We start from the raw sequence: 51,753 nt of genomic DNA on the forward strand, positions 1-51,753 counted from the left end.
ATAGCAATTTATTATAACGTAATAGTTTCTATTGTGGGTTTATAAATGAATCCAATTTAAATAACTGTCCTGAAATTGTGTGTACATTTTATTTATTTAGAGTCTGAGAAATGTGGTACAAAACCGCTAAAATGTACGTATTTTTTAGGAGTCTGTTCTCCCAGCGTTTGAGGCTATATCCCAAGTGTCTGAGATGGAGGAGATGTTTTATGAAGAACTGAAGGTTTGTAGCTTTCTGCCTTTCCTGTTTTGTATAAACACACCTGCTCTGAGTGGGTGGCTTTGTTTAAACCTCACTATCACTCAAAAAGTTACAAAACTCCCTGTAGCAATCAAGTTACAAAACGCCTTTTGCTGTTTGTTTACCCCTGAATGCATTTCTTCAGACAAGCATTTTTTTTTAAACGGCTCAGAGACCTTGGTTGAGTCATAGGATAAGTGGGCTTTGTGTTCATCTCTGTTTCTCATTCCTTTTCCAGGGGTGCAGTGAGGTTGCAAGATCTATGGAATATCCCTCGTTTGATATCGTAGCAAATTTACCAGAGATTGACACATTCATGAGGAAACTGCAAGGTATTTCATTGTAATCCAAATAGACGCATACGTTACCATTCAAAAGTTTGGGGTCAGTAAGGTTTTTTTTTTACGTGGTTTTTCAAAGATGTTTCTCATGCTCATACAGTAATATTGTGTAACATTATTACAATTCAAAATGGCTGTTTTCTATTTTAATACATTTTAGAATGTAATTTATTCCTGTGATGGTATAGCTGAACGTTTAGCAGCCATTACTCCAGTCTGCAGTGTTACATGAACCTTCAGAAATCATTCTAATATGCTCATTTTAGTGTTCAAGAACTATTTCTTATCAATGTTGAAAACAGTTAAGCTGCTTAATATTTTGTGTAAACCGTGATCATTTTTGTTTTCAAAAGAGCAGCCTTTATATGAAATAGAAGTCTTTTGTAACATTAGAAATGTCTTTACTGTTGCTTATGATCAATTTAATGAATCCTTGCTGACTGGTATTCATTTCTTTAATAATAATAATAATAAAAAAAGATGTCTAGACTTTTGAAAGGAAATGTACATTTTATTTAGGGAAAATTAATTTCCTCTGAAGGTACCCAGAGCATCTTGCACTTGCTCACAGAATATGTAACACACATATTTACCTCAATATTACTACTCCCTCTCCTCATACACATCTCCGTTTATGTCATAACTTGGTTGAGTTTCAATACATGTTGAAGTGACACAAATTGTGTGGTTTGAGAGGGTGTTGAGAAAAAGCCTGCCATTTCCTGCTGAGCATTGAAATTGTTTTTCTTCTTCTTGTTGCAGAGTCTTACCAGGCTTTGAGATCAGCTATTGAAGTAGAACAGAGGGTCAGGATGTCACCAAACTAATCTAAGATGAGATTCAGCTGCGAACATCTGCAAAGAAACCTCTTACAAAAGCTAATGCAACTTCAGTTTGTTCTTTTAGTAATCTTATCTGCTATCTGGCTAGAGATATATCAAGTGTTCGTTTTGTGTATGTTTTCATTGTTTTTGTGTACTGAATAAAGGTTCCCTCATCTTGAATCTTTTGTAAATCACGTTTGGGGTCAGTAAGGTTTTTTTTTTACGTGGTTTTTCAAAGATGTTTCTCATGCTCATACAGTAATATTGTGTAACATTATTACAATTCAAAATAGCTGTTTTCTATTTTAATACATTTTAGAATGTAATTTATTCCTGTGATGGTATAGCTGAACGTTTAGCAGCCATTACTCCAGTCTGCAGTGTTACATGAACCTTCAGAAATCATTCTAATATGCTCATTTTAGTGTTCAAGAACTATTTCTTATCAATGTTGAAAACAGTTAAGCTGCTTAATATTTTGTGTAAACCGTGATCATTTTTGTTTTCAAAAGAGCAGCCTTTATATGAAATAGAAGTCTTTTGTAACATTAGAAATGTCTTTACTGTTGCTTATGATCAATTTAATGAATCCTTGCTGACTGGTATTCATTTCTTTAATAATAATAATAATAAAAAAAGATGTCTAGACTTTTGAAAGGAAATGTACATTTTATTTAGGGAAAATTAATTTCCTCTGAAGGTACCCAGAGCATCTTGCACTTGCTCACAGAATATGTAACACACATATTTACCTCAATATTACTACTCCCTCTCCTCATACACATCTCCGTTTATGTCATAACTTGGTTGAGTTTCAATACATGTTGAAGTGACACAAATTGTGTGGTTTGAGAGGGTGTTGAGAAAAAGCCTGCCATTTCCTGCTGAGCATTGAAATTGTTTTTCTTCTTCTTGTTGCAGAGTCTTACCAGGCTTTGAGATCAGCTATTGAAGTAGAACAGAGGGTCAGGATGTCACCAAACTAATCTAAGATGAGATTCAGCTGCGAACATCTGCAAAGAAACCTCTTACAAAAGCTAATGCAACTTCAGTTTGTTCTTTTAGTAATCTTATCTGCTATCTGGCTAGAGATATATCAAGTGTTCGTTTTGTGTATGTTTTCATTGTTTTTGTGTACTGAATAAAGGTTCCCTCATCTTGAATCTTTTGTAAATCACATTTTGAATGCTGTGTCCTGGTTATTCAAGGCCGTCTTCATGAATCATCAGCTGTTTGTGCTTCATTTACATGCATTTGGATTCTTACTCCTTTCACGTCTCCGCCTTGGAACTGCGTTTTTTTTATTTTTTTTTTATCCTGATGACGCCAAAATGAGAGGCGGTTTGAGCACCGCTTCATACCACCCACCCTTCCCATCACCCCCCAGCCTTGACCTCCAAACCACCACTATATAGAAGCCACAACCAGTGTATACACTTGCCCTGCAAGCACAAGCTGACACATGACAAATCAAAGGCCCAATAAACAGCTCACACTGAACAGTTTACCTCAAAGGATGAAAATAAACAAAATCGGCCTGTGAGTGGGTGGCCCCACATCTCCGTGTGAGGCCTAAAAGCTCAACTGCTTCCTCTGAGCTCTTTGGGTGGCATTTCCCACCCCCACTCTGTAAATGCATATAGCTGTGCTACATATATTGCACTAAAATGGGGAATATGTATCTTGCTCTAGCACTACATGTGATGTACACATACTGCTGTATTCGTTTTACAAAACTTTGTTTAATCTGTAATAAATTGTCATTTGTGCAGTCTAATTTTCAGTGTATAGTTGCTGTTTTGGTTATGTGTTCATGTGTCGTTAAATATGTTTCAACGTAAAATAATTGTTCAGAATGTATATTTTAACATGTCAGTCATGTTGTGGTGAACTGATTAACATTTTCTGTTAAATAAACGTTTTGTTCAATCCTTTTTAGTCTGATTTAAAATTATCCTCACTCGCACGTTTAGGGACTTGGAGGTTCACCTCAGACAAACCTTAATTAACTTCCTGAGACCTTGAGTGTTGATTCTGATTCAATCCTTCAGTGGTTTTAAGAGTCTGAAATCATTTTAATTCAGTGTTGCGTTGTGGTTTCGTTATCCTCTTGGGATGCAACTACCTAGCTTTGCTTCTGAAACCACACTCTTAGAATAGCTAAAAAGGACTGCTGGCTTGTTACAGACATGGTTTCTTCAGTTCGGTTATCCACCATGCATTTTAAAGAAGAGAGAGCTGAAGGAGTTTTTGCTGGGTTTTTCGATTTGGAAATGTGTTTCATGCGAAATGGGTCTTGTATCTGTTGGCCCCGAGTCTGTTTGACTCTGCTCTCTGTCCACATGAATATTTTCTCAGTGTGGAGAAAATTGGCAGTGGCCAATGCTCAGTTCCCATCACCTCCACAGACTAAATAAACAGACAAACCACCCAGCGAGCCCATCGGAGGAGCATGCAGAACAACCTCTGTTTTTCTTTTCCTTCTGACCCCTTTCTTTCTTCTCTGTCATTCTGTGGCTCTGGATTGTCTGTGAATGGATCTGGAAGGGGAAAGTGTCCGTCAGTGCCAGACCTGTGGCAGGCCTGCCTAAATGGTGTTTGGAGAAGAGCCTTTCTATAAACACATGCCTTACATTACTCCAATTATTTTTTCTTCGCATACACAGTCTATTATGTGATTTACTATATTTTACAACATATATACAGTCTCTAAATATGAAAAAGCTTTCTGTGTAAGAACGATAGATTACAGGATTAAGTTTTTAACTTTCCTTCCAGTCAGTTCTCAACTTTTTCATTATTATGCTTTAAACAACAAAACATTACAACCATATACATATTAATGCCATGGGAGCAAGGGGAAGACAAAAACAAACAAACAGAAAATACATAAATTTAAGAAAAAAGTCAGTCACACATTTGGAGACATAACCTTAGAACTATTCAAAGACTTTAAATACATGCCGTACCCAGCGTTCAACGTTGAGATATGGTTGAAATCAGGTCAGTTCTTGTTTCAACGTTGAAGGCTGGTTGTAAGTGAACAGTTTCAAAGCTTTTCTGTTAGCACTAGTTTGAATAGCATAACGTTAAATACAATTTTCAATTTCTTTTAAGGCTACTGATAAATTGGTCATTTCTAGATAGCCATTTATTCGAAAACTTTTGCAACCTGAACCTTGCGTCAGTTGAGTGCTGATTCGTGAGTCGTTCAGGCCAATTTAAAAGCAAAACAATCGGTTCATTACAAAGAACCGGTTCTAAAGTGATTCATTCACGAATCCGGTTCTCGATATCAGTTCACTCGATGATCCGATAGTAGTTGTTCTTCAGATACCAACTACTTAAAATAATCAGTGAATAATGACTTAATTTGTAATGGGTTCATCACACAAAACTATAATTTAGAATATTGCGCACGAGTATACAATTTTGTTTGGCAGCTTATGCCACGTGGCCACCATAAAAGACCTGCATGATGATTCAGAAATATTTCTTGAACAGCAAAATTAAGAGCATGCTATGGGCTTGTCACGACACGAGGGTGAGTCATTTCATCTAAACATTTGTTGAAATAAAAATCGTTGCCGCTGACGCACGTTTTTAACTAGTCTTTATCTTCTTGAACATCCCCACATGCAATTAAAGTGATTGGAAAACTTGTGGTTAAAAACGTTATTTTTAATCAGCTTCAAAAGTTGATCAATTACAATAACAGATGTTGCCATTCTTATGGTTATTAACTTGAACTGTTCTGGATTTAGTCACAAGGGTGCAGTGTTTCAATGCTAAATTTGTTGTCATGCACATAACATGTAGTTACCAATAGAGGGCAGTCAAACTATGCACACAGAACTCACCCATGAATGTTGCATTAAAAATCACATTTTCTGCTGTTGTAATAATGTTGTGGCGTTCATTTGCATTTTTATTTATTTGTTTTAGCATGTTTACTCATTTAAAAATCAGTGCAGCACACTAGGAAATTCCCAGTGTCTTATTTGGCCCTGAAGCATCAGAATACTTTCAGAGTCAGCCACATTGGAGCTTGCTTATATTTCATGCAGTTTGGCATCGTCTGGCACGCTCATTGGCACCAGCACTGGGCATCAGAATTTAATATATTCACAGAGATGTTTTAATATTTGATTTTGTTCATGAATGCTTCACTGTTTTCTAGGAATTGTTGAATATTCCTAATGCTAATTTAGAATGTTTCCTATGTCTTTTGAGATCCTTTTGCTATTCTTTTCCAGATGGAATGATCAAATGCGCGTGTCTGTGTGAAAAGATACAGGCGCTGGCGGCAGGCCTGTCTGCGGGGCTGTGGTGAGTCTGGGTTTCCCCAGCTGGATATGCTTGTTTATGCTTCCATTTAAAGGCGGCTAGAGGACAGCGTGCCCGTCAACACAGGTGTGCAAACCACAGAGTCTAACAAAGAGGGTGTATTATTAAAACTCATGCAGACCTTCATTTTTTTTAACTTTTATATAAATACACTCTACAAGGAATAGAAATTGTAACATGTTATTCGATTTTGCTTGTGAAACATAAAAACAAACATCACACACTATAATCTGAATGCGACATATGCTTTAGTCTTCCTGCTTTACAGTTCAGTTTTGTAGTTCTGTGGTCAATTTGTATTATTACACAGCTTTCTGGAATACTTAAGTCTAATTAATAGTGTTAAAGACTTAAAGAAAAACTAACTGGTTCTCTGTGGATCATCCCAGAGGCCAGAAAACCCACTCAGGACCAGTCAACACATACATGCTTACACTCTCTCATTTAAACATCCAGAGAAAGAGGGACTCGCCTGTCTCCGCTGCAGTGATGGATTTAGGCGATGAGAGGCATTTTGTTTGGAATATTGGGCCTCCTTGTGCCTTGGCCCCGTCCCTTTGGGCCGAACATGCCAGACTGAATACATAGCTCTGAATGAGGGCGAGAACTCCCTTGTAGCCTATGAGAACACCATTTAAAGTGTCTTTCTATGTTAGTTTACAAGTGTCCACGTTTACAAGTACTTTTTAGAGTGTTTACCCAATTTAATATGTCTATAATTAAAGTTTAAAACACACAGTTCACTTTGTTAAAATTGTATGAAAGCTGAATTTGACTGTAGTGGGTTGCTGTTTTTCATATTTCAGCCTTTATTATAGTCTGAACAGCACCTCCTAGTGATTAAACACCTTCATAACTCGAGATTCAAAACTTCTACTTCCAAGTTAATGCATGTGCTTGTAAATTCTTGCATTTTTTTGCACTAAAACTTGAACTATTTTAAACGCTCATAAACATTACACTTCAAATCTTGCTGCAAAACTACACTGCGATTACAGAAAGTGGTTTAATACTAACACTAATTCTGTTTACCGGTAAAAATCTGTTTTTGAATAAAGCTTTTTGTTTTTTTAAATCACACAAGTTTGCTTGACCTTGAGTCAAGCTGTAAGCAGCTACAAAGAATGTCATTTACCAGAACCATCTGTTTTGCTTTCAAAGTTTTTAAAAGTCCAAACCTGTCATTTACAGTTAATGTTTTATATATAAATCTTGGTAATAAGTAAATTCGTTTTTTTCTCCCTCAGTGTTGCAAACATGACACATAACCCTAATATTTAATAATAAAAAAAAGAAAGAAATTTGAACAGCAATGTAACTTGCCCTGCAAAAAAAGCTTGAGCACACATCTTTGGATTGTCTTCATTACCCACAAGGCCACTTCCATGTCAGTACTGTGAATGTGTTTCAAAAAAGTGCTACAGCTACCATATATGGACAGACGTTTAAACCCAGAGCACCCGAGGACACATATGGCGTGGCTTTCAGCACTACACAACATGTTGTGCTGGCCACATAAAATGGCTCTGCCAGTCTCCTTACTACGTTCATTACGTTTTATTGCCTCTCAAATGTGTTTAATTATAATCTGATGGTCTTTTACCCAGAGTGCCATACCGCTCACAACCGCTTTATGATTATTCCCTCTTCTATTTCGAACGTAGACAGCTCTGCCCTGTGTATTGCAGTACAATTTGTAGAGAGCAGTCTAGAAAGATTTACATCCCCAAATAAAGCCCTTGAAGCACACAATGCAACTCTAACATGGCTGGCATTCAAACTGCTATTGTATTAACCAAACAAACCGCTTCTAAACGCTGGATTTGCATTACAAGTTCATATTTAGGCCCTTCTGTAAACATTGCTGGGCAGAATGAATCAATTAAAAGAGCATTACGTTAGTTCCTGTTTATTTAAAACATGTTTACACTGCAGGGGCCGCCTTGAAAATTCATATTGTTCCTGCGTTGGAACAGGACCTAGAAATTGCAAACACATTTGTTAGTTTGAAGCAATTTCTGTAAATATTGATCTGTGCTCTGTATAATGAGGTCAGTGAACTAAAGATGATAGTTAGCAACTATCAAGACCTATAAACAAGACCTATAGATGGACACAGGCTGAGAAACTTCAGAGCACTTCCTGTGGTATCATTATATGAAGGGCTTTGGTTTAGGTTCTTTAATACCCAGAAATTCTGCAATGGTTTTAATACTGGACTTGTTTAGACATCATAATACTGCATTGATTCTTACCAGGACAAAACAACTGGCAATGTTATTTTACTTTCTTTCATTATATATATGTTTTAAATGCAGGAGCCATATTGGTTTTCTGGTGTTACTAGCTACAAAAGGAGCTATTTTAAGAGTGAAATTAAAGAGAGAAATTAAGAGCAGAAAAAAAAACAAAAGATAAAACTCACCACTGCCAGTGATACCTAACTGAAGCAGGTAAAATAAGAAACGAGGACCTTTGGCTGTCTGGGATATTGCCCGATTTTAAATGTTTTCATAAATGTGATGAAAATATCTTAAAATAATGATTAGGATGATCATAATGGACGTGTGATTATGAATGCGAAAAATATTTAATAAAAAAAAATAATAATACTGTGTTTTATGTACATTACTGATGTACGGTTTGGGGTCATAAGATCTCTTATGCTCAACAAGGCTGCATTTATTTGATCAAAAATACAGTAAAAATAGTAATATTGTGAAATATTATTCAAATTTAATGTGACTGTTTTCTATTTTAATATCTTTTAAAATGTAATTTATTCATGTGATTATTCAGTCATTAATAATATGCTCATTTGGTGCTCAAGAAACATTGTTATTATTATCAGTGTTGAAAAGTGTGCGGCTTAATTTTTTAGGGAAAACTGTGATTTTCTTCAGGATTCCTGAGTGAATAAAAAGTTCAAAAGACCAGCATTTATTTACATTTTCATTTAGTCATTTAGCAGACGCTTTTATCCAACTGAGGACAATAGAAGCAATCCAAACCAAAGAGCAATAATAAGCAAGTGCTATGACAAGTCTCGGTTAGCCAATTTGAAATAGAAATGTTTTGGAACAATGAAGTATTGCTCCAAACTTTTAAACAGTATTTTGATCATCTCTAATTTCAATGTGCCGGTAAAATTGTAGGACTTGTTTTTGTCCCATATCTAAAGAAACCGGCAAGCCTTTTTATAAAATTTTCATCACCAACACCCCATTCCAGCCACATCAACCATCCAATCCAATACACATCAACCATAATACTGGTTAAAACAGATAAACAGTGAGTATAAATGTAATCTTTTTACCCATTTACAGTCATGCTGAGAGAGCGAGAGAGAGAGAGAGAGAGAGACCCGTGCCAGTCACCATAAATGTAAAACACACACAGACTTCTAACTAATCAGCCCTATTGAATTTCAACCAACAATGGGTGCTCATCCTCTGGCCACCCAAGCAGCACAGCAGATCATATGTTCCTTCTTTTGTTCTCACCCAATTTTTTTCCTCCCCTTTTTGCCTGCCCCATATAGACACTGCTTTGCTCTGATTGTTACCATCCAGACGCAGCTATCTGTTGTTAAAGGTGTCAGCTGTTATCTCACCCGTACATTACAGACTATTTAAAAGATTCTTTCAGTTTGTGCCAGCTGCTGCCCTCCATTTCTGCGGCACGGCTCTCTCTAAACTGCTCTAACAGTTGTGTTCTCTCACACACACACACACATACACACACAGCTCTGTCTTTAAATCTCAGTCTCAATCTGCTCTGATAAAGTTTATAGAATGGAATGGGAGGGAGAGAGTCAGACCCCCCATTTTGAATCACACAGTGCCAGTGCCGTTTGGTTCCCGCAGCTCACGATACGCTGCCAAAGCCAGACATGAATGAGAGACAGCCCTACCGCTCCTGCGATCAGCTCTCTCTCTCTCTAGTTTCCTCACTCGGAACATGTTCAGTACGTCACAGAGCTCCTCAGGAAGATGTAGTTAAACTACATCAGCTGTCTTAATCTCAGTGCTTCCCAACGGAACCTGTTGAAAGCTCCGGACCCCCAGGGAAGATATTTAGCGTATTTTCAGGAGTTTATCTAAATACTGCTCTTTTTTAATATATATTGCATTCTTTATGGTCACAAGATTCTCTGCATCTTGGCACGTACATCAAGAATTTTCCTACCTTGCTTTGGTGTTTATAACCTGTTAAATGCCAGAGGATACAGTTTAAAGTCACATTAAAATGGTCCACCAAATCCTGTTATATACATTAATGCAGAGGCCACCTAAACCTAACATTTGAATGATAACTGATAGTGTCTTTAAACTTTGATTTGCTTGTTGGCCCACAAACCTCTATTGTAAAAGCATTTTTCAATAGGTATACTTACATGCACTAATTTTCGTCAAGCTAAATGAATCCAGAAATGCTTCAAAAATATGTCAGAAGAGTTTTCATGTGTTGAAAATAAACATAGGAATGTTAGAAATAAGTAAAATGCATGTGAACATCAGAGATTGTATTATAAACGAACTGCAATGCACATGATGCATCTGATTGAGAAGATGGTTGGATTCAAGCATTTGCATAGTTTTTTTTTCCTGTTGCCTGAACTATTTCATGTCTACACTCCCTTTTTCAATCCAGTTGAAATTTAATTCAGATCAAGCTCAGTCAGATCCATTAAGATGCTTACATGAAGGCTTTTTAATGTGATTGAGCCATCAATCCCATTACTATAGGTTATTTGGGTGCATGTAAACATAGATATTGTAAATGCTTTGCAAGGTATTGTAGTTTCACATCAGTAGTTTTGACAAGGCAGCAGCTTTCAGCACGTTCCTTTTGAGAAACCGAAACTCTAACATGTAGAACGTGATCGTGCCCCACGGCCTCAATCGCTGCTCTCTGACTCCACGAGGCAAAACCCTTGACCCGCTCTCTGTCTTTCCTGATACTAAGGGGCCTCGACAGTAACTTCAAAAGCTAGAGGTGTATCAGATTCAGACAGGCCCGAGGTAGCTGACAGATGAACCCGTGTTGTGGGAAGCCGAGGAATTTACAGCACACGCCTTTCATCTCCACTGGTGGGCTTATTGTACTGAGGACACTAGCCTGGGGAGTCACAACAATAAAACAGGAAGTGTGGAGCTGATACATCTAAACTGCCTTCCCTCCCCTCACCTTGTCACCTCTCACATCTTTTTAGTATTTAGTCACCCAAAATAGTGTGGCTTTTTGTTTCGAGTGACAAAATTTGTTTGGTATAATGTATACAAACAACATCAAAATATGATAATGTTTCAAACAAAAAGCAGCCATCAAAGAAAAACGATAAGAGCTGATAAGATTTTTTTATTTTTTTTTATTTTGTTAGTTGAATTCCTATAAAGGGTGAAGGAAATGATGGTCACAAATTGTTTTTCTTTTCTTTTTTCCTCAAAGTTTTCTGAAGTCACAGTGTTTTAGACAACAACAAAAACAGAAACTCTTCAAATCTTTACATGAAGAAGGAAAGGCAAAGAGCCTACACAAGGTGGACAATCGTAGCCACCCCTTTGCTTCATTATTTCCAACAGCAATATGAAGATTTCAAAGCCTGCTCCACCCAAACTCCCCCCACCCCCAAAATAAAACAAAACAAAATCTCTGAAACAAATAGATATAATATTATATTTATATTTATAATATATTTACTCTTTAAAAATATAACTGCAGTCTAGTGACTAACATCTGTACAAACTACAAAAATAAAAATATAATATAAATAATTTATATGGCATGACATACATTTGAAACAAAACCCCTATGCAGGACCCCCATCCCCTACCCTTGTCTCCTATTTGCCCAAGCCACTTCTGTCCTCAAGCTGTACATGTGCTTTATTTTACTTATTTTGTGTTGCTTTGTTTTCCAGATACAGTAGCTACCTGTTTTTTTTTTCAGTTAAAAAAACATTTTGTTAAATAAAGAGAGAGAAAGAAAAGGAGAGTGAGAGAAGCTGCCACTTACATTAACACCTTTTCCCTGCATTTAATCTGGCAGTGACATGACCAATACTGAATGAGTGAGCTTTTATCAGAAATTGGACCTAAGAAAGATAACTGAATTGCAGACAGAATACTAGGAAGACTAGCACCAGAGCTGTTTATCTGTCCCTACACTGGCCTTGTGGGAGAAGCCCAGTAGGCAACTACCAGGTAAACAATTGCGCAGGGCTTTTGCTATTTACAAAGCAGCCAACAAGATGACAAAAAAAAGGAAACAAACAAGCAAACAAAATCTCCTTTTGCACTCATGCAAAATTCCCTTTCTGACTGATATTTGGGTAAACAACATGTTTACCTGATGTCTCCCAAACTTTAGCTGGGGCATATATAGTGACAAACTGAAGCTTACTCATGTATGGCTAAAATAACCATAAAAGAAAATAAAAAAGTGTCATTTAACCACCCCTTCAAGTATATAAATGTAGACTGCAAATGAGTATATAATGTAACAGGAAACACTAGACCCATATTCCTGCTGTTCATTGCAAACTGTACTAGACATAGACCATTTCACAATTAAAAGGATACGTAAAACTATGAGAAGTCATAAAACAGATGATAACATTACACTGATAGTCCATGTCAGTGACAATGTTGACCCTTAACAGTATAGTGATGTATTACTGAACAGTTTGACAAATTAATTTTGTAAGAAAATAAAAGTTAAGAAGGCACAATGGTTGATGTCAGTAAAAAGAAAAATAAATAAGCTAAAGGAAAAAAAATTTTAACTGAGAAAAACTGTTATGTATACAGGTCTTGATTTTGTACAGTGCAATCAAAGATAAGTCTACATCTTTGAACAATACAGATAAGCTTCCTATTGGCTGCAGTTTAAGAACTTCTTCATATTAAGTTAAATCTTGGCTTATGTTGGGGAAAGGGGTACTGCATATTTTCAAGACACATCATCTTAAATTTGAAGTGTAGCAGCAAAAAAAAGAAAAAGAAAAGAACACTGACCTTGCATTTCAATAACCTAATATCATTTCACTTATTTTACATATAGCACATTTTATAATCTATACAATGGAGGGAACAAGGCCTCCATATCCTCTTATACATCTTACTTTTACACAAGAGAATACACAAGTTATACAGCACATTTTAAAATAAGTTTCCCTCTTTTTAGTATTAAAATATATATATATATATATATATATAAATGTCTAAGAAGACCTTTTTAATAATTTTAAAATAAATCCTCTTGTCTGTGTGAGGTCTATGTACAGTTCAAAGAGATAAAAGGCTGGGGTTGGGAACTTCCCAAAACAGCCAGAGATTCCAGACAAAGGGATGTGGGGGCTGGTAGCAGTCTAGCAATCTTTGGCTGCTTGGATCCATGCACCACCTGTAACACATGCAAAAGATAGAACATCGTTATGATACAGACAGCTGTCTGCATTTTAATAACAATCTAAACTACGTAATTCTCTAGTATTGGGATTTGAAATTTGAAAGCTATGAGAACATCAGTCTTTACCTAGTGCCTGGTTAGCTTGATGCTGGTTTTTCTCTTGATTCCAGATCTTGAAGTTCCAAAGAGTCCCTCTTATAATGTGTAGCCTTCCCATACGTTTGAGAAGTCCTCTTAGAGTCGTCAAAAGAGTCTGACTCGTTATCCTCAAACCCCTTGTGCACGTAACCCTGGTACGACCCCGGCAAACTGGGGTGCACTGCCACTGTCACAGAGGCTGTTGCTGTAACCATGGTGATTGCATTGTTCGGGCGCTGCAATGCCCCAGGGCTGTGGGCTGGGGCTGTAGTCCTGTTTTGCTGCTGCCCTCTCCCTGGTTGTGGCCCTGGGCCACACTGAGTAGTCCTGCGAGGACAGTGGGTCCTGTCGCTAGGTAAATGTTGTCGCCTCTGTCCTTGGTACTCGTGCTTGTTGTCCCACCGTGTGATCTGCGAACTGACTGAGTTGACTGCATTCTGCTTGGACTCACTGTTCTGTCCTTTAGAGCCGTTTTCGTTAAAAGGTTTCACCACCTTGGAAGCAAGAACAAGCACAAACACATTACAAAAGTGCTCAAGCGCTACATCGCAAACATTTTGATTCAGAATTTTTTCTGTCAGGTCGACTCACTGTGAGCTTTGGGAAGCTGGGGTTCTTGCTGGCTTCAAGCAGGATATGAGAGGTTGGTGGTTGAGCTGGAGACGTGATGTATGCGCTCCTGTCACAGTACTTGTACTCCTCCTCACCGATGCCAGAGGTGGTTGTGGTTTCAGAATAGTATTCGGAATCAGAGGTCTCGGAGAACGCCTGACGTGGTCCCTTGGGGATGTACCCATCGTAATACCCGTGGGTGTTCATAGGAGGAGGCATGGGCTCAGGAAAGGGACTTTGCAAATGATTGCCATTGTTAGCGGGTACGACCTCAGCTGGGGGGCCCATGAGGGAAAGCAGTACCGGAAGAAGCACCAAACCATTAAGGATCCCCAACAATGTCAGTATGGCCAAAACTGCAAAGAAGTATCTGCAGGCAAGAAAACAAATGAAGAGAATGTTAAAGTTAAAGCAGCCACCAAACATCCACAGCATGTTCAAACAAGATATGAGACAATAGGGTCATCATCTGACAGGAAGGTGATATCCAAGAGTTCCTGTAGGATGTTGCATCCCCTCTTATCCATCATTTCTTTTCCTACATTTCCTCTCTCCTGGTGACCTAACAAAGCTGGAGAAAAATTCCTGGGTTCCATCTTCGTAGCGAGTACTAGCTCTCTCTCCCTCTGGGAGCCCTCATCTATCACCACTGCCACTTCCTGAGGAGATGTGTTTACATTAGTGAACAGATTCTACGCGTCAGAAACACTCACCCCTCTCCATTGCTTTTCTCCCTCTGCTTTCTTCCCTCCCTCTGTCCTAAAAGCTGCCACTGCTGTTAATGTAATTTTCTCCTCAGAAACTTAATACCCCCTCTTATTGAGATCCTATTTCACCCTGGCCAGGGCACACCACCTTTATGTTTACGCTGAGCAGGCCAGGCCAGACCTTTGCTTTGTACCTTTTTCTTCCTCCTACTCTCTCCCTCCTCCTGGCCCTCAACAGCCATACTGGCTCAAGAGCTAATCACGAAACACTAGTTTGGAGAGATCTGCTGAAAGGTATTTCTTTCATATGCAATAAACTCTTATTTGCAAAACTGTAAAACTGACCCTAGAATCCATCAACACTTTCTAAGGTCAACAAGTATTCCGTGTGCAAAAGAGATTTGTTCTGACAAAAATCTCTCTCTGAATCCAGTCTGATTAAGACTAATACTAAGACCAGCTATTTTCTCAGTGGAGGTGACTAAAGCAGGAACCTCAATACAGTGCTGAAGACTAGCAGGAAAAACACCGCCCTCCACCTCCAGAGCCAAGAACATGGAGGTCTGGTTGGCACAGGCACTAGCGGGTCTGGTGGAACAGTGTGAAGTGGTGCAGAGTTGCTTAAGGCTGGAAGCAGTGCCGAAAATGTATGTTTGAATGAAGGGGCCAAGGGAGAGGGTGGTGAATGAGGTTTCCCAGGCTTTAGCTCATGGGTGAGAGCTAGCAGTAAAGGCTAGAGATATAAGGCTTAGAAGAGCTGTAGCAGTTTTGCCCTGTATACTGGCTTGCGTGTTAACATGCAGTGCTCACTAATAGGCTGCAGGGCTGTGAGGGTGTCTGTGCCTCTGTGCTTCAGCTCAGAGCATTGAGGGAGGGCTCTGATTCACCACAAGAAAGACAGTGCATGAGAAAATTAGAGAGCACTCCAGTTTAATGGTTAAACTCACTAAAAAGAGACAATTCAGCTGTGGTTCAGACTTCTGGAGGTAAGAAAAAAAGGAACAGAATCTGGAAAAAAAAGTCTGTAATGTTCTTTTAACCTCCCACCCTCTGACCATTTTTGCTTCTGTCACATCTACAAGAACCTTAGGTTTAAGAAAGAAAAAAAGAGGGGAAAAAGTTCATCTTTGTCATATCTGCTTGGAGCATTCCAGACGTACAGTGGAAACTGCTGTCCATTGACCCGTCTCCTCCAATGAGGCCATGTGTTTACTTTGGCTCTCTGAGAACCGTCAAACAAATGAATAAAAAAACCCTGTTAAAAAGATTACAGGTCTGATGGTCATCGCACCACTGAACCTCCATTTTGGATCTATTTTGGTTTTGTCTCTATCGCAGCTCCCTGAGGAACCAAGACCTATACTGTATCATAGAACCTCTGGTTTTAAAAGACTATAATTATCTATTTTCAGTCATTATGCACAGTCAGGGAGAGGTAATATTAAATTGACCTCTAAAACCCAAATTTCCAAGGTGGCCCGTCGGGGTCTGTGTGTAAAATGCAGCACTACCGGAGACTCTGGTCAGAATTATATGCTACATTTAGACCAGAGCCTGAGCTATGTTATGGGTTTCTCAGACGGAGACAAGCAAGCCTGCTTTCATTCCCTCCACTCCCACTTCTCTCATGTCTGTTTCATTAACATAGATGAATCAGACAGCTTAAGTGTGAACTGTTTTCTTTTTCAGTCATCTCTCTCTACGGCAATGGTTAGAAACATTTAGAAGAATCACATAATTTGAGTGATTCTTTGATAGGAGTTCAAGAAAGGCACAATCATCCTTTTTAGCACAGTTTGTAATGTTCAGTGAAAACATGAAGGTTGTTTAAGAATGCGAACCCCCCCCCCAAAAAGACAAAGCAGCCAACCATCTCTGGCTGCACTTACGTCCACCTTTTGTTAGTTAAAAGCACTCATTCTGTCTGACGGTCCTGTATACATGAAAAGATTGGAAAAAGGGCACATGTTTATTTTACTAAGTCAACATTCCGAAAGTGGAGCGTGATTTATTTAAGGAGTAAAAAAAAAAAAGAAAAAGAAAAAGAAAAAAAGGGGGGGAAAAAGACTAAACCATCCATGGGCCCCGCCTGGGTTAGACCTCCAGAGTAGACCTAGTGTTAGGAATTCTGTTGTTTATATAAACTGTAATCTTTTCCATTCCAAGTCAGGGGTTGGAAAGGGTGGCTCGTTCTAAGAGGGGCCGCTGAGCTTGTTCTCCTGTTTATTCAGTGTCCCACAGCTAGGAGATGTTTACAGCAATGTATTTATGCTACTCCCCAGCTAGAGGGCCAGACCTCTCTCTCTTTTTCTCTACTTCTAAACAGGACCTCCCACCGTGAATGCCCCAGTGCTGGCACACCGCTTGCACCAAATGGTTTGCTCCAATCCCCAACCCCCAATCTTTCCTCCGGGCTTTACCACTGTCCTAAGGCAATCTGCTATAACAACCCCCTGCAGTTTCCTGGAGATCCAAACCACACTGCTCTTCTTCATTTCCAAATTATTCTTTGGTGCAAAAAGTGGGTGCTTGAAAAATTATCAAGAGGCATATTTTTAATTTTCAACATGCAGCTATGTTGTACTGGAACCTCTAACTAAGCCATTTTTTTATGTCATGGGTCTGAGGCGTATCTCAAGGTTGTGGTTTGCTTTCAGCAGAGCCTAGATCCAGTTGAAAAAAAAATGCTTTTTGACATTTTTTCTTTCTGTGAAGCAGGCATTAAACCAGGCAGAAAAGCTGCCCAAATGCAGTGGCTAGAGGAAGTTCACAACCAAATGATTGGACAGTTGACATCCTCCCCGCAATCAGGGTGGGAAAAACTATGAGCAAGTGTGTACATGTTGAGTCACCTCGCAGTGGGTTGTATATTTACATGTTTACAAGCAGCTGCTGCACTCCCTTGATGTTTCCTCCATTTGTTGTGCATTCAAGCGGCTCAAGGATGTTTGTAAGACTGCTGTGGTGGTCTAAGGGGAGTTGACTGACAACACCAGGTGATGGGGAGGCAAACATTACCACCTGTACCCTACAGCCACATGTACAACTGTCTCCCTGCCTAAGGCCCACCACCATTTTGAAAGTCAGCATATGGGCTGACTTCAGAGACCTGCCTGGAGAAGTGTCAATCACTCACCTCATGATGAAGTCAAACTCCGAGCCGGCAAGCATGAGCACTCCCAGCAGAGTAGAGATGGCGCCGTCAATCACAGGAGCGAACATATGCTCCATAGCCATGGCTGAACGAGTGTTCCTGTCCCCAATGGCAGTCAGGAAACCCTACAATGTAGAAAATAAGAGAGAATGAAACTGGTCTATTTGATTTTATCGGCAGAAATACAAATACTGATGAATTACTGTGCAAGATGTTCTTACCAGTGCAATGTGCACGGTAAACTCCACCCCAATACCAACGGAGGCTATAAGGATGACGACAGGAATGGCGCTCAGTTTGATACCAATTAGGCCCATGATGCCAAAAAGTTCCACTGTCATCATGGCCAAAATAAAAACCTGTCGAGTAGAAGACAAAAATTTGCATGTTAGCAGTTACATCACAATGAACTATGTATATGAAAATAGCACTACATGAATCACAATGCAAAAATGGGCCTCACTGGACCAATATCCTCTACATTTCACTGTCATCTGCCCGAGTATAATATTACATAATGACAATATCCTGACCCCTCCCCATGTTTTGTCAATTTCAGGGCTAGGGAAATGAGTGACAATATGATAAAAGAGCATAAGGACCATTCTGCTCTCACTTTCGTGGTGCAGTGTAGTCCCTCAGAGCTTTCCTACTCAGGAGAAACAGTTTTTCTATAAATTAAATAGGGCTCTTGGTTAAGTCTTTGCCCTGAAAACCTTTGATGTTGGCAGGGGTTCCAATTTGGTCATGCTTAAATTGGAGCTGGTAAAACCCATTTTACTGCGGCCACATATAGGCTGTGAAACTGAAGAGGACAGAGCTCTAATTCTAAGCAAGTGCAGTAAACTTTACTTTATCATTTAAATAAATGCCATAGGCTTTTACACACAAATTAGTCTGACATATTACTAAACCAGAAATACATGTCAACTAAGGCCAATGGCCACTTCTAGTTCCTTGCTTCTTCATGTTGAGCTGCGGACCCCACCAGCCTGTGTGAAACACCTCCTAGCCCATGAACTAACTCACCCACCCACTACACCCACTACACCCAGTCCCTGATGGATGGGTTTAGCAGGCCAAGGTCGTGACTGGGCAGATCTGTCCTGTCCCCAAATTTCTGGACAAAGGCAGTTGGAGGTAAAAGCCTTCAGGAGAGCTTTGCATTTCTTCTTTAGAAAGTCTTGCTGCACCCATTTGAATGACAAAAGAGATGAGGGGGTATGTGTGTGACTGTGTGTATATATGTGTGTATGCAAGCAGCACCCTCTAGACAACCCGCCAAGGCCCTCCCCAGAAAACTGCCCTGGTGGCAAAGTTATTGAGCTGTGTTGAGGGGATCAGGGGGAGCAAGAGAAATAAGAGAATAGGGGAAGGGGCTAGAAAAAATGGGAGTTAGAAATGGATTAGGGTGAGAGGAAGGCAGACTTACAATGACGCCTGCAGTCCAGGGGTTGAGCAGGAGGATGGCGCACACCAGGAAGGTGCAGGCAAGGACTACGCTGATGGACAGCAAGAACCAGTGGCGCAGGCCAATGTACTGTTCCCAGAACAGAAAGGGGTAGCCGTTGGGATAGTTCTGGATTCCCTGACGCATAAATTCTTCGCAAACTGTGCGCACACTCTCAATGGCTTCAATGAAGTCTGAGGCTTGTCTGAGGCCATTTAGGTAGAAAGGAAACTGAGCGAACTCTAGAGGCTCTGCCGCAGGGACTGAAAGAGAGAAGAGGTAATGCTTTTGAAACATGCATCCATAAATATGACTTTGACCACCTTTCTAATATCATTGTCTTTGGTTTACTTACTGCGAAGGTTCTCCCCGGTGGTGTCGTACTTATCATGGATCCACTCCCGAGGATGTGGGTAAAAGTTGGCTTGGGAGGCAGCGTAGCCTAATGGATCATTACTGACCCATACTGTCAGGTAGATGTAAAAAACCTCTGGTGGAATGAGACCATCCTCGTCCACCAGGCGACGGGAAGTGAGCTTTACAAGAAACAAAATGTGTAAACGTAAGTTTTGGGATAGATGCAAAGTTTTGGATGGGTATTTAAACTGAATGCTCCAATAGTTGACCACATACCTGGCTGTAGTTAAAAGGTTCTTTTTTAGAGCCAGTTTGTATGAGGAGCTTGTAGGCCAGCGCTCCATCCTCTGTGCCATTGCGATAGCTGTCATAGGTGATTCTGCCAGCTTCCCAATCAGCATCAAATGTAGCCTGCAGACCTACATGGAGCATGGATGGGTACAATTAGACCTACTGTGAGAAAGCTGTTCAAACCTTCCTACTTTTCTTTTCACAATTCAGTAAGCTATGACAGAGGATTGTTAAAATCGCTCCTCCCTTAGAGAGGGGGTAAAAACTTGGGTCAGATTTAATGCCAATCCACACACACAAACAGGCGTATAAACCAAAAGTCCCCCTCCCCTTGCTGGGTTCTCCATCTTTCTGCCTGGTGCTGAATAAATGTGTGTGGGCTGAATAAACTAACCAGAGAAAGCCTTTCGTGCTCTCCAAATTACCAAGTCTGGCAACAGCTGAAAAACAGTTTCCACAACCATTCTGTAATTACAGAGATCTCCTCACAAGAAAAGGAAATAGCATAGGGGAGAAAGAGAGAGTCTTTCAACTACCTCCAGTTTCCACAGCCTTTCATAGTAAATAGCTTCTTTTCAGTTCGCTGGGTTTTAGTTATTGTGGATTCACCGCACAGTTAAGCTCTCAATACAAACTAATGTGAGCAGAGAGGTCACAAACAGTCTGAGATAACCCCTGACCCTCCTGTAATCTTCTCTATGCCCAGGTGGGTGAAACACAAAAGCAGATGACAGAAGTGAACTTTCACTGAACTCCTTTGTTTTACCTTGAGAGATAAGAGCATTTCCCACACAATGAATGAGCGCAAGTAAAAATGATAGTTTGTGGCATTTTTCACCATTGTTATGTTTCATATTTACTGATATTTTGTAGATACTTAGATATCCTTATCTATAAACAACACAATGGTGCAAGACAAGGTATAGGCTGATTTTTCAGACATAGTGTTAGGCATTGTGAAAATAGTCGTAGTAGTAAAAGCCGTAGCCTTAGCAAGCACTGCTAAAAAAATAACATACCTTTGAGCCAGTCCTGGAAGTAGTGCAGCCACATTCTGGGAAGTTTGTGATTGCTATCCTTTACTACATATTTTACAGAGTTGAAGGCATTGTGAAGTTGAAGAAGCTGTCTCTGAGATCGTGCATAGTCAAAGCCATCCATGGTAACCAGGTACATGTTATAGAAGGAGAAGTATTTAAACTGGGCAGTGATAAAGTCATACTCCTTTGTGTCTCTGGGGACAATATCAGTCAAGTAGAGTCCATCATGAACCATTGTGGTACCATAGAGGCTGAGGCTCAGAAGAGCCACAAAAACGACGACCACCACAGTCTTAGTTTCAGGCTTTAACAACAGAGGGGCATACTTTTCCCGTGCAAAGTTTGACAGATTCCAGCGAAAGAAGGGCAAAGGCACACACTCGCGGCCCTCTTTGGGCTCCTCCACCTGGGCTAGAAGGTCTCGGGTGGAGCTGGAGGTGGTGAACAGCTGGGAGCCATAAGGGTCAGCGGTCGGAGTGGGTGTGGATAGGACCATGGATGGAGGACTGGTGGAGATCTGGGAAGTGGGTGGCAGAATGGTGACAATATGCTGACCAGCTGCATCACACTGGGTGAATGCCTGCACAGTGGTGGTGATGTGGGTGCTGGTGGTTATAGTGGAGCCAGTGTAGGTGGGGGTGGCCGGAGCGTGCTGGTTGTTGTCGTTAGAGTCTGAGAACTCCTGAGGCTGGATCTGGATCACCCGAGATGAACAGGGGCTGGAAGAAAAGAAATATATAAATCCACATTTTGAGAACCAAAGGCTTTGGCATAATAAATGGGCTGATATTAAGTAAGGGCAGCGCATCTTAGTTACCTGTAGAAACAGCACAGGATGTCCAGTCTTTTGTCCTCCCGCCTGTGCAGGTCCAAGCTCAGAATGGCAGGGAAGATCAGCAGAACCATGGCAAAGTTAAAGACAACCACAATAGCCGCCTGAAATAAAGAGTAAGAGAGAAAGTGAGACTTCAGGATAAAGGCCAAGTCTTTTCGTTCATGAGTTCTACGCTGCCACCCGACTCCACAGCTGCTGTCTGAACTTGAGAAAAAACACTCTGCATTCAGGATTCCTCGCTGTTTTAGTGCCTCGGATTGAATCCCAGAAAGTAAAATATGCACCCTAAATCAACCAGCAACCCCTCCCCCATCACTCCACATTTAGTCAACAATCCAAGGAAAGGGGACTCCCAAGGTCACAGCGAGTCTGAGCAGAACGCCCACCCCCCACCAACTCCACCAGCCTCAGACAGACATTATATTCTGTATCATTACAGTGCAGACCACCCAGGGTTAGCCTGGGGAGATCAGAGAAGCACAATCTGATGGCTGGGTGATATACTGATATATTCACTCATCTCATTTCTGTCTCTCTCGGTATCCACTCCCCACCTGAAAACCAGGCTGTGACTTTAGTTGGATGAGGGGGTTTGACCATAAAATAAAGAGAATGCAAGAAAGAGCAACAACAAAGGCCATCCTCACTTTGAATTAACTTTGACTGCTCGTTTTTTAAAGCCAACTTTCACTGCCCTTTTCAGATAGTCAACGCCCCTGCCAGTCTTTCTCAGTGGGCATCACAGGGTGCAGTGGTTGATGACATGTACTCACACAAAATACAAACTCCTACCTGAAGTGAGAAGGCCCGGAGAGCAGGAATAGGCACTAGGGCAGCCATGAAAAAAGCAATCATGTTATTGATGGAGGTGAGAGCCACACTGGTACCAGTTCTTCTTAGGCAGTCGCCTGTCCTCTCCTATGGAGAGATACGGCAAATAATGAGCTGTGATCTTCAAAAACAACGACAGAAAGCCTAAGCAACATTTTCATCCCCTAAAAGTCACGATCCAAAGCATATTTATGAGATACATGCCTTGAACGGGATGTTGGATCTGGTCTCAGTGAAGGAATGAGCCAGCAAAAACATGTCATCAACTCCAATGCCTAGGGCCAGGAATGGCAGCACCTGTGGAGGAACGCACAGCTCTGAGTTACAGCCAAGCCCTGAGGCTGAGTGTGAATTTAAGACGTTTAGGTGTGTATTTACCTGTGTGGTGGCGGCATTGAAGGACAGCCCCAGCAGCGAGCACAGACCAAGTCCTGCAGCCACAGACAGAGCAACTAGAAGCACTCCGGCCAGCCCTACAGCACCCTGAGACTTAGCACAGTCCCAGCGCAGCATGGTCACGCATGCATATGCCAGCTGTGCATAGAGAGAGACACATGTAAGGGAATAGCTCCACACATATGGAGACACGCTCATCATATTTCCATTAGCCTTAACTAGAGTTGGCACAGTAATGGATGTCTTACCATGAGCAGATAACCACCTGCCACCCTGATTACGCTGACGTCAGAGAAGGACTTCATGATGTCATTAAGAGTAGTGGTAGAGAAGGCATAAACGTTGGAGGAAGAGTTCTGAGGAATGCTCCCATGGACAATCTAGACATAAAAATCAGTTTTAAACATCAATCCAGAGAATGCAACTACAAGATTTTCAGTATTTGGATTGGAAAGAGCATATATCCATGGGTCAAATCAAAGAGGCTTGTGACTAGCTGCAATTTAATAAATTTCAGCATGAGCAAAGTTGCTTTACCTAACATTGTGTGTTTTGAATGAACTTGTGCACTCATTGCGGAGCAGAACAAATCTTGAATTACTTTTTCTGACAAGCCACAAAACATTCATTCTTCTGTGGGCCGTACCCTCATCCACCTCGTATTTTACCCTAATAACACACAAACAAGATAGCACGAGACCCTATGAAGCTTGACAAGCAAGAAATAATGAGCACAGATGCCAGAGGGCAGAGGTCAGATGGATCAGATGAGATCACATGGTCTCTCAGGCTACTCCATCAGCACTATGAATGGCCAACAACCTTAAGGGGAAAGGAATACCTCTGCACTTTGTTTTTACAGTGCCCTATCCCCCCAACCTCCCCTGACTCCACTTCCCTCGCTCTTGCTCTCTTTTTGAGGCAGCAGACATTACTGGAGGCTCTTCTCACTCTGTAGTTCCCTCTCTCTCTCTCTTTCAGTGAGCATGCTGGGTGTCAGTTATCACAAAAACAGCTTGTTCCTATAACTGGGAGTCTGTCAGAGGCCTCCTAGGAGGACTCCGTTTACTAGGCAGCTGAGGATTGATGGAATTCAGGCAGACGTTGCCATCCTCTGGTCTAAGGAAAACAACCCTCTTGCACCACTTGTGACCTTCTGTGCTCTTTTTACCTTTCCACCCCAGCTGGGCACCCTCCGCAGTCACTGAAACCATTCAGACCTCACAAAGTGATGTGTGGGTGTGTTATGAAACAGCAAATTACCTCAACGAATTTCCTCTGCCAGGACTCCAAGATGGCAGTGGCCTTGTCCTCGTTCCAGTTGATGTCATGGATCTCATAGTCGTCTTTAAAGTGCTCATAGAGCTGTTTGGGACTCATGAGGAGGAACATGGTCTGAAGAGCCTCCGCACTATACAGGAAAATACAGAGGGCTGAGTGAGATCTGAACGTACAAGCATGCGTGTGCAGATACCATTGTGTTGCAAAGTGATAATAAGGAGACATTAATAGGGAGACACCTTATAATAAAGACTGGAATGATGCGCGTGGTCCCTCTCGGGCTTCTATAAATCACTCTTAACACTTCCACTGAGATTAGAACAATGCACAAATACTGGGCAAAAGGCCAATATACCGCTCTCTGCAGAAACTTTTATTTATTGCAGATTAAACTCTGCATTGAAAATACACAAATACTTGTGCTCTTGCTTTTAGTTTACCTACAGTTTGTTTACTTTGTATGATATGTTCTTTTTTTCTGTTCAGTGTGTTTTCATTTTCCTCCACTCTGCATTTCAGATCTGCCCATAGGTTATGTGGCTGTCCATCATGTTTAATTGGTCTTTCCTATACTGGGGTCAGAGGTGGAAACTGATCCCTCTTCATGTAAAGAATTCCTTGGATGTGTGAGGTTATTAGGAGTCAGAAAGATTCCTCCCTCTCTCCATCTCTGTCTCTTTTGGGTTTTCTCTCTTACTTTCTCTCTTGTCAGGGCCTCCTAAGAGAGGCCCACCCACATACCCCCTCCTCTTGTCTCTCCTTCTTTCTTCCCCCCTCTTTCTCACCTCTGCAAGGCATTCTGGGAGTCCTTTACTCTTTCACCCAGGATCAACTCCTCCTGCCAGTGCATGAACTTCTTGGAGAAACCATGGCAACCGCCCTGAAGTTCAGCAGCAATGTCGGGGACCTAAGTAAAACACAGACCACACAATTAATACAAACGTATAAATTCTACAGACTCATATTAATAAGACATTGACATTTGCATTACAAAACTACTCACCTGCCATGGGTCCTTATTAGGGGCACTGTGAGGGCAATCTGTGTCATTGGGATCCAAGCATGGGCGGTTCATATAGGCGTGGCCCACCTGAGCCTTATCTAGCATATCTCTGAAACCCTCTAGAGATGTAAACTGGCTCAACTCCTCCATTAGCTTGAGGGGGTCCAGATTCATCCACTGAATGTCAGGCATGCCCCTACGACAAGAGACACAATAAACAAAATTGAGACATTTCAGTTAAGTTAGCATACTAAATGTGTCAATTGTATGACTTTTTTTCAAACGATAGCACACTTTTTCCAAACAAACCCGTTTCCCCTTCCCTGCTGCTGCTTCTCCGAGCCTGCCGGCACCAGTCCCTCCCTGGTGGTGGCGGACTACAGATGCCGCATAAAGTAGCGTTTATTATCCTGTTACACGGAGGGGCATAATGTGCCGGCGGTCTACAGGCTGCTCTCTTAACTTTGTGCATCGAGTCATAACGATTACCTCTGCCTCTAAAACATCTTGATAAGGATGAAAGCGGGCAGTGGGAATGCTCAGAAGGGCTGTGCCGACTGTCTTGAATGCTGCTTTGAGCCCAGTGTTCTCAACCCCTTAGCCTGCAGGTTTTAATCTATCTTCTCTCACTCAGTGGGCATTGAGAAAGTGGACTGTTGTTTATTGATGTGCCAAACACTAATTCTCTCGGTGTAGTGGAGTTACAGTTGGATTCTTTTTAACGTTCTGATTTACAAGGGAAGGGTGATTCTGGGAACACTGACAACCTCTAACTTGTAACATTATTTCATTATTATGGCATTGAAAATTATTATATATCACAAGGAAAAAACATTCCAAATCAACACCTATGTAGCTAAAAAAATCCCAAGTAAAAATGCCATAGAACCCAGAGTGATACTCCCTGACTGAAAGAGGGGCCTTTCACCGTGATGAGTATTTGTGGGTAAAGAAGAATAAAAGTGATTAGTGTCCTAACTCCAGGCCCAATCTTACTCTAATAACTCATGAAGAGTAGCTTCAAATAAAGCTGGTCCTCTCCCATTCCCACATACCAAGCGCCTTTGCTCCTGCTTGCAAAGAGAGTCTCCTTTATCTCCTATTTTTTGCTTGAGTGAACCGGCCTGGGCCCTTTTGTTTTTCCATAGATTGCTGCTCTTTGTTCCCTCAAGTTTTTTCTCCCTCACTCACTCTCTCCCTCCCTTTCTCTCGCTCGCTTTTTTCCCTTTAGATGAAAAAAAAAACAGCTGAACTGAAGCGGAAGCCTGAGAGGACATTAGCCTCAGTGGCTAACGCAGGCCCTCTTCATACATGTCCAAATAGAGAAAACAGGGCAATTAGTAACAAAATTTTTAAAGGCCACTCATGCTTCACAGAAAACCTGGGTATTAGTCAACCTAGGCTGAAGAAAGAGAAAAAAGTCTATGAGAATTGATAGAATCAGTCTCAGCCAATTGAAACCAATTTTTGTCCTGCATGGCATAGAATACAATATGGCTTTCGATAAAGAGATGTTTTGGGTGGAAGTGTAAACTACAATGTCCAACATCCACAGTTAATTTTTCCTACTTTTTCCTCCCTCTTTCTCTCTCTGGGCCCACAACTTGAATAATGCCCATTTTATTTGTTGGACAACTTACAGCTCCAAGCCTGGGCGATTACCATGAGAATGCACAGTGTTACCCAGTGCTGACAAAGCCGGGCCCCCTCCAGGGCCCCCTCACTGATGGATACTCACTCGTAAACTGAAAGAATGCTTACCATTGTCTGGACCCAAAGGCCCCCCCCACCCTTCCCTCCTACCCACCCAGTAGCAGTCATCTCTCTCCCTCCCTCTCTCTCTCTGTCCCCTTTCCGCAAGAGCTTCTCCAGGCTGGGGGATTGGGTGGTGGGACAGGGGTGCAGGATTAGAGATTGTCCTGTAAAGCCCCTCACCACACTGTTGACAGCTCAAGCCACACTGACGACGGAACCAGGCTTCAGCTTATCAACAGACTAAATAGAGCTTTTGCTAGGGGCTTGATGTCAGAGTTTGTCGCAGCCAGCGCCGTTTTGGTTGAAGGTAAAGGCCAATTGTTATAGGAGCGTGTGTTATATCAAGGAGGGGGGTCAAAAGTTTCAGAGCTATAGTTCAGGCACAGTCCCTTGTTTCATGGTTAATTCTGGTCTCTTGAGTTTAGATATATTTATAAAAGTCCAGTGAAGCTATATGCGACTTCATCAGAGATAGGTGGTTATATATTAAATAAGAATAAGCAGAATGCTTACGGTAAATAGGCAGAGCCTCCCTGCAACTTAGAGCCTTCCCAAAAGCAGTCCAAAGGAGTCACGATCATACAAGGGAAAAGCTTGTCAATCATCTGCAAAGAAATAGAGTATAATCTTCAGTAAGGCATATTTCATGGCACAGAACAAAAAATAGCCAAGTTAAGTTGAATAAACACTATAATAGCTGTCTAAAGCACTTGGCAAACAGTAATAAGAAAATTATTATGAAGCAAGCCAAAAATTGCATAATAAAAACATGCTTACCCTCTCAATCATGACATTTTCTATAATTGGGACTCCAGATTTGAAGCAAATTTTATTAAGATCCCAAGATCTGAGGATAGAAATTGTACAACCACATATTAGAAGACTGGCCCTCATGTTTGTAAGTGTTTGAAATTCCCTGTAATCCTGCTGGGGGTTGTACTCACTTTCCATAAAGAGACACTTGAACTTTGCTGGCTGACAGAGCAGCCTCCAGGTGGAGCAGCAAAGCCTCCTGGGTAAGAATATTGTTTCCTTCTTGTTTGGGTGTCTGTATGAGCATCTGTGAGGTGAACACTGACTCCTCTCCCTGCTTCTCTTTTGTGTAGTGTAGCTCCTTGCTCACCCGACTGCCAGCTGACACAGAGAGACAACACGGTTTGTTATTTTCAAATGTTCAGAAAGGAGACACCTTTATATGTTAGAGACACAACAAGTCAGAGGAACAATATGGTTTTGTGTTAATGGTCACACTGCAAAAAAAAAATCATGATCCTTACTGAGAGGTTAATGTCATAATTAAAATCAAATTAAACACACTACAGTTCTCATTCCCCCTGTGTATATTCCAACTAGCCCCAGAAACAGATGTGTGGATCACATTTGTGTCTTTAGCCCACTGAAGAGTAAAAATATTCATGACATGGGCCACACTTTCACACAAGGCTAACAAACAGGCTTTTGCACAAAATGCTCCATAAACTCTCCAGTATGGCTGACTTAAAACTGACAGAAACTCTTTCCCGGCCTAATCTTGCCACCACCAGTTTAATGAATGGCTAACTCCACACTGCTTAGCACAGACTGTGGTTCCTGATAGTAAGGTCGCTCAAGACTTTGGGTCTTGATCTACAGGTCACCATGCCTGATCCAAGATGTAAGCAGTAAATGGAAGGAGACAGCAAGGCAGAAGAGCAGAGGCAGAAATGCTGTTCATGTGGTATGTTGAGTCGGGATGAAAAGCATCAAAGAGTGCAGAGGAAACTCCATAGTCCAGCCCTCTAATTAACGGAGGCGGTGGTGAAAAGAGAATGCGGGGTATCTGCGGCCATGCAAAATGCACATGAAACGCACCGGCCCAGATCAGAGCCTGCCCGTCTGCCCCTCCACGTCCCAATACATGATGACAAGCCTGCAGTGGCTGGCTGAGCCCACCGAGCCACTTTTTCTCCCCGGCACATCTCGCTGCCTGCCTCAGTTAATTGAGAGAGGGAGTGGGAGAGAAAGAGACAGAGAAACAGAAAGAGAGAAATACAGAGAGAGAGAGGGGTACTGTTCATGTCAGGGGTAGCCCACAGCTTTGTAAGTGGCTTAGAGATCCTTTAAGAACAATCCTTTAACACACATGAAAGGTTTTGTTTAATGAAAGAAAAAGCTGAGCAGAAACAAAAAAAATTGCACCTCAAATATGAATGCCATGTGACTTGCCCTGAAGCTTACAACTTGATGCATGCAAACATTCAACCTCCTGGTTCCATTCATGCAGCTCTGACATGCAGGTTACGTAAACACATTACTTAAAAAATGTGGCGGGCTGAATCTGAAGGCCGTTTCCATTTGCAAAATGCAAACACGTATTTGTGTCGATCTACAGACAGCATGTTCATATTTAATGCATTCAGGCATCTGCAGGAATTGAGCTCCAATCCTTGGGCCTGTAATTACAGGCGCTCCTGAAGTAAATTATAGCTATTTGTGTCTGGTTCCTCCCATCTGGACCACCCAGCTAGAGGCCCGAGTGGGCCCCGCTGCTCAGTCACCACTCCACTCAGCCACCCTCCAGATGGGAGCTTTGCTCTGTTCTCTCGGCTCGCTGCTGCCGTACACTTAAAGAGACAGGCACGCAAATACTTTCACAGCCAGAAACGCACCACAGAAGGGGGGAAAAGGAACTGTGATGCACAAGAGTGATCTGGGATGTACATTTGAGATTCAAACAGCTAGAACTCTCAAACACAGAGGCCTAGAGGGATTTTCAAAACACTAATCTTTGCTTTGAGTTGCTGGGACTGGAACAGGGTAGAGGAGTTTGTGATTATAAAAGCTTTTATGTTTAAAAAACTCAAAATGAGGGCAGCCTAAAGGTGTTGTGTGATATCGATCCAGCAATACTGCCATACAGAGCTTACTCTCTCCCAAGCACAGACCCTTCTTCCTTTGTTGTCCTTCATTTTTCACAGCCTTGGGGGTGACATCACCATCACGGGCCAATTATCCATGAGGAGGGTCTGACCAATGTTCCCCAACATAGCTGGAAAGAAAACCAGCCTCAGTGTCTCACAGATTAGATGGTTCTGAAACTGTAAATACTCTGTCGCACATAAAATGGTAAAAGCTGAAGCTAATCTACAGTCTGCCCTAACTGGCTAGAACACAGTGGTAGCAAGCTTCAGCAAGCCTGTCTCAAGGTCCCACCCAGGAGCAGACCAGCAAAATGAGCTGGTGTGAGGGGGCTCCCTCCCAGTGGGCAGTATGGAAAGTGACATGTAATTAACTATGAAGAAGAAGCCCCCTGCTTCCCAGTGTCACCCAGCCAGTGGACCCTGTCAGCTCCAATCTCGCTCATGTCCACCCTGGCTTGGCCTGTCCAATGCTCCGCAACACATTGCCCACAACTTCCTGCTCACACTGACCTGAAATATAGTTACGATTACCATGTTGATGCATGAAGTGGAGCAAGAAAAGTCTGAATGAGAAAGATGAAGAAGAAAAAAATGCATAATAAAGATACAATATACTAAGAACTAATTACAACAAGGATCATGCTAAATTAACCTAATTTAAAGATTATGGAAAAATATGCCTTTACTGGAATTTTGGATTTGCATGTGGCGCTGCAGCAAGGTCTGAAACCCAGTGCTTTCTCCATTAGGACAGGCCACCTTCAAAGTGTTGTGGGCCAGATTAGAGGGATTAAGAGGCTTCTAAAAGGACTCACGCTGTTCTGGAGGAAGTCCCACAAGGAAGAGTGCTGAAAGAGACATTTTTACCTGTTTTCACCACCCAAGTAAACCCAAGAGCTCAGATACACAGTCGGGTGCCACTCTCCCATACGCGCTTTCACTCTCTTTTTCTGTTTCCCCTTTTCTCCCACACACATTAGTATATGAAGCCACGAAGAACAAAACAAGCTGGTCCAGCTCTTTTGCCTTGGGTCCGTCAAGACCCCATAATGTCCATTCCAAGTTCTTTGTTAGATTTTTTCTTCTTCTTCTTTCCAGACACATTATGTAGACAAGAAGGATAGATTTGGCTCAAGTGCAAATCTTTTTAAACATTTCAGCTTCACTGCAACTCTCAATCACAAGTAGTCTCAATGGCTTGACCATGACTGAGAGAACCACCCCATCTCACACGACTACAGTGGCAGATGGAGACTGCTCCACCTCTGCCTCTATGAGCGCTAACTCAAGGCCACCAAGAGACTCAATGCAGGTCTTTGTCACCCTCATTTTCAGTCACTTTCAGTTGTTTTCCAACAAACAGGAAAAAAATAAAGAGAGAAACTCACTACAAAAGCAACTGGATTTGGATTTTTCCCAGCGGATAAAACAATGCGAGAGGGAGGAAGGGCTATCTTATCTTTGTGTGTGAAATGCATACACACACATGCATGTCCTCCTGTACATCTTTCTGAGGCAACTGTCGGCCTGGTTGAAAAAACTTAACATACATATCATTCATTGTAACCCTCCAGATGGCAGGTAAAAAATTATTAAAAACAAATTAAGATGGTTTAAACTATGCTTGAGCTAGCACCTATTCAGACCTGATACTTCTGTCAGCATTGACATAAATTTCCACCGGTTCTGGCATTTAGGTCCTGGCCATTTCCATATGTATAGCCTTCCCTGTACTAATTATGCTAATCAGCCCTAGTGTTGGCTGCTGTGAAAAATAACCACATTAGGCACTCCACTGGCTGCTAATGCAGCTTAATGTGTGGTTGAAACACACATTCATCCCATGGTGAAAGGCAAAATTTTTCCACGTTGCTGGTTTCATTCAAGCTGGAAATGAATTTATTGAGCCCAGAAACCATTTCTTTTCCACCACGTACCAAGAAAATGTTTTTTTACCCTAACCAAAAGGACAAACTGTTGAGAAGGACAAAAAGGAGACTTTTTTCCCCAAAAAAGTGACCAGTTTCTGTTTTGTTTTTTTTAAGCTTGGATCAAAGAAAATGACCCTCATTGGACTGAATGTAAGAAATACTGTCTGAATCGGGCAGCAAGAGGGGCAGCTTCTTGGGGGTCTGGTCTCCTCCTGCCTCCGCTGGCGTTGTTCTAGTAACATTAGCTTAAGAATATAAACAGAAAGGTGTACCCTAGCACTTCTGCCATGGAGTTAGACCTCTATTTGCCTCTCTGATCGTGCCACCAACGTCAATGGGACGCGTTTACAACCTAGATATAAAACATGTTCTGTTGCTGCACTGACAACCTCTGGAACTGCATTATGCTCTTAACCAAAAAAAAAGTGCAATGCCAAACAAACTGATTATGTAGAGAAAATGAAAACCCAGAGTAAGTGAAGCCTTAATTGGTAATGCTCTGATTTGGGTTAGAAAGTTGCTAAACTTTGAGAAGGGATGCATTCAGTTCATATGGCCGTTCTTGTGTAATGGGGGCTGGAAGGCCGGCCTGTGTGGGGTGGGGGTGGAAACGGGGGTGTTGAAGCAAACATTTTCAACTGACCCAGGTTGACTCTGGCCTTGTTTGTACTTTCTACTGGTGAGGTCTAAGTCTCAGCAGTTAGGGTTTATTTATGTAGCTGGGGTACTGAGGCTTGCCATTCACCTCCAATAATGCTTCATAGAGCTTGCTTTCTCTCGAATCCGGCACCAGGACTGGAAGACTGTGTATTTTCTAATGAATTATTGCATTCACCTTGCATTTCATTTTTGTTTGTATAACTGCTCCTAACACTGAAAGGTCCACATGTGTCTGTGTAAATCCTGGACTTGTGCTGGTTCCCTCAGTCTACATGCATGTGGACAAGGTCATTCATGCAATGTCTATATGTTCTTTATTCCACTCTTCTGCTGCCTGGTGGCTTCATACAACTCAAGTGGGTCTGCTACCCAGATATCCCTGCACACATTTGAGTAATGTTTGTACATCTTGTCTGTGTGTACACGTCTGTCAGGCACACCAAAATCGTGTCAAAACGGATGAGAAAAATTAAGTTACGACTGTATATGAGTACATAAACATGTCCGTCTGTTTGAAAAAGTTTGCCGTTTGTTTAGCCCGGCACACATTTTTGCAATGACCGTTAAATGCCAACAATCCTTTTGGGAGGCCAGCATTACTCAAGCATATAATCACATATCAAAGTCTGCTTTTTGCCCCACACAGATAGGCAACTCATCACTGACAAATCTTTCCTCATCCTTCACTCTAAAAAAGCTCAATCAAATATTAAAATCCACATAATTAAAACAAGATGTGGTACTGCTCGGTTTGGTGTCAGAAACCAGATGAAATAACTTGAGCTCCTTTGAAAACACAACTTTCTCAATCTTTTCTCCCCGTCTCTTAATTCTCCAAACAAATTCCCCTCTGCAATTCGACACTGCACATAAGGAGCAAACATGAAATCCAGAGTAATTTAAGGGTGTAGATGCTAGAATGTTTCTTCGCTCACCAGCCCCCAAACCGTCATCCTAAATTTAATTTTATCACCTCTTTCTCCTGTCTCACAATGCAAACTAAAATCACACTTTCCCAAGAATTAACCCATGACTTAAAGAGGTAGTTCAGCCAAAAATGAACATTTTGTCATCATTTACTTACCCTTGTGCTGTTTTAAACCCGCTGTATGACATTCTTAAGTGCAACACAAAATAAGATATTTTGAAGAATGTGTCAACTGTGTCTATACAATGAAATTCAGTGGGGTCTAAAACAACATTGGAGCCCACTGACTTTCATTGTATGGACAAAAAACAACAAAATTTCCATCAAAATTCAGAAGAAAGAAAGTCATGCAGGTTTGGAATGACAAGGATGACTAATTGACAATTTTCAATTTTTGGGTGAACTAGCACTTAAGTCTTCAACTATACTTTTTAAACAGCAAATCATCACACTATAGAAAATCTAAAAATCTAGAATTTCAAACAACAAACCATAACTTGCACATAACATAACATACAACTTGCACATTCTGATATAAACATACTGATGAATTTTAGGTTAGGTTGGATAAATATCTCTACATTCTGACTTCTTTGATGGCTCCTACTGTTTATAAAAGGTATTTGTTGCACAACACACAATACACACAGTTTTCCTAACAGTTTGCCTAAACCCTATTACTAAACTGTTGGTTCGTTTTTATAAGGCATCTAAACACAAGGTCGCTGCTTTTCGCACATCATTTGATGGAAGGCGGAAGCAATTATGGGTGGCCCGGGTGGTCCCTGAGGACATGGACACTTGGTGGCCTGGGTGACATTTGGGTGGGGGCTAGAGCAGAGGTGAAGAAGGGATAGTCACCGCCTCAGGGGTAATGAGGAGGCATATGCTCCAAAACGCACAGCTGGGCAAGTGTGAGATCCACAGGCCCTGACTGTTTTGCTATTCTTTACAGCTCCCCCACACACAACAGATTTGAATTTTTGTGACAAATAGGTTGCAACATTTAAAATGTAGCCTAACTGGTCTGTCCTTAAAAATCATTGAAATGGAGAAATGCTTATGCCACATTCATTTTGTAATAAAATGTTTTGACTTGCCAAGTCATTGGAAAGCCCTCTTGATATATGCAAATATTTAGTAATCGCTAACAGCACCAGGGACCTTTTTAAATTCAATTCCCAATCACAAGACCCATTATAAAACTCTTTTGTTTGTCCCTGTGACTTTTTATGTGTATGTGTGCAGAAGTGAATGTGTGTGCCTGTGTGTGAGAACTAACCTCTCCTTGTTACCATACCACTTACTCCCCATTCAGCCCAGAGCAGCTTTGTCAATGGGCTATTGGGGGAAACAACGCAGGCAGAAACTTTAGAAACACAGGCACTGCCTCTTAAAGGCACAGCGTTCCTTTTCAGCACTTTGGCGTTTCACTCCAGGAGCCCCATGCTTTATGCCTGCTTTACATTAAAACACAAATTTCACTGACAACATCTGACAACTCCCTTTGCTTAACTCCAGCTAACGTTCCCACCAGAGAGCATTTGTTCACATATCACTTTCTTTAGAGCTCTGAATATTTCACAAGTAATAATAAACTTGTTTCAATATCATAGACAAAAAAATGCTTTTACGCTATTCAGAATGCGTATTTTTTGACTATGATATTGTGGAAAAGCATATAGGAGTATGTCTAAAAGATCCCACCATTTTTTTTCTGAAACAAACCAATGCTAAGGCTACCATGAACAGCATGTTTTATTTTCAAGTACAAAACTACAAAAGCACAAAATAACGATGCCTAATATGCTTGTGCATGAGCGTGTGCACGTTGTGTGAGTGTGAAACAGGTGGGTAAACTTCAGCTGTATTCACTTTTTTTGGTAAAGGAGGGTGTCTTTATTGTTGAATGGAATCCAAGAATAGTGAAGGACCACACAGCGAGCACGAGGGGGAGGGTCAGCACCTCAAAGATGGCTAACGATTCACACACAGCCCATCTGTGCAGGGGATCAGCAGTGTGGCGAAAGCCTAGGGGACTTAGAAGAAATTTGGCAGTGTGAAAACCAAATAAAGCTGCCTGAAAATGCACAGATAAGTGAGGTGCACGGAAAGGACGTCAAACGGGAAAGGGAGAAAAAGAAAAACATCAAGCGCAGCGCCCACCGTAAACAATATAGGCTGATGGGGAGAGAACAAGAGAAGGCTTGCATGCTCTAGGAAAAAGAATGCTACGTGTGCGTGACAGGAGATATGAAATTCCAGAGGCCACGGTCTATGTCCGCTCAAAGATCCTGAGACTTCATATCAGAAGCCCACACAAGGTCTGGGTCTATATCACCCAACAACTGCACCATAATCACATTTTCAATCAGTTAAGCTAGCTAAGCTTAGTAAAGCTAAGCAAAGGCAGTTCTAAAATTGAGTTGCAATAAAAAGGACCATGACTATTCTGACCCTATGCAAAGTTACGTCACAACATACAGCTCACAAATAACTTGTTACTTCAGATCAGCCACAGAAATAAACCCACACAGCGCATAAGCAAAACATGAAAGCTTGGACTCACCTTCCACCCATAGTTTCTCAATGTCCGTTTCAATGGCAGCGACCCGCAAACCAACAGACAGGGCTCCGAACACAAGAAGTCCAATGAAAAGGACTTTTCCACAGTGTCGCTGGATGTGACAGCCCAGAGAAAAGAGAAAAGCCTGGAACCTCGCCCGAATCCACAGTGGTGCTTTCTGTCCCACGGCTTTCCCCTGAGACACAAGAGAGGAACACTTATTCACATGTACAGTGATGCTATTTCAGATCAGTTGTAACACACGGTACCCTGCCAGGATAGTGAACTGTCCTGACAACACATGAATCAACATTTACAAGTCAGGTTATTTTCATTTTTGTGTAAGACATTTCTAAACGTGACACTGTCTGCTTGTTGTAAAGTAGAGAATGTTAAAACAAAAACTCAGCAAACCAAATTAAAATAATATGTGAATTATTTTAAGATTCCGTTCAAACACCACTGTGACCATTTCAAAACTGTTTCCTTATTAACCCACCCTAACCTGTAGTAAATGCTAAAATACCACCAATTTTGTGTGTTGTTGTGTATTATATAACGTAGTAACTTGGCATGAGTTAGAGAACTTCATATGCCTGTTAAAAAGTTTTTATTTTGTTATATCTTTTTCTCCATCCATTTAAATCAATTGTACTTCATTTTTTATTTTCTTTGTCTTAATTAAATTTAAAGGTCTAAAAAGATTTTTTTTTTTTTTTTTTCAAGTTTTGGGTTTAAACGGTTTAGAGTATTAAAGGACTTTCTCCAAACATCTCACAGGCCTGGATTCCCTTCTCATCTCTTTATTAAAGAAGATGGTTAATTCAAATTATAAAAGTTAACAATCTATCGTACAGCTTTATAAAAGCTCCTTATAAGCTTTAGCTCTAAAATGTAGAATGTTAAAACATATGGGATCATGTAACCTCAAATAAAAGCTGTCAAACATGTCTTGTTATAAACTATAACTGTTTCAAGATACTTGGTCCTTCTGTTATCACACAGCAGCATGTTACAAGGAAAGTGAATTTTTAAGCATTTCTGGCAGGCTACAATAGAAAAGCAAACACTTTTATAAGCAATTTGATCAAAAATGTAGATTCATGTAAAGCCAGGCTTTGCAACTACCTCACAAGTTTCCTGTAACTGGCAGTTCTAGCTGCAGTATAACTGGACATGTTTTGGTTTCACTCATGGGAGTTTTGACATAGCCAAGCGTTCATGCGCTTCACTGATGCTTTGTCAGATCAAACTTAATCAGTGAATTCCTCAGCAGGACGTGCGCATTGTCAAACAAACACGCTATATTGTATCTAGACCAACCAGATTGAACACTGAGGCAGCATTAGGGACGAATTAAACGTGAAAAAGACTCAAAACGCGCGGACAGAAGAGCTAAATGAATGAAGACTCCGCTTTCATTCATAGAAGTCGCTGTCCGCGCTTCTACTTTCATATTTAGCGTCGTTTACGCTCCATCTAAACCAAATTCCACCAAACTAGGTTTTGAGATGTATGTGTAGCCTGTTGATCAGTTCCTTCTCACTAGCTTCAAAAGGAGAGTAAATACCCTCCAACACTTCTCAAACTAGGCTAAAGAAAGTCGTTAACAGTTCCCTGGCTCCCTGAAATACACACGTTACCCCCAACACGAAGAACAACAACGTAGTGTGTGTGTGTGTGTGTGTGTGTAAATATTCCAGCGGAAAAGCGTTTGTCACCTTAGAAATCTGTTTTAACGCAAAAGCGGCGTGGCAGTAACTGGGTCTCCGGAGGAGATCTGAGTTCACAGGCGGCGGAGAGCGTGTGTAACTTGGGGGTAAATCTCCATTAACACCACCGGCCGGTCCCGGGTCTCTGGGATCCGAGGCCATAGTCCAAACGGGAGGCAGAAGAAGCGCTGAAGAAAGTTAAAGGCAAACGCGGCGCGTTAGGCAGAGGCGATAATAATAATAATCCAAGATTCGCGACATGCGCATCCACCGGGTTCAACTTTAAGAAATATTCTCTAGTCTTTTCTTGAGCCAAAGTCTTCCAACTCCATCCCAACATTATGTGCTCGAATCCGTATAGATCCTTCGGTCTTCATTCGTCCAGCTATAGCGCGTAACTCGTTTTAAAGCAGAAGAAAGTGGCGAGCGGATTCCGCCAGTCTACCTCTGATCCTGTTGCAGTAACATTTGGAGAGGTAGCCCCTTTGCAAACCCTGAAAAGGGTGGTTTGATGGAAAAGTGCTCTGGTTCTCATTGGCCGAGGAAGAGGCAAATTACTTTGCAAACATCTCCTATTATTAGCTGCTAAGCAACAGCTCACCAAAGTGGAGAGAGAGTGAGACCACCCAGGCAGGCAGCCCCTCACATCAGCGCCGGGAGGGGGAAGTGCTAGAGGAGCTCTTTCACTGCACTGCTGCTCCGCTCTGCACATTCCCAATAGCCTCGGCTCGTATTTTAACACGCTATCACACAGGCCGTCTATTGATACTACAGTCACACATTTCTTTTATGCTGACAGTCGGATGCGGAGGGAGACTTTACAAATTAATTTGCTCTGGCCTCATAAAAACTTAATAAAACCAATAAAATTATATTTAATTACAAAAAAAGCAGAATTATGAATAAAATATAAAACAACAACAATGATAAAGATGAACAAAATGTACTGATTTCATGATTTTGAAACCAACAAAGTGGCTAGAATAAAAAATCTTAACTTGTGTATACATATCCTTTGTTGGGCTTGTCAAACAAAGCAATCAGCGGCAGATAAAATGCACATTTTCCTTTCTACATGATACACTCTTGACTTTGTTCTAAAACTCGTTACTATATTTGTTTGTTAGGCTATATTTATATGCTTTTTGTTATTACATTCAAAAAGGAAAAATACAATGTGCATTGTGACTTGGGCACCACTTTGATTTTACTTAACAGTTTATGGCAGAAATGGTTACACCTTATTTTAAGGAGTCCTTGTTACAGTGTAATTATACATTTAAGTACTGAGTAATATTAATTAATTACACATACTTCCTATATGGTTAGGGTTAGAATTAGGGGTTGGCTTAGGGTTACTTGCATGTAATTATGCATAATTTATTGTTATTACAATAGTAAGTACATGTAACGTGTAACAAGGACACCGTAAAATAAAGTGTTACCACAGAAATTAAACTTGTCATTCTTTGATACATCTGCAATTAGTAGATTACCCCAGGTTTAGGGTAATGGGTTTTAGATATTGCATAATGGCAGGGTCAAGTCCATTTCAAGGCTACTCCTAGTGATATACTTATCAAGATTGTCCGTGATGATTGGTCCAGTTATAAATGGGTCATATGCTACTAATTTAATTCAGTCATTGTACAGCAATGCACAGATTTTGTGGACCTAAACACACTGATGCAACTAATTTCATTTCAATTATATAAAAAATGCACATTAAAGCTAAACATATACAAAAGCTCAAAATGTACATTATATACAGAGAATTCAAACATGTTTTACAGAGGTTGATATGAAGTTACAGTACAGTAGAGTTCAAAGGCCCTTGCTTGCAAACTATAACCAACATATAACCCTGAGCAATCCATTCCACCTGTCATTTGATGATTATTAACTTTAATACAGTTATAGTCATGATACTGATTCAAATACAGGTTTCTTATAAAGAACTACTGGGAGAGCACAAGGGCACGCATGCCTGTATACTATGGCAGCACTGAGCGCATTTCTCTAAATTGTTTAATTTGATGAGGGTATGGGCAGCTGGGAATGGGAGCTAATGTGGAATCTGAGGAATTGCTCCATGCGGTAGGGGGCCCCTTTAAGCCTAACAAACTGAGGGAGGTCCGAGCCGAGGTCTAGAGGCCTTGGATAAATAAACTAGGGAGATGACCATGCGCTGTCCAGAAATCTGCCATCACACAGCACCTAAACATAAACGGCCACAGCCCGTCTCTGCTTGTGTAAAGGTAAGCTCCAAAAGAGCGAAGCACGGATATCAAACGACAGCTGAGTGAGTCCGCAGGCGAAGACGTGTTTATTTTCCCCAAAAGCTTCAGGGCTGAATTTATTTATCTTATGAAGGCATCTGCACCGTGAACGAATTGCTTTGAAAAAACCAGCCAACATCTGAACTCTTCATATATATATATACACACACACACACACACATATGCAAACACATATGTATACATTATATATACACGTTTTATATATATGCTAAATCAACAAATATTTTTATTACATAGTGTTTTAAATATGTTACTGCCAATTTGAATACAAATTTTAGTTTCCTTTCTTCCTTTCTTTAATTTTCAGATGTTTCATATTAATGGCTGTAGTAGAAAAGTTTTGGTAACAAATATTAATATTAAATATAAATGCTTTAACATGTTAATATTAAAAATATATTCTTTTGGAGTTATTTTCAAAATCAGTCATGTCCCTGGTTGTAAAATAATAGTCACTTAGAAAAACATAATTTTTTTTCTTAGTGTTCTCAATGAGGTAAGTTTTTCTCTCTCTTTAGGAATTTTTTTTTTGTATTTTATAAATATATATATATATATTTGTATCAAACCCAGTAATTCTGAAAATGAACCCAAAAGAAAAAAAAAACATTAATATTTTATTTAATATGTTAAATCATTGATATTAATATTTGACCAAAAAAAAAACTTTTCTGGCACAGCCATTAACATGAAATCAGCAATGTGGAATTTTCACATACTAGAAACCTGTGTCATTGTGCTCTGGAAATATCCTTAAGAAAGGAAGTCAAAATTTGTATTCAAATTGGCAGTGGCTGACTGTTTTGATGTGGATAAAGGCATGGGGAGACACTAGCCTCCAGCTAACATTCAGGACTTGTTTAGCGAATGTTTACAAAGCTTAAAATATTCTTAGCCCCCAAAGTGCTTTGTGACACACTGATGTGTACATGTTGGCATTGTAAGGGTCCGTCAGTCTCAAAAGGGAAAGACCCGCCACCCACAGACCATGCGCTGTCCAGAAATCTGCCATCACACAGCACCTAAACATAAACGGCCACAGCCCGTCTCTGCTTGTGTAAAGGTAAGCTCCAAAAGAGCGAAGCACGGATATCAAACGACAGCTGAGAGGCTCCGCAGGCGAAGACGTGTTTATTTTCCCCAAAAGCTTCAGGGCTGAATTTATTTATCTTATGAAGGCATCTGCACCGTGAACGAATTGCTTTGAAAAAACCAGCCAAGTTGGATTTGATGAAAGCTCACGCTTGAGAGCATCAGTAAGCATGCACTTGGGTTTTTATTACATCTGATACCATCCCTGTTCCACACATCACATATTATGTTATATATATATACATACACACATATGCAAAAACACATATGTATACATTATATATACATGTTTTATATATATGAAGAGTTCAGATGCAAAAGCCTCTAAGTGTGTATTTCTTTGCCCTTTGTCATCGTAATGAATGGCTCGCTTAAAAACTTTTTCAGCCCTTTGTTTGTGGCCCTTTAACAAGGGTATTGTTGGGACAAAACTAGCAGGTGGCAAGATGAAATCAGACCCCTTTGTTTTCTTACTTATCTCTCTCTACTAATTTAATCCCTGTTGGAGTGTATGTATATTTTCTGTATGTATTTGATATCATTCATCAAGCCTGGTCTAAAACTACGAACGTAATAGCTATGAATTCAAAGAAGAAATGGCAGAAATTGTGCACAAAAACTTGGGTACAGGTGCATGACATAACATAGAAATTGAATTGATTCAACAAGTGCAATGTTTCAGATGTTTCAGGATCATTACAACTCATCCATTTCCCTTTGCATATAGCGCTTTACATCTTTGAGAATCTGATAAGTGATTTGATTAGTCCTTGGCTTTATTTCTTACAGAAGGAACAGAGCCACCAGTCAAAGGGCTGTAACTTCGCTGGGGTCGTGCGAGATAAACAAGCTCGGACGTTATTTAGCGAGTGTCCTGGTGAGTGTTGTAAAGCAGCCAGTATGTTCGTTTCAAAGAGCGCACAGTCCCTCACATGTCATAGAGGTTATTGGCCTTTACAGGCCACACAGCTTCCATACTGTCTTTGTTCAGCAGTAAGAAAGTTCTAATTGTTAAGTGTGTGTGCACTGAAGGTGGGCGTGAGGGTTTGCAGGAGGCTTGTGGGGGATGCGGCGTCTTAAAAGAAGGCGAAAAAGAGAGGAAATTTAGTTTGTGCCTCAAGAACACAGAAGACAAATTGAGGAAGTGTTCTGTTAATGTGTAGGGGTCAGCAGAAAACATGCAGGTTTTCTGCCACTTGGGTGGCCAGCGAGTCTCTCACCACCCTCCACCATGCTTAGGACTTCAGCCTCGCATCTCTCCACCCCTCCCCACCGACTACACACACACACCTCCCACCCTCAAAACCCACCCCACACACACACATACATACATTCATACAGTCCCTCAGAGCAAAGGCGGCGACCGTGCCTGTCATTTGGTCAATCAGGTCACTGGCTCTCATGGGCTGGGGAGACCAGCTCTACACTATCCCAACTGAACTCTGGAGGATGTAACAAATTGCATATTTCTATCCAGGTCACTATGACTTATGTTGACTCACAAGCACTCACTGTAACAACATCCATCCTTCCATCTATCTACAGTGGTGGGCAAAATTGTTAGAACACCTGACAGATCTGAATATATTGAACTTTTTTTGCCTCCAAAACATTTCATTTCATAATGTTCATGAAACATGCAGATGGTTGCTCTGTGCACAACAAATATCAGATGAATTGAGTCTTACTGTTTTTATTCACTTTTAACTTGAATATTTGATATGTCCACCTTTTGCAGCAATTCCAGCAGCACATCTCTCTGGCATAGTGCCAATATATTTCATGAGAACTTCAACACTAATGTTATCCCATCTATCCATCCATCACATTTTTAAAATGTTTGCTTAATTTTTTTTTAAGCATTGCTACTACAAAAATGGTTAGTGGTAATATATAAATGTATATATTTCAGATGGATTACCACGTTTTTAAAGTTAAACTTTCATTTTTTTGCAGTAATTTTTTCGAGTAATGTATTATATTAAATTCAATTCTATTAAAATAAAAAAAATAACTATATAAAGTATATTTAAAATGCAATTTATTCCCGTTATGGCAAAGCTGAATTTCCAGCAGCCATTTCTCCAGTCTTCAGTGTCACATGATCCTTCAGAAATCATTCAAATATACGGATTTTCAATATTAAAAACTGCTACTTAATATTTTTATAAAAACAATGCTTTTTGAGGATTTGTCTGATGAATAGAAAATTCAAAAGAACATCATCTTTGCTAAATAAAATTATTAATTTATATCGTCAGTTTGGTTGTCACATCTAAAAGCTCATCTCACGTATGAGCAGGCCTAGAAAACCGGGCTGGAAGCTACACAGAGACAGCGAGGTGGGCCTGATATACGACCTGCCAGTTGACATCTGATCCCAGGCCCAGGAAAACACAAGCATCTGTCACATTTGGCCCAAAGGCTGGGGAATGACACTGAACACAGCTCCGCACAGCTCCAAACCAACACAGCCATGGGGACTCCAACTCTGAGAGGCTTTGTCTAAATATACAAACCTTTGAAAAACAACGGCTGCCACATCTCCTGAGCCAGGTCTGGTGGTCCGAGCACGGACACTGCGGCGAGAGGGGGCAAAGGCCACGACATCTGATTAGTTATCACACTGACAAAATGGAGGACACATGTTTCGTATTAGTAGACGACAGGCATTCAGAAAGGTCCTGAGGCATTTTAATTATTTCATTTCTACTTAACGTGTGCAATGCATCATAGCACCAAACAATTTAATAAACATTATCCGTCTCCAGGGAACAATTTATAATTTAAATAAGTTATTATTAAGCCATTCGGGGAGAAATCCCAGCACTACCGCGGATCCCAATGAGCTTAATCTGCCAAAAGTCTTGAATCATAATGAAGAAAAAAAGGGAGGCCGAATGGAGCAGTGACAATCTCATAAATACACAAATTATTTTATGGATTCAAAGACAGCAAGGGGAAACACGAAAGAGATGTCACTGTAAAATATTTCATTACGCCCAAAAACACTGAACGTGCAATCATTCCACCGCTGACACTAAATGACTTGGATTGGCCCTAAAAACTATAAATTGGAATAGTTATAAATCACACAGAGCATCTTCCTCAGGCTCTGAATCCATCGTCACCAGGGAACCGGGGACCTGTAATTTAAGAGACGCACAAGTGCTGGAATGCTATAAATCGTTGACAGCAAAGAGGAAAATCTTTAGGAAGTATTCCTTTTAGGCATTTTGTGAAAGCCTACAAGTATGGGAGAGAAAAAGAGACTGTTAGTAGTCGCTGTCTGACTGGGTGGTCCATTTCTTTCAGTCTTTTTGTGTACAAATAAACTTATCCCCATTGTGGTTATCTGTTCCTTTCAGCACCAGAGCATGCAGTCCCAGTCACGGTGGTCACGCAGATGGGTGATGGGATATCCACTGGACAAACAACCAAACTGCAGACTACACAGACACCCACCAAGATCAACACCTGCAACCAAACACACTTTATGAACTCAGTTTCAATACATGGAACACTTTATACCCATGTATGCCACATGATAGCTCCTTATATAAATGAAATCCCAAGAGGAAGTGATGGTATCAGACCGTTCTTTGATGTGTGCGTGTGCCTATACACAGCAGTTTCACAATCCATTTAGCATGGTATAATTTTCAGGGCTGATAATCAATTTACAATTAAGGTTATTTTTTTTTATATCGCTTTTCAAAGGATACGTTTATATTTTCATAATAGTAAATTAAGTTAAAACTGTAATTATTATTCATATTAAAATGAGCATATTAATAACAAAAACGTTATAATAATACTAAATTGATTTAAAACTAGGGAAAAATACTTACTTTTATATCACTTTTTAACATATGTTCATATTTTAATAATACTAAAATAAGTGTAATTATTATTCATATTAAAATTAAAATTAGCATTAATAATAAGGATTTTTCCCTAGTTTAAAATCAATTTATTATTAATATTAATGCTCATTTTAATATTTATAATAATTATACTTTTAACCTAATTTACTATTCAAATATATACGTATTTAATATAAAAGTGATAAGTAAATAACTTGCATAAGGATTTCCCCCCTAGTTATTTACTTTCATATCACTTAAAATATATATATTAATATTTTATATAATTAATAAATTATTAATATTAATTAATATTAATAATACTAAAATAGGTTAAACATTATTATTCATATTAAAATTAACATTAGCAATAATAATAATAGTTTAATTATTATTTAAAAAATGACTATCATTTACTTTACATTAATGTTAATAATAATTACATTTTTAAAGTTCAGTATTAACTGAATTATTAATAAGCATATTATTAACCATATTATTATAATTTAATTAGTTAATAAATACACGACTATTATTATTATTATTATTTATCAATGCTAAAGTTAATATTAATAATAATTACACTTACATTTGTATTCTTGATTACATATTAAAAATAGCATTTATTATTATTTATTTATTTTTAAAGAACACACTAAATTGATTGAACTATTTGTATTTATTTCAACACTTTTTAAATGGTAAAAACACCATGGCACTTTTTGTAAGTGGCTGCAACCTACCAAACTGATGAAATACAAAAAAAAAGAAAAAAAAAAAAAAAACAGAAGTCTTGAGATAAATAAATCCATGTTTATTTGGACACATAAAAAATGGATCCTGTGCAGGGGTTATGCACATGGAAGCAGGTTGATCTGGGCGTCTTCGGGTCTGTGATCCATCTCCACCAGGGTTCTAGATCTCCATGAGTTGGTCTGATCCAACGATGACCTCATTGGTTCTTTCAGCTGTGAGGGGAGAGAACAAGATTCTCAGAAAGAGCTGTCAGGCATCTGTCGTGCCTCAAAGGAGATGAGCTGTGTGTTCTGTTAAGATTCAACACTCAAATGAGTCACTTAAGTTGAAATGATTGTTTCTATGAATCAAAAAAGTAGTTTTTTAATCTGGAGTTTACCTTTGTGGGCCATTCCATCACATACTGACAAGCAAACAGTTTACAAATGTGTCAGGCTCATACACACTCGCTTAGGAAGGATGATATCCTCTTGCCGAATGTGACTATTCCAAACTAAACGTTTGAGAACAAGATTAATGATCCATATAAAGACATATTTTAGTGTGAAGGAATCCGCACAAAAGACTGTTTTTGTGTTCTGAGTTCGGGGAAAGACAAATAGAGCGTGCTATGCCAGAGAGAGAGAGGGAAAGAGAGAGCGAGAGGGACGAACACAAAGAGAGAAGGTTGGAACAAGGGAGTCTAAACAGTCTGAGGAAAGGTACATGTCATCAGCCTCCGAAACACCTGCAAATCTACTGCACCTTACAACACTGTGCCGAGTGGCAGGCCGGGTGGTCCTGGACGTACAACCCCGTCTCCAGGGCCTGGGATGCTTTTAGCAGCCATAACCCAACACACTCAATCCCCTGAGGACAAGGATGCTGGGAACACAGAAGCTTATAGAGAAAGCGTTCGGCTAGAGTTTATGAGATGTCTATCACTCCTTTGTGGCTAACACATGCCAACAGCCAGTAGCAGTAAACAGGCTGGGAATAGAAAGAGTGAGAGTGAATGAGAGAAAGACACTGAGACGACGGAGAAAGAGAGTGTGTGTGGAGTTGACTGTATTAGACCACCATAGTGGAAGAGCTATAAAGTCTACTAAGAGTTGTCTAATCACTCAGCAGCTGTTTAAAGAGATTACAAGTGTACCAGAGTCCAATGTGGGGCTAATATATAAACTACAAGTGAACACAAATCTTTCTTGGCATGTACTCATTATGGCCAATACTGACATTTTTTCCATATATTTTATGCGACAGCTGACAATACCTTTGATGGATATATCAACACTGATATTTTAAAATTAATTCATACAAGTTTTACTCAAAAACCAGGCATCAACATGAAAATAACAGAATAGATATATGTCCGGATATTGACCAATTATTACCTTTTTTTTATTTTTAGAAATAGACAAATCCAACTTTGACTGTATACTCTTTATATATATATATATATATATATATACACACATACAAAGTAGAAGAGTTCAAATTCATATGTCTTCAAATTGATAGTCAAATTGATGTCACAAAAATCTAAGAACTGTCTGTGATTTATCACCCCTAAATACATAAATAAACAAACAAATAAATAAAAATAAGTAATTCTATACACTACCATTCAAACAATTTTTTTAAAGAAATTAATAACTTCATTCATCAAGGATGCATTAAATGGACTAAAAGTTACAGCAAAAACATTTACAATTACAAAAGATTTAAATTTCAAATAAATGCTGTTAGTTTCTGCAAAAATATTAAGCAGAACTGTTGTTTTTAACATTTATAATAATAAGAATTATTACTCTTTATCATATACGTTGTCAAATAAATACAGTGTTGGTGAGTATAAGAGATTTCTTCAAAAAACATTAAAAAAACATACTGACCTTTGAACGGTAGTGTAAATTTATGTATAAAATCACATTCATAAAATTAAAGTAAATACAAGGAAATAAAATTGCTAAAATAGTCATATTATTAACAATTTAAGACTTTTTTTTTTTTTGATTGTCACATTGTGATAAATCCATTTTCCCCACAGTTCTAAAAATATGACTTTCCTAACGTAAAATATAATTCATCTTAATCTTAGGGTCATATATGACAGATGTTTCTTGACAGTTTTTAATAAGAGTCATCCACTCAGCACTTTTGTAACCCATCATAAAAGAGCGCACTGTTTGAACTGGAGGAAAAGCATTGTTATTGTCTGCTTCCAATATTGGCCTAGTCAGCCTGATGTTGTCCGTTATTGATATATTGTGACAAATAAATCATGCATCCTTAAAAATATCCTATAGACGATCATAGTATACACAAACAAGTCTGTAATATCAAGATTGTTTCCAAACATTACCCTCTATATCGGTGCACAAATTTGAATCCACATTACATTTAAGCTACATAACCATCAGAGGGAATCTTTCAATTTTCTAGCTCAACCTCAAAGGAAAATCAGCCTATTTATTTCAAGAGGGTACACATCAAAACCAAGCAGCGACTCTTTAATGAACTTAATTTCTCTCTTTGACTTAACGTTAAATTTGTGCATCTGTGTACAAAGGAGCGAGTGTCAACCTCAAGGCTACTGAAGGGGATTTATTGCAGTTATTATAAGCAATGCTTTTTAAATAATAGGTTACATTAACCTCTGCTCTGGGTTTTTCTGGGATAACTTTGAATCGTGGTTTCTCGCTGCGCTGAAGCCGGAGGGCGGGTGTGCGTCAGGGGAAGTACAGGGGGTCTAGCTTGTAATTTGGGATTTCTGGGAGCACTTCAATAAGCCTAAGCATTTTTAGAGGTTATGGCCAACTAATCGAGTCCAGCTCGAGAGTGATGCGCCTTAAGGCACTGTCATTGATGGAGAGGTTAGAGACCAGGAGCGGACCACCCGGAATACAAGAGCCTGAAGCCACACACACGCAAATAGACCCACACAAACCTCACAGTGATGTAAGACTGCGAGGATTAAGCATATTAAAAAATAACGCTCAATTGTACACACAAGCTTAGGTTTTAATACGCTATTAAAACATTAAAACGCACATACACACACAAGATCACACAAACGAAAAGGCAGACATGGGCGTGAGAGTGCACACAAACACAAACACAAAAGGCTGGATTTAATACGAACACTGCGGAACTACAGAATTGTAGAGTGTGTGTTTTTGTGCGTGTAGTGTAACCCGCAGAGCGCTGGACCACATCGTTCTCACCCTCTGGCTCTATGCGCTGGCCGCTCCCCACGAGACAGTACTTCATGTCGGCTCCACGTCCAATCACTGCATTGTTGCAGATCACGCTACCTTGAATGTTACACCTGGGGGAAGAGAGAAGTGTTGGGTTAGTGTTGTTTTCATGCGCATACAACAAACACATGCCATCAAAAGTTTGGGGTCGGTAAGAAGTCTCACCAACGCTGCATTCATTTGATCAAAAATACAACAAAAGCACTAATAATATGAAATATTATTTCAATTGAAAACAACTGTTTTCTATTTTAATACATTTTAAAATGCAATTAAATCCTGTGATGGGAAAGCTACATTTTCAGCAGTCATTACTCCAGTCTTTAGTGCCACATTATCCTTCAGAAATGATGCTAATGTGCTGATTTAATGCTCAAGAAAAGTGCTGAAAACATTTGTGCTGCTTAATATTTTTATGGAAACAATTTTTTCAGGATGAATATAAAGTTCAAAGAACAACATTTATTTCATAGAGAAATCATTTGTAACATTATAAATATATTTACTACTGTCAACAATTATTCTTTAAAAAAAAAAAAATCATACCGACCACAAATTTTTGAACGGCAGTGTAAATCATGACAGAAACAGCACTTATGTCCAAAATAGTGACAAGTTGGACCAGTATTTGAGAGACGTTTTGAGACGTTTGAGACGAAATCTTGCCTCTACCATTGCTCATTCAGTTCTTTTTTTAAAGAATTGTAAAAATATTTTTGAGTGAATTTTGAATAAAAAATAGTGACAAGTTGGACCAGTATTTGAGAGACGTTTTGAGACTGTCATATTGTTGACACCCGCATATATTTGGTCAGTAGTGTTGGCAACAAAAATCTTGCCTCTACCATTGCTCATTCAGTTCTTTTTTTAAAGAATTGTAAAAATATTTTTGAGTGAATTTTGAATAAATATGTGACCCTGGACCACAAAACCATGTCTTAATTCGCACGGGTATATTTGTAGCAATAGCCAACAACAATACACTGTATGGGTCAAAATTATTGATTTTTCTTTTATGCCAAAAATCATTAGGATATTACATAAACATCATGTTCCATGGAGATATTTTGTAAATTTCCTACCGTAAATATATCAAAACTTAATTTTTGATTTGGAATATGCATTGCTAAGAACTTCATTTGCACCCTCAGATTCCATATTCCATGTTCAAATAGTTGTATTTCTGCCAAATATTGTCCTATCCTAACAAACCATACATCAATGGAAAGCTTATTTATTCAGTTGGCCCTTATGACTGGTTCTGTGGTCCAGGGTTACATATTGTGTTAACACTTTGGCTATAATTTACTATTCAGAGATTATTTTTATTTTTATTTTGCAAGGCCCATATCGTTTGACCACTAGTCCTAAGCAAACCATTTTTATAGCTCAGTTCACATAATTTGATCTCCAGCATTCGACTTGACTATTAATAACCCACTTTAATTTCATAATCTGTCATATTTCTGTGTGAAACAGAATAATCAACAAGAAACATACCAGAATGAAGCCAGGCTTCATGTGAATTTACTAAAACAATGCTCAGATAGCTAACTGCTCAAAACGAAAGTCGTCTCAGAGGAAGTTATTGCATTATGATTGAATATTACAATGATTTCTTTGGAATAACACTGACCAATAAATCAATCAGAGATAGAAAGCAAATAGTCAATATTGATTTAGTTGCTTTTAACCGTTGGTCTGTGCACATACACATCAAATCAGATGTCTTTTAAGATGTTTAAGACATTGTTTCAAGTCAAAAGTAGTTAAAACAGAATCAAGACTCCATTGCACTGCACTCCATCCAGCTGTTTTTGAACTCCAGAACACATCTTGTGTAAACACTATCCTTAACACTAGATATCAAGCAGTAAATACCTTGCTACATTAAAATAATACAGGAAGTACATAAGTAAAGAACCACTGACAGTGCTTATATGCAACATGACTTTTCGAAAAACGTAGTTTACGTCTGGAACCTTTGAGCATATTAGCATAATGAAAGGCTGATATTTGTGTATGCGAGTTGTAGCGAAGTGCTCGGGAGCCTGGCTTTGAACTATGTGCACTTGGACGCACACACACACACATCCCTGTGCTGCTGTCTGTTTACACCATACAAAGAATAATATTTTCCTGGGATCGCTTTGGCACCATAAAACTTTATTTGCACAGTTTTATGTTTACTTGGTTTGCCTGGGCCAACTCTCAACTTTTTCTGCACTCTCTTGCGGTGAAACATATTTACCACGAGTGTTCGGCTTTCATGTCTTTTTGCTAATTGCACAGCTGAGGGTCTTGTCCTTTCCTCACCCGACCCTATTACCCCCCCCCTTCCCATCACCACCACGTCAATTTGAAACCTGATACCTCAATGTTTTCCCCAGGCTTGTTTTATTTTCCTTTTGGCGACATTAGCATATATATTAAAAACAACATTGCCTTATGACGTACTGGAGCACTTTAGAGCTGCTTTTCTGCGGTTTAGTGTCCGGATGTCACAGGACCTACAGGAAGTGCCATTTCACACTTTCTCCAGCCATATAGTGATGCAAAATTTAAAACCACAACTTTTTATTAAAGATTTTCAGCTCACGGAACAGGGACAGCGGACAGGGCGTCCCGTCTTCAAGATCAAGCAGCGTCGGACAGCGTGGCCCGTGTTGTAGCTGACGGAGGCAGGTTTCTATTGGCAGCTACACAGGGTGCTCTATTCAGGTGCACGGGTGTGTACAAGAGAGAGAGCGAGCGGGCGAGGGTTGAAGAAAGAAAGGGAGCGGG

The 51,753-nt window shown here is 40.0% G+C and overlaps 3 protein-coding genes across 4 annotated transcripts in view; 1 reads left to right on the forward strand and 2 right to left on the reverse strand.

The window, feature by feature from the left end:
• LOC107722040 (kinesin-like protein KIF2C) overlaps nucleotides 1-1,583 on the forward strand; it is a 14,138-nt gene extending 12,555 nt beyond the window's left edge. The window contains exons 17-19 of the mRNA XM_016530268.1: nucleotides 149-223; nucleotides 480-573; nucleotides 1,345-1,583. Of these exons, the coding sequence (XP_016385754.1) occupies nucleotides 149-223; nucleotides 480-573; nucleotides 1,345-1,409 (234 nt within the window). The 3' untranslated portion in view covers nucleotides 1,410-1,583. The remainder of the gene's footprint in view (nucleotides 1-148; nucleotides 224-479; nucleotides 574-1,344) is intronic.
• Nucleotides 1,584-13,062: 11,479 nt separating this feature from the next.
• Nucleotides 13,063-38,157, reverse strand: LOC107722076 (protein patched homolog 1). The gene is made up of 22 exons (XM_016530300.1): nucleotides 37,723-38,157; nucleotides 36,005-36,197; nucleotides 27,961-28,150; nucleotides 27,794-27,863; nucleotides 27,530-27,621; nucleotides 25,262-25,457; nucleotides 25,044-25,165; nucleotides 24,241-24,388; nucleotides 23,226-23,357; nucleotides 22,960-23,115; nucleotides 22,786-22,878; nucleotides 22,543-22,668; nucleotides 21,733-21,851; nucleotides 20,895-21,634; nucleotides 19,861-20,003; nucleotides 19,583-19,763; nucleotides 19,210-19,490; nucleotides 17,999-18,136; nucleotides 17,760-17,902; nucleotides 13,896-14,286; nucleotides 13,293-13,798; nucleotides 13,063-13,160 (listed from the first exon to the last, which is right to left on the reverse strand). The coding sequence occupies exons 1-21, from the start codon at nucleotides 37,873-37,875 to the stop codon at nucleotides 13,304-13,306; spliced, it is 4,302 nt and encodes a 1,433-aa protein (XP_016385786.1). The 5' UTR covers nucleotides 37,876-38,157; the 3' UTR covers nucleotides 13,063-13,160; nucleotides 13,293-13,303.
• A 7,619-nt stretch (nucleotides 38,158-45,776) lies between these two features.
• The window catches only part of LOC107722074 (translation initiation factor eIF-2B subunit gamma-like), a 38,573-nt gene continuing 32,596 nt past the window's right edge, over nucleotides 45,777-51,753 (reverse strand). For both annotated transcript variants that reach the window (XM_016530299.1, XM_016530298.1), the window contains exons 11-12: nucleotides 48,937-49,040; nucleotides 45,777-45,939 (exon numbers count right to left, since the gene is read on the reverse strand). In XM_016530299.1, the coding sequence (XP_016385785.1) occupies nucleotides 45,887-45,939; nucleotides 48,937-49,040 (157 nt within the window). In that variant the 3' untranslated portion in view covers nucleotides 45,777-45,886. The remainder of the gene's footprint in view (nucleotides 45,940-48,936; nucleotides 49,041-51,753) is intronic.

The sequence above is a fragment of the Sinocyclocheilus rhinocerous genome, unplaced genomic scaffold (assembly GCF_001515625.1).
Source record: "Sinocyclocheilus rhinocerous isolate Xijiao unplaced genomic scaffold, SAMN03320098_v1.1 scaffold484, whole genome shotgun sequence".
Taxonomy (NCBI): Eukaryota; Metazoa; Chordata; class Actinopteri; order Cypriniformes; family Cyprinidae; genus Sinocyclocheilus; species Sinocyclocheilus rhinocerous.

Coding starts and splice junctions, on each gene's coding strand:
- LOC107722076 (XM_016530300.1), bottom strand. CDS start 37,875: ATGGCCTCGGATCCCAGAGACCCGGGACCGGCCGGTGGTGTTAATGGA. Junction 21,852..22,542: donor TCCGGGCCTTCTCACTTCAG/GTAGGAGTTTGT, acceptor TCTTTATTTCAG/GCGGCTATTGTGGTTGTCTT. Junction 19,491..19,582: donor CACCGGGGAGAACCTTCGCA/GTAAGTAAACCA, acceptor TCTCTCTTTCAG/TCCCTGCGGCAGAGCCTCTA.